Source organism: Lolium rigidum, chromosome 1 (genome assembly GCF_022539505.1).
Source record: "Lolium rigidum isolate FL_2022 chromosome 1, APGP_CSIRO_Lrig_0.1, whole genome shotgun sequence".
NCBI classification, from domain to species: Eukaryota; Viridiplantae; Streptophyta; class Magnoliopsida; order Poales; family Poaceae; genus Lolium; species Lolium rigidum.
In genome coordinates this window covers 330,815,369-330,881,531 of record NC_061508.1, presented here as the reverse complement: position 1 = coordinate 330,881,531, position 66,163 = coordinate 330,815,369, and the positions used below count along the sequence as shown (strand labels likewise).

Below are 66,163 nucleotides of genomic sequence, written 5' to 3'. Positions count from 1 at the left end.
CATATGTAGGAGGAATAGATCACATCAATATTATCATAGCAATAGTTAACTTCGCAATCTACAAGAGATCATGATCATAGCATAAACCAAGTACTAACACGGTGCACACACTGTCACCTTTACACACGTGCAGGAGGAATAGAACTACTTTAATAACTTTGCTAGAGTAGCACATAGATAAATTGTGATACAAAACTCATATGAATCTCAATCATGTAAAGCAGCTCATGAGATTATTGTATTGAGGTACATGGGAGAGATGAACCACATAGCTACCGGTACAGCCCCGAGCCTCGATGGAGAACTACTCCCTCCTCATGGGAGCAGCAGCGGTGATGAAGATGGCGGTGGAGATGGCAGCGGTGTCGATGGAGAAGCCTTCCGGGGGCACTTCCCCGCTCCGGCAGCGTGCCGGAACAGAGACTCCTGTCCCCCAGATCTTGGCCTCGCGATGGCGGCGACTCTGGAAGGTTTCTGTGGGTTTCGTCGAACGTCTCAGGGTTTTCGATCCAGGGGCTTTATATAGGCGAAGAGGCGGCGCAGGAAGGCTGAAGGGGTGGCCACACCATATGGCGGCGCGGCCGGGGCACGGGCCGCGCCGGCCTATGGTCCGGGGGCCCGGTGCCCCCTCTCGGGTCCTTCTCGTGTGTTCTGGATGCTTCCGGTGAAAATAGGAACCCGGGCGTTGATTTCGTCCGATTCGAGAATATTTCGTTACTAGGATTTCTGAAACCAAAAACAGCAGAAAACGAGAGCGGCACTTCGGCATCTTGTTAATAGGTTAGTTCCAGAAAATGCACGAATATGACATAAAGTGTGCATAAAACATGTAGATAACATCAATAATGTGGCATGGAACATAAGAAATTATCGATACGTCGGAGACGTATCAGCGGCGCGCACTGATCTCTTCTTCCTCTCCCTCGTCTTCGCCGATCTGCCGCGCCTGTCGAACTGCCGCGCCTCTTCGTCGTCTCCGCCGAACTGCCTCCGCCGCGCGCGCGTCCTCGCCGACCGCCGCCCTCGTCGCCGCCGTCGATCTTCTTCCCGCGCCCCGCCCCGCCGTACGTCGTCGTCCCCTGCACACGCCGCCGAACACCCCCGGCCTGCACACGCGCCGCCAGCAGACGACGCGATGCCGCCGCCGCGCGCTGCGCCGCGCCGCCGCCTCCGGCCGGTCGCCGCCGCCGCCGCCGGACCTTGCGCGGCTGCGCCGCGATGCGCGCCCTCGCCGACCGCCCTCGCCCGCCCTCAACGGCGCCGCCTCGCCCGCCCACGCGCGCGCGGCCGGTGCTGTGTGTACAGAGAGATGAGTCCGGGCGAGATCGACGAAGAGGCCGTGGCCGGCGCCGGCCCCTTTTTTTGTTTTTATTAATTATCCCACAATTTGTTAATTAAAATTGTACACTAAAATTTGACTTAAAAAAGATTGTGTAAAGAAAACTAAAATTTGACTTAAAAAAATTAAAATTGACTTAAAAAAGATTGTGTAAAAAAACTAAAATTTGACTTAAAAAAGATTATTGTGTAAAAAAAAACTAACCACCGCGCGTATACGGAGGGGGCAGCGAGCCCCTCGTCGCCCCGTCCGTATACGAGCGGTGTTTTTTGGGTCGAGAGGGGCGGCACCACCACAGCCTTTTCGCCACCGCCGCCCTTTCGCCACCGCCCTTTCGTCACCGACCCCGCGTGTATACGGAGGGGGCGGCGAGGCCCTCGCCTCCCCCTCCTTATACGCGCTGGTTTTTTTTTGTTTTTTTACGAGAGAGAGGACCGGCACCGACACCGCCACCGCCACCGCCCTTTCGCCACCGCCACCGGTCTCTCGGTCACGCGGTCACTGCGAGGCGAGGTCGATCGTCCGCATATACACATCTAATACACGCGTCCCCCTCTCGTCTCCCTCGTCGCCCTCTGTCTTTATATGTAGAAGAGATGTGATAATGCTGGCATATACACAATTAATTTGTTTTTACTACATGTTTTCAGGACTGACATATGGCGGACGATAGAGCTGACCCGATTACGGACAACTATGATCCGGACCTTGAAGAACATATGTTCGGCATCATAAAAGGCGATATTCTATATGCGCCGACCGGACAAGAAGAAGATGATATCTCTTCTTATCTGAACCTTGAGGGTGAAGATGAAGGGCGCCGTCAGCAAGATGATGCCGAAGAAACGTCGATAAACGACGATCTTCAATTGGAAGTAGCAACCACCTCCGGCGCCGAGGTATATATATATACATATTGAGCGTCCGGTGATACAAACTAACCGATTTGAATAAATGTGTGTGTACTAACGCGCGCGACTCTCTTTCTTATTTTAGCCCTCGGCCGGATCGTCGAAAAATCGAGTACGTCGTCAAAGCGTGGCGCAACCAAGACGATGAAACCAAACGAAACATGCACCATCGAGGTTGTCGATGAAGAAACCGGCAGGCCGCTGGAGCCCAGCAAGAACGCCACCAAGTTTATCAGCCAATGCGGAGCCGTTGTTAGAGACAACGTCTCGATCACCGTCCAGGAGTGGAATGAGCCAAAGAAGGCACGTCTTGGTTTCACTTTTGTCGATAAGAGAACAAAAAAGATTGCTTCAACAAGCTTATGGAACATTTCGTTCTACCTCCGGAATACCGCAAATACGATGAGGCGGGTAACAAGATTCAGGAAAACAAGGAGAGGTGCAAGCTAGTCAAACGAGTTCGCTCTTTCTAAGATGGTCAACGCATTCCGGAAATACAAGCAAAATCTAGCCCATGACTTTGTCAAGCAGGGCAAGACTCCGGATTTCAAAGGACAATATGAGAAACTGCAACATGATTGGCCAGAATTTGTGAAGCAAAAGAAATCGGAGCAGTTCCTTGAAATATCGAAAAAAAATAAGGAGAATGCGGCCAAGAAGGAGTACAATCATATTATGGGGCCAGGAGGGTATCGCTTTTGGCAGCCTAAGTGGGAGAAGATGGAGAACGAGCTGAGGGCGCGAGGAATCCGTCCAGGTACGGAGGGATGGGACCCAAGGGCCAAAAGCTGGTGGTACGGGCATGGGGGATCGCTGAACCCGGAGACGGGGAGTGTGTTTATCGGGGCAAAATAATTAAACCCACCCAAAAGCTTATTGAGGCAATGAGGGATGCTCAAGAGGGGAGGATCAAGTTCAACGGAGAGAACGACGCCACGACAAAAGCCCTCGGGAATCCCGAACACGGAGGACGTGTACGAGGCATGGGGCCCATTCCGTGGAAAGTAGGGTTCCCCCAGAACGATGACCCGTACGGTTACAGAAGCCGTAAGAGAAAGATGGATCGGGATGCGGATGTTGTGGCGAAGTTGGTAACGGAAATGGATGTGATGAAGAAAACGCGTGAGTGTACTAGTCGCCGAAAGAGATGCAGCTCGGGCGCGGCATGAAGATCATCCAATGGATCTCGGAAGCCAGCAGCGGAGAAGAAGCAGCGTGGCTTCCACGGAGGCCTCACCGGCTGGTGCACCGACGATCGAAATTACTGCACCGGAGCCTCTGGTGGTCGAAATTACTGCACCGGAGCCTCCTCGCTACCCCGTGGACGATATAAAGGAGATGAAAGCATGTCATCTGTATTATCCTATCGGGAACATGTCCATGAAGGTAGCCATCGGCGGTGCTTTACCACTGGAGCACTCCACCACAACAACCCCATTCAAGATGGCTATGCTCGTGTCACGGTGGAGGAGATAGTCCAAGGGTTTGAGGACACGGACATTGACATTGCTACACCTGAAGGGGTGAAAAGACTTGGAGATGTCAAGCGCCGAGTTCATTCTATGGCAGAAGAAATTTATCAAGTTTCCGGGCGAGGCGCCAACAAGTCCACCCCCTACGGTGGTGGTGGTGGCGGTGGCGGTGGCGGTGGCGGTGACGGTGGCGGTGGCGGTGGTGGTGGTGGTGCTTCACCTACACCTCCTTCACGTCGGCCGACGCCGCCCCCAATTCACCTCCGGCGGGTAGCGGACGCCGCCCCCGGTCCTCATCCGGCGGGTGATCGGACACCGCCCCCAATCCACCTCCGGCGAAGAAGCGAAGCGGTCCCGGGTTATTAACCCGGACCCTTATGTACCTAGAACCACAAAGATACCAGAGCCATCACCTGAAGCCTCTCCCCACAAGGCCTTGGGAACGTAGTGCCGAGGAAGTCGACGCACACGCGGCTGCTGAATATGAGAAATGGAAGGCGGACTGCAAGAAGAAAAGAGAGCCCGAGCCCAAGCAAGTATTTTCCGACAAGGAAAAGAGGCTGGGCTAAGTCATTTTTGAACACACCGTCCCAAGCCGCGAAGAATCTGCACCGACGACTATTTACGTGAACTTCGTAGGCAAGCACTCGCGTTCAAGAGGAACCAAGAGTTGGCGGAGAAGAAAGCCTTGGAGGAGGAGGCCGAGAAAAAATTAGAAAGGGGGAAAGAAGTTGCCCAGCTCGGGGAACAAAGTAAACAATCGATCGCCCCGCTCATAGTGCAAGCCGCCGGTCCGGATGCCCCCGATATCATAGCAGGCTGCGGCAGCACATGGATTGACCGTAACGAGTGCCGGAGAACAAGCGGCCGACTTAGGTATCACTCTTCGTGCACTTGTTAGGCCTTGATGAGGCGCCAATGAAGGACGTAGTATTTACATATGTGAAGAATGGCCCTCTCGTCGAGCCTGCGCGAGAAAGAGGATCTACCTCGACAAATGAAAGGTCTGCTAAATTGGTACAAGGGTTACATAAAACTTAAAAACGCCAAAGACTATATTTATGCGGAAGTTAGATATGAGCATCACTTCAAACATTACTATATACAAATTCATCGGAGTGAATTGTTCCAACTGTTCAATCTGCGCGACCTCGACAAATCTATCATCGGTTGCTACGTTACGTAAGTGATTTATTAATTTCTACCCCATCTCGTTCATTGCCTGCACTATATATATATATATATATATATATATATATATATATATATATATATATATATATATATAGTCCTAACTATCTTGTTGTGTACGCTATTATGCAGAATGAAGAAGCGGGAAATGCGAATAAGGAACATCCATGATGTTGGGTTCATTGACCCACAAATCGTTAATTCATATGTGTTAGAACACCACCCCGACGACGTGGAGGATGACCTGTGGCGGTTTTTAGAAAACAGGAACTCAAAAGTGAAATTCAATTTCCTTACCATTTTGGGTGAGTGTTTCTGTCTTGAGCACATTCTCTTTTGTTTACTCCATGCATGGTATGTGGCTAATCGATGAGTTATGCATGATTTTGCATGTATATATCGTGTCTGCGGGTTCCACTGGATTCTTATGGTAATTCAATTTCACACCTCCACAGTTCTCGTCCACGACTCTCCGAATATGGATCCGGCGCTTTGGGCCAACATGAGAAAAATGATGCAAAAGTAATTATTTTCATTCATTTGCGCTCTATATCGATCGGCCTATTTCGTTCATCATTTCCTAATATCAAGTAACTAATTAATAACTCTCTTGTTCATTTAATTTTCTTTGCCTCGTAGGGTTTGGAGACGGTTCGTAGATAAAAAGGTCGGTGAATTCAAAAAAGAGCTACAATTTAAAATGGCAGTGCGGACGATCGGGGATATTCAGCCACCGGGGACCAATCTATGTGGATACTATGTTTGTGAGAGGATCCGGAGATACCGCAATGAGCGGGACCAGAAGTGTGAGAACAACATCATGAGGAATAACCTCCGGAAGACGCTTAGTCCGAAGCTCGCTTCCGACCACTTCAAGAGGAACTAGCTGGATGGTTGGCGAGGGAAGTCATCGATCCTAGAGGAGAACACCATTACGATGACGTAGAACTTCATATGCACTAAATTATGGATGGAAACTTGTTCAAAATTGTATATGGTCATCCGATATTGAATATATATTGTATATGGTCATCCGATATTGAATATATATTGTATATTCCTCTTGAATTCTTTTTGGTTCTAATTTCAAATTTGTTTGAAATTGTACATTCATATGCATGTATGTAGTACCGTAGAATATGTGAAACTCCTTCAAAATTAAAACCCAAAAGAAATAAAACAATACAAATTAAAAAGAAACCAGATTTAGGGGGAGGGGGCTAAACCCTAAACCTGCGGAGGCCTTTAGTCGCGGTTGGCCGGAAGAACCGCGACTAAAGGTCCTCCGCCCTGGCGCTCGCCTGCGGCCCACGTGGACGGGCCTTTAGTCGCGGTTCGTAAGGAACCGCGACTAAAGGGGGGGGGGGGCCTTTAGTCGCGCTACTTTGGTCGCGGTTGCGCAACCGCGACTAATGGCAGTTGCCAACCGCGACCAAAGGCCCTTTTTCCACCAGTGGAAGAATGCCGTGAGCATAGTGAGTTCCTCCGATGCCGTGACCTCATCGTCACAGATGTAGATGGTGCACGGCGTGAGGGACGGCATGCCGCGGAACCTGCTGGTGAGAAAGCACCATGGTCAATGCTTACCCCGCTGGCGACTAGCAGGCCTGAGATAATGGGGACAACAGAGGGCAAAAGCCTCCGCCTAGACCCGCCCGATACTGCCACTAGTACATATGTACCTTCTGGTACTACCAGCCACACCAGACCCAGAAACACAACAACAGGAGGAGAACTCCACCATTTCACATATGATTCGACGGAACATAAAAATCTTCTGAACAGATATAAACAATATCCCTGAAACACTTGCAAGAAAATATTAGCCCGCTAAATTGTGTTGTCATCAAACATCAAGACATAAGAAGGAAAATGCCATTTAAGTAGCACCTCACATAAATTTGAGGGAACTAAAATACTCCGAGTGGATTTGTGTCTCCCCTTGAATTACCAGTAATTGTTGGCCCTAGTTATGAGAGTATTTAGGAATCTCACAAATCAAGCACCTCATGAATCTCACAAATCAAGTCCCCCCCCCCCCACATTAATTAGGTGGCGAGTTTGTTTTTCTTCCCGTTATCGGGGTCGATGGAGGAAATCGGAAGTAGGTAGGCCTGAGATGAAAATTTTGGGGTTCGGTCTTGAATTGCAAACCTGGGCCTCCATGTCTACAAATATTATATGGGATGCATCCGTCAGGTGCGACCTAGACTTCGAAATCGTTAAAAAAAGTCCGACCTTCACGAAGGGAACACAACTCGCTCCCCACGCGACAAGTGGCGCGTTGTGGTGCCAGAAAATGTCTAGGAAGTAGTCTCCCTGCTTGCCACGTGTCGCAAGGGGAAGCAATGTAGGGATGAGAGAGGAGAGAGAAGACCTAGGGGCTGAGTTGTGTCAGCTTTTCCCTTTATTTTTCTAGATTTGTTTTTTTTTAAATGAAATATCTTGAGAACCGTAAGTCCAAATTACAATCCATTTTCACTTTTGAGATCATCGCGTCGAGATCTTTAAAACTAGATCCCATGTTAATAAGTTTTAGAATATTTTTTTCCGTACTTCCAATAGTAGGATGGTTGTACTCGTGGTGTATATCTAATTGTAACTGATAAGTACTTCTATTTTTAGTGTATTTGATACAGTTTTTTCCCTTTACTAAGTAAGTGTATTTACTCGTGTGCGCTACTGTACATGTACTTCGGTGGTTGTACATCCTCGTGTGCGCGACTGTACTTATGTATCTGTAATTACTCGTATGTGCCACTGTACTTCTGTACCTGTAAGTGCTCGTGTGCACGATTGTACTTCTATACCTGTATTCGCTCGTGTGTAGTTGTACTTGTGTTGTGTGCAGACTTACTTGTACTCGTGCTATAACTTTGTATACAATTATTTTCGTGTGGTCTTTATAACTGTACTCGTATTTCAAACACTCGTAACTGTACTCGTCGGTGTATTTAGTTGTACCTCTAGTCGAGCTAAGAGTTCGATCGCGAGTTAAAAACAACTTGCATGCAATGGTGTGTACGGGGCTTCATTCTTTTGGCTGATGGTACAGGAAAGTACTTTTGCTCGCTCGCGATGCATGGCATACTCGCATAGCACACTCGCCTGTACTCGCGCGCCGCCCGCGCTGCACTCGCTCGCATGGATGACTTTTGTGGCGTTGTACTTGATCGCTCACACATGCATCGCCCGAGTACCTGTCGGTCGTCGCGCGATTGTACTTCCTCCCATGCGGGTCGGCTGCGGAACTGGTTCATTTGACGTGAGTTTGACACGTGTCAACTGTTCGATTTTTTTTTGGAGCAACAGTTCGGTTGTTGTGCGGGAGATGTTTCCCTTTGTAAATGTTGATCTTTAGGTAGCCAGCAGAATCTCTACTATCTCTACTACTTAAAAAAGGGGAACACGTTCCGTCATCAGACGGTACGACGCTCATTTCGTCAAGCGGTTCCTTTCGTCGTGCTCCACGCCTCCACCACTCTCTCCACCGCATACAGCGCGTCGGCGCCCCTCACACCTCCTACATTTTTCACACACAGGCCGCCGGATCCTGCCTCCACTCCACGGCCGGCCACCATCGCCTCCTCTCGATGCCCTCCCAAGATCGGGAGCAAGAGTAGCAGCACCGATGCGCGGCGGATCGATGCACGGAGAGGCCAGGATATGGGCATATGTAATGTCGCTGTCCTCTTTTTTTCTCGATCTAACGCCTCCACGCGCGCCTCCCCTTCTCCTGCCACGCAGCTGCCGCCGCCATGCACGCGAGCCCGCCTGCGCTGCATCCACCGCCCGCCCGCCCCTGTACTCGCCGTCGCCCGTCCCCAGCTTGAAGTCTTCCTGCTCCTCTCTCCAGAAGCTCCATCGCGAGGCCACACCATTGGGGTCGTCATCAACGGGAGAGAGGCCAATTGAGTCAAGGAGCGAAATTGGCTTTCCCTGTGTTCGAACACCGAACACCAGTGTGACTGGCATGGCGCCGACAAAAAACAACTATCTACTCGACCTGTTCAGCCATATGCAGTACCCAATATTCCAAGGTTATTAAATTTCTCAGTCAGTAGATCCGGTTTTGTTGCCAAAACTTTTAGCATATAAAAGCAGTGCATATATTCATTTGTGGAAGTAACTGAATGCTCAATGAAGTTTAAATTTCAGTTATGATTGGCTGCAGATCATCATGCATTGCCACGATGATCAAGATGTATATGTATTGTGAATGCAAAGATGTTGATCCTCCTGCTATGTATTGCAGTTGGGCTGTACTGTGACTGGGTTGAAGTCTAAAGGGCGGTGTTGACCTGGTTGATGAGGAATGTGTGCCCTCATCGCTGCTGGTACTTGCATCTTCAGTTGATGAGGAATGTGTGACATGTCTATTTTCTCAACCAATATCACGGTCTGTTTTCTAATCTTCATAACTCTTTTCATGAAGGCTCACTGGATACATGATAATTAAATGAACCGCATGCGCTGCATTATGCATTGTTCCCATTTGCCAGAGAAGTATTTTTTCATCACAAGAATTAATGGTGTGTTTCTATTGTGTTTTTTTTTCCTGATTTAGCAGGCAGCTTCAAAGGTCATAATTATGGATGCTAACATACCCGATCATAGTCTGTTGCTAGGTTAATGAGAAACCTTGGTGTGCAGGCAAGGTTTCGATGCTTCTTTCCAGTTGTACTTTCCTGCCTGAATTGTTTTTCCAACTAATATTGAATGTTCCAATGGCAGTAACCTTACCTGGTTAAAGGTGGTTTCAAATATTGGGCTTACAAGCTTTGTGTGAAAGAACTAAAGAGTGAGACTGCAGTAACAACATCAAATGTTTAGTAATAATTGGAACAATAGATTCCACTGCATAATTGTGTTTGCCAGTTTTTGGCTATCCCATCTCAGCTCAATTTTCTCCTTTCCGGTATATAACAGTGCTTGTTATTGGCATTGGTCTCACATACATGAAACTTTTTTCCTTTGAGCTCGTTTTCGAAACCAATAGGCATGCTTTTTTTCTTACTAATTTTCTTTTCTTTTGTGATAGGGCCTCTCAGCTGCAACTCAAGCTTTTGCTTTTTTACAGGTTGAGATGCATAACATGATTTCCAGTACATTGGGTCTCTTGACGCAAGGGGTGTTGTACAGTTTTAGAGTCTTTTCTTTTGCCAAAATGGACATGACCTGTTCCATTTGACTCAAAGGAGAAAGGGTTAGTTCATGTAGATGTAGGACAAAAGAGGTGTGACGAGGCCTAACCCTAACCCACCGCCTCCCTCTCCTGCCCCCTCCCGGGCGGCGGCGGAGTCTCCTCCTCCCCCCACGCCCCACGGCCACCCGCTGCCCGTCGCCCTCAGCCGCTGCCGGCCGCGGCCCCGACCCCGGCGCTGGCCTCGGCCCTGGCCCCCGTGCCTCGGCTCTGGCCATGGCCCCGGTCTTGGCCTGGCTCTAGCGGTGGTGGCGGCACCCCCTCCGTCGAATGGACAAGGGGGAGAAGAGAGTTTCCGCGGCGGCGTTCCATGGGAGGTGATGTAGCGCCGGTGGAGGAAGCCGGGCGGCACGGCTACTTGGCCGGGGCCTGAGGCTCTCTGTCGGTAGCCATGGAGGATTCGGTGTAGCGGTGGCGGCCTCCTCTCCCGGTAACGGTTCAGCGGCGGTACGCATGATCCGCGTCGCTGTCATCTTCCTTGGTGATCCGGCAGGAGGGATTGGCGGCGTGGGGGCTGCTGATCTTGCTTTGTTTTTGTTTGCGGTCCTCGGGTTTCTCGCATGTGAGGATGAAGATCTTCCGGAGGTCAGTTTGCTTTGATCTCGCTGGAGTGATGAGTTTCGGAAAGCTCCGATGGCGAATGGGACAGTGCATCTTTTGCCTGCAGTTTGCTGGATCGGGTGGTATTCGGTCGCGCGCACCCATGTTTTTATTCCGACCATTTGGTTCCGGAGGGAGCGGCGCGAAACTCTATTCTTGGAGGTCTTTTGATATTAATATATTTCCTTTATCTAAAAAAAGGACAAAATAGGTCCTTCCTTTTGTATATCAAAAACTGATGCATTTCCAATGATGATATTTTAGTAATATTAAGAAGTCATTGATTATTGGAGTGTTTGCAGCTAATCATTAGCTTTGAAACACATATCCCACATATTATCTTTTATATATTATTAGCAAAAATTGATGCAATTCCAATTATGGCATTTTAGTATTAAGAAGGCATTGGTTACAGGAGTGTTTGCAACTAATCATCAGTTTTGAAACACGCATCCCCATATTACCTTGTATACATTATTATTTAGTTAATCATTAGTGTTTGCAGATAATTCAGTGTCTTGCCATCCCAAATATTACCCTTCTGTGTCTTATCTACTGCCATGGAATAGGTACTTGCACTGCCTTCTCAGTGCTTGCTGCAAGCATATTTTTGTTCACGCGTAGGATGCCTCTTTGTTTTGATTTTATTATGTACATGCATGTATAAAACTCTCGAAACTGGAGCATCAGATTAATAGTTCACTTTTTAAATTTATGCTTCCTTTTTTAGTAGCGTGATTCAGGTATCTTCTGGGATATTTAATACGGAGTAGGATTTAGCTCTAACTCAATGCAGAGGATGCAAACGTAGCTGTTGTACTACTTCCTTCAAGCATAACGGTTTTCACAGTCTATCAGATGGAGATAACTTAGCCTTGGCTGGCTTGAGGTATATAACCTGTATCACTTTTGTTCTTCTGCATATTCACATCTTTGGTGTTCATTTTATTCTGAAAATCCACAGTAATTTACTTGGAGAAAGAAAAAAATCATATTGCAGTACGACTTATGCGTAGCAGTAAGCAAATGGGTGCTTACAGGGTACTTTCTTTATTAGATATGATGTTTTATCTTCTTACTTTGCAGTATTTTCGGATCGGTATAGATCTGGCCCTGATAGGTTACTGAGTAAATATGGGTATTTCTCACAATACCTGTTCAAATATCAAAAAATTCCTTCGTATTTCTTCATCTCTTGGATGGCATGACTTCGGAAAGGGTAGTGCTGAGCGTCCCCCGGGGGATCAAATCCTCCGATCCCCCGGGTGGCGAGCCGTTGGATTAAAATTGTGGCAGTCGTACGATTCCTATGCAGACCCACACTTTGGCGGATTCCCACCAAACCAGACCCAGTCAACCGAAATAAAAAACGCGAAGAAGGCAACTGTTATCCGCACGCCTCCGGCCTCCCCACAGCAGTCGCCGTCATTGGGAGGAGTCACCCGCGGGCGGCGCCTCTTGCAGCAGCCGTCGGCGTCAAAGAAGTGGCGAGCAGCGGCGCCCCTTGCAGCAGCCACCGGCGTCGAAGAAGTTTCGCGCGGCGGCGCCCCTTGCAGCAGTCGCCGCCGTTGATGAAGACAACGATTGCTCCACGGCGGCGACACCCCTTGCAGTAGTCGTCGTCGCCGGAGAAGACAACCTTCGTAGCATACACAGCATCGAAGGGCTCATTTGGAGCTCCAGCTCCTGCTAGAGTACCACGCCGTCCCCCCAACATAGCAGCACCAACCACCCAAGAAAGCAACGCCAGTCGTCAGCCGATAGCAACGCCACCCTGCGCCGGCAGCACCACCTCCGCTTGCGCTACGTTTGTAGCAACCGTTGCCGCTGCTTGTAGCAATGTCCGCCGCCGCTTGTAGCAGCCGTGGCCGACCCTTGTAGCAATCGCCGACGCTGGCTGTAGCAGCCGTCGCCGCCCTTGTAGACGTCGACGCCCAGTGGAGCAGCTACCTCCGGGAAATGTAGCAGAGGCCGACGCCACTGTAGCAGCCGCCGCTGGGACATGTAGCAGACGCCACCGCCGCACGTAGCAGAAGCCGACGCCCACTGTAGCAGCCGCCGCCGGGGTATGTAGCAGACGCCGATGCCCACTGTAGCAATAGCCGCCGAGGCCGCCTACTGTAGCAGCCGCCACCGGGATATGTAGCATGGAGTGCATGGAGAAAGGAGGGCGGACGATCGGTAGCATGGGGAGTTGAGGGTGGATGGCGCGACATCGACGCGGATGCGCGGGCAAGCACCGGCAGCCGGCAGGAAGATGACGCGCTCGCTGGATCGCGGATGGGGGCGCGGGGAAGCTGCGTGGGGGCTGGAATTGGGCGGGAGGGGGCCGGCGAGGGCTGCAGCAACCAGCGGCGGCGTGGGGTGGGGACGGCGAGGGCTGCAGCAAACAGCAGCGGCGCGGGGTGGGGGGCGGCGATGGCTGCGGTAGCCACCGGTGGACAGGATGGGTGGCGGAGGAAGAATAGATCGGGCCATCGGGGAAGAGAATAGAAAGCAGCGAGCAGAACGAAGGAGGACGAAAGGATAACGCGGTCGGTGGAGTGTGGTCCTGCTGGGTACACGTGTCGTGTGCAGAAGCAGGAGGATGCGAGCCTGGTATCCCCCGGCTGAAAGGTAGTATTTTCCCTTCGGAAATCGTTAAAAAAAGGCCGGCCTTCGTGAAGGGAAGACAACTCGCTCCGCGTGCGACAAGTGGCGCGCTGTGGTACCAGAAAATTGCTGGAAAGTAGTCTCCCTGCTCGCCACGTGTCGCAAGGGGAAGCAAGGTGGGGATGAGGGAGGAGAGAGAAGAGCTGGGTTGTGTCAGTTTTTCCCTTTTTTCGTAGATTCGTTTTTTTAAAATGAAATATCTTGAGAACCGTAAGTCCAAATAACGAACCGTTTTCACTTTTGAGATCCTCTCGTCGAGATCTTCAAAACTAGATCCCATGTTGATAGGTTTCGAGATACTTGTTTTTCGTACTTCCTATACTACTATGGTTGTACTCGTGTTGTTTATCTAACTGTACTCGTGCATGAACTTACTTCTGTTTTGAAGGTATTTAGTGCATTTTTTCCCTTTACTCGGGTGAGCAACTATACCTGTACTCGTTCGTGTGCGCGACTGTACCTGTTTTATGTGGACGACTGTACATATACTCGCTCGTGTAGGCGACTGTACTTACTCGTGTGCGCGACTGTACCTGTCTCATGTGAGCGACTGTACCTGTACTCGTTCGTGTACGTGACTGACTGTACCTGTCTTATGTGGACGACTGTACCTGTACTCGCTCGTGTAGGCGACTGTACTTCCTCGTGTGCGCGACTGTACCTGTCTCGTGTGAGCGACTGTACCTGTACTCGTTCGTGTGCGTAATTGTACTTATCTTATGTGGACGACTGTACCTGTCTCGTGTGCGCGACTGTACCTGCACTCGTTCGTGTGCGTGACTGTACTCGTGTGTTACACGTAACTATACCTCTATGTTATATGTAACTGTACTCGTACCGCGAGCGGGCTATATACGGATACGCGGGGTGCTAAGGTAGAGATCAATGCATGCATATGCTAAAAGCTGGTCCATGTATGTGCACACCACGATCGTTGCATGAGTGCGGCCAAATACTGCTGAAAGTTGATCCATGTATTAGGCTGGATGCATGCGCGTGCCCTGCGCGGGAGCAAGTACGGCTGCTGTATCTGCGCGGGAAGAATTGTTCGGAGCGCTAGGCACGCACTGCCGATGTACCTACGTGGGTACGCGAGGGATTCGTTCGGCGAGCGCGGGGGAGACTCGCTTGGTACGATGCCACGTGTCGATCGGTTGTGTCTTGTGCAGAAGGATATTTCTCTTCGCGAAGGTTGGTCTCTAGGTAGTGGTACTCACTGACTTCAGCTTTTCAAATGTAGTCAGCATATGAAGATGAGACATTATGACAACCGAACTTGGCCTGCACTTGTTCAGCCCAGGCCTGGAATTTACTTTTTCCTAATTATTTCTCTTCTCATCTGTCTCATCCATAGATTCCATCCTGCTGAACATCGATTTTCTTCTCAATTACATGTCAGCTATTCTAGCTGCTACCGTTACAATGATGTTAATTATATGATTTTTCTGGTAACAAACCATAACAATTCTCTGAGAAACTCCCAACAAATGCATTGGTTAATGCTAACGTCATTTATCTTCACTACCTAGGAGATTTAGTTGCTTTGTATGTTATTCTCGAGCACTGCTCGTCTTCTTCTTGTCTATATGTGCATTTGAGGTTGGTCATTACCATATTGGGGAGAATTTCATTATTGAAGAGGTTAATGAAAGGTGAAACAAATATACTATGATGTGATGAAAATGCCGAGCGCGATTTATGGATGAACAAATATACCAGTGGGGTATATAAAACCACTGATTTTGAGTTTACATGTATCATTCCTGCTAATCAGTACTGTAATTTTACATCAAATCGGATTGTTCTTTCTTGATGAGAACGAGCAGTTTGTAATATTCCCTCTGGCCCTAAATACTTGCCACAGGTTCGGGCAAAGTGCTAAAATGTGTCTAGATTCATTGAACCCACGACAATTATTTAGAGCCAATTATTTAGAGCCAGAGGGAGTACTCTAATTATCATTTTAATGTAATTTTAGAATCTCTATATATTAGGAATTACCTATATATTTAGATAGCTAGTTCTTGGCTTTTATGTTAACAACTAAATTACACTTAAAATATATCTTGAATTTTTTTACTTTTAGAACTTGAGTATTTTCAAATGATTATGGATAATATTTTTTTAATTATTGGCACTCAAGTGGATACGTGCATGGCAAGTGGGCTGTAGAGGGGCAATGATAATGTATCAATAGCGTGGCCGAGGGGTGGCTTGGAAGAAGAGACAGAAAATTAAGATGCTTGAAAGTTATTTATATATTTATTTATGTTATCTTCTAAAAACTTCGAAGACATAAGCTACGAGAATGACTAGAAAGTTAGACAAAGTTGGAGAAAACATCGGCACACAAGGACAAGTGATAAGTTGGAATAGGAGGACTATGGTGTTTGTGTCAAATAATTATCATTTTTAAATCCGTAGCAACGCACGGGCATTTGATCGACTAGTATGACGGAAAAGAATATGACGGGAAAGGAAGCATGATGATGGGCTTCTAGCTGGGAGTCGGCGGTTGAACTGGGCCGGCACGGGCTGGTCTGTAGCTTAACTGGACCTTGTTTCCTGACCCAAGATACAGGACGGGCCACCCGATGCGGTCGACAGAAGGCCCACAACGCCCACCCGGACCGTGCTTTTGAGGGGCCAACCTGATGCAACGGTCAGTTCACCTTGCCTCTTCATTTCAGTCCCGATTCTCCAAATTGTCATTGGCTACTGCTGCCTCTCCTCCCGATCGCCCCAAATCGAGGCCTCCTCCTCCACGCCGTCGCACTGCGTCTCGCGATTTTTTTTAAATAATACACTTTTTAATATTAATTCCAGGAATAACAGCCGTTTTTAGCAAATTTCAGAAATAATACACCGTCGGGGTGTGCGCACCCGAAATTGGAAAATCGGGTTTGAGGAGCCCGAGGTGGAGGGAATCTGGCGTGCTTGGCCAATATCGGGGATTACTACCCCGAAGCGTGGGTGTCGGCCACCAGCGGCCCGTGTCGGCCTGTCCCCTGGCCAGGGGCAGATGCTGTCGGGGCCTGGAATCCCGATGCACTAATTTCGGGGTAGCGTACCCCGAGTCGGCTTCAGCGTGCCCGAAACGGAGGGGAATAAATTCGCCCGCACGCAGCTGCCTCGATGCCATCTTCCTCCTCAGCTCGCTCTCAGTTCATGTGCTCTCTCTCTCTCCCGTTAGCTCTCAGTTCAGCAGCATTTTCTCTCGTTTGTGAGCGATTTGTCCAGCCATTTGTTATAGTTTCACCACCAAATGCTGTAGAATTAGCTGATCTATAGATGGGTTAGTTTTTGAGGCGTTTTGGTGGAGGTGTTGTTGGTGGTGGTGGAGCTGTTGGTGGTGGTGGAGCTGGTGGATGTGGTGTTGCTTCGTGGTGTTGCTGCTGCAGCTGCTGCGTGGTGGTGCAGCTGCTGCGGGGTGGAGGAGCTGAGCTACTGACGGAGGTGTTTGGCACGCTTCAAGGGTAAACTCTAATTCCTGATATTAGATGGTGTAATCATGCATGTTGCGTTCGTTAGGTTCGCAGATTAGTTACTGAAATATGTACCGGTAGAAAGTATTTATTTAGGACTGTAGGTGCTAGATTTTTATTTATTTTAGAGTGTAGGTGCTAGATTTTTTTGACGAGTCTGTAATTTGTATAGGTGAGCAGATATGCCAGATAGATTAAAATTCGTTGTTTACTTCGGTCATGGCACGGTCCGAACAACTCCGATGGGGGCTGATCTGAGCGAGTTTCAGTACGAGGAGTTGCATCTGAAAAACCCAAAAACATGGCGAGTTAGTCAGTTGAAGGAGTGGTTGACCGTGAATTTCGGGCTTAATCCCGAAGCATACACTGTTGGTGTGCATGCTTTGTGGAGCAGCTCTAGTACCCAGATTTTCTGGCGGTTGAAGCCGATTGAGCGGACCTCTCAGTGGGTGCACTGGTTGGAAGCGTGCGAGCGCAGGGGAACTCACCCCATCGCCTTAATGCTTCCCGAGGCGAAGGTGGTGAATCCCCAAGAAGGCGAGGGTGCGTTCCATCCAGGCAAGAGCAGTCAAAGTTCTGATGCTGGCGGCAACAGTATCCAATCCGGACAGAGTAGCCATGCAGCAGGTGGTCATGACGGTACTGTTGAGCTTGAAAGCGAGGACGAAGAAGAAGACCAGATGCAGAACATGATGCACGAGGAAGACGAGGATGGAGTGGACTATGAGGTTGACTCAGATGAATCCGGTGGATCCGATACTTCAGATGATAACGAAGAGGCGGATCCGATCCCCTCTTCTTGGAACCATGATTTGTCGGAGGCAATGATAGTCGATGATCGGCACGATTCTGCTCGGGAGTACAGCATGAACACCATCTCGGTTGGTGCTAGATATGCCGACAAGAGACATCTGCAGGAAGCAATCACTCGGTGGGCAATGAACACGCAAAGGGTATTCGAACCACCGTTTCAAGTCAGAAATTCTTGACGAGTGGTCTGCAGCGATGCTAGATGTCCATCAAGGGTGCATGGGTACTTGTCCGAAGTATGACACAACATGGGTGGTGAGCGACTTCGTGCCGCACACATGTGTCCTTAAGAGTATGTTGAAGGATCACCGAAACCTTACATCCACTCTTATTGCTCGCCTGTTCTACAAGGAGATTGTAGAGAATACAAGCAATGGGGGTTAAAGCCATCCGAGAAAGAGTTCACCTTCAATATAAGTATGTAATTGAATATGGCAAGGCATGGAGGGCTAAACAGGCGGCACTGGAGAACAGATTCGGGACCTTCTATGATGCTTATGACGGTGTCGTCCGTCTCCTGCAGACATTGAAGGACCGGAATCCGGGCACCCATGTGGACATACAAGACTTTGTGATACTAGAGTTCCCTAATGTCAGGGTTCTGCACAGGGTGTTTTTCGCATTCAGCATATGCATCAAGGCTTTCATGCGCTGTCGTTCGGTGATGTGTGTAGATGGAACTTTTCTGACTGGGAGGTACAAGGGACAGATTCTGACAGCAATTGGAGTGGATGGCAACAATCGATGTGTGCCTCTCGCATTTGCATTTGTTGAGAGCGAGAACACTGCTAGCTGGTTATGGTTCTTCAGGCAGTTAAAAAAATCGATAGTGAAAGATCGCGAAAATGTGTGCGTGCTACATGACATGCATGCAGGTATACTTGCGGCTATCAAGACGCTGGTAGAAGTCTGACATGATGAAGAGACGCCATGGCAGGATATGCAGAGTAGGTGGTGCATGCGCCACCTGGGGGCCAATTTCTTCTCGCAGTTTAGGAGCAAGGGTCTTATGAATCTGTTCAAGAAGTTGTGCAAGCGTAATCAAGAATGCAAGTACACTTTTCTCCGCGGCAAGCCGGATGAGTTCACTAAGGACCATGTGCGGCACAGAGTTAGCCGCCCGAGCCGCATTAGTAGCAGCTCATGCAGCAGCTCGTGGCACGGGGTACACAGGTTCCGCAGAGGCCCGAGCCAGATCCTATTGGGCTATGTGACCTGCCTGGATTTGACCCACCCAATACTAGAAGGAGGCCTGGACGACAGATTAAAGTTTTTGCAGAGTGGATAGAGCACGAGCCATTAGAAAGGTGGTCTTTGCTGCATGACACACATGGAGCTAGGTATGGTGTGATGACTACCAACCTAGCTGAGTCATACAACTTCGTGCTGAGGGGAAATAGGGCATTACCGCTGATAGCCCTTGTGGAGGGTATTTTATATGGCACTATGAATTATTTCAAAGAGAGACGGCAGTTGGCTTTGAGCCATATGCTTGAAAATCCAAACACTCCTTACTGTAAGGCCATTATGGAATATATGGATGTCAAGATGAAGAAGGGTATGTCACACACTGTTCTGGCCATCGGTAATCAGGAAAGGAGGTTTGAGGTGCGCTTACCAACCGACAAGTTTGGTTGTGTGAATGCGGTGAGAACACATGAGGTCAGAATTGGAAATGAAGAATGGCCACGTGTGAGTGCACATGCAACAAACCGAGGTTGCTTCACCTTCCATGCTCCCATGTGCCTGGCAGCTACCGCGACAACTAGGGCTGGACTCAATCTCTTTCGTCTCTCCATATTACGCGAAAGAGGTTGTGCTCGCACACCCGGACCGGCGAGATGGTCGGATACGGAGTTGTGGGAAATTTTACTACGGTGATACCAAAGGAAAGACGGTACATCCCCGACCCAAGATCATTGCGGACGAACAGAGGTCGACGGGAGACAAGGCGCATTAGAAATGATATGGATGAAGCAGAAGCGGGTGGTCCAACTAGGCAATGTTTTCTGTGCAACCAATTTGAACACAGGGACCCCCTATGTCCCACTTTCTACCCAGCAGCTGCAGCGGGCGGCTAACCGTGGGCGAGGCAACCGAGGAAGGCGTGGGAGGGGAAGAAATAGAGGGAGATAGTAATATTTGACTGAACAATGTTACAATATGTAATATTTATGAACTATGTTTTAATTTGTAATATTTATGAACTATGCTACAATTTGTAATACTTATGAACTATGCTTTAATTTGTAATATTTATGAACTATGCTACAATTTGTAATATTTATGAACTATGCTTTAATTTGTAATATTTGTGAACTATGCTATAATTTGTAATATTTATGAACTATGCACAAATTTGTGATATCTTTATGCAGATATGGCGGCTCGATCGTTGCTCGATCCACTTATTGATCAGAAACATCGTGCATCGCACTTGGAGGCTGACCCGCAGAGCATCGAGCCACTGCAGACCCGTACTCCAAAGAAGAACTGGATGATACACCCTCAATGGGAAGACATGTACTTGTTCAATTGTTTTGTCTCAAATTTATAAGAACTACATTGGACCTGCTTTAGCTTGTGCATTATTTGTTTTGCAGGTTGAAGTGGGCAGGACTACTACCTTTCGCTCGATTAGTGGAGGCCCGAGATCACATTTCGCGCCTGAACTACGATGCTGCTTTGATCACCTGCTTAGTGGATCGATGGAGGCCCGAGACCCACACGTTCCACTTTCGCTGGGGTGAGATGGCGCCTACTCTACAGGGCGTGTCTATGTTGATGGGCCTTCCGTTGGCAGGTGAGCCCATAGGCCCATTGGAGGAAACCGTGGGCTGGATGCACAGCATGGATGCACGTTTCCAGGGTGTTCGTGCAGACGTTGGGCCTATGACTTTTGAGGCTCACGGGCCTCGCCAGGCATGGCTACACGAGTTCCGAGTCCGTAACAGTTTCGTCTTTTTTATCACAACTTATTTACCTCATAATATGTAAGTTCTAACATTGAAATATACCTTGACAGATCGAGCAGTTCGGATTCCCAGATGAACCGATGACTGCGGTTCAGATCACTCGCAGCTTGGAGGCGTACCTCATGTGGCTACTCAGGAAGACGATGTTCACGGACAATCACGGGAACACGATCAGTGTGCGGTACATCCCTATAGCTCAGGAGATAGCGCAGGCCACCGAGCGGCAGCACATCACACGGAGGAGCTGGGGTTCCGCGGACTTAGCCGCTACGTACCGAGGTATGTGTAAGGGTTGCCGGCTAACCTCGCATGGTTCCGGCATCGTTGGTTGTCCACTCTCGTTGCAGCTCTGGTCATGGGCGAGGTTTCCCATCGGCCGTCCTGAGATTAGTGGTGGATCTTGGCCGCCAGACGAGTTGTACGACGCAGAGCGCATCGACATGCCGACGTTTGGTTCTCTATGGACATCGCGGAAGGTATTCGCAATATTTACTCCTTCTTTATATTTTTATATAAGATGTAACACTAACATAGTTGTGTTATGTTATGCGTAGACATTTTGGGCATAATCAGCCTAAGGAATTGCTACCCAAGCATTCACGGAGCAGTTTGACCTACCACTAGAGAGCGATGTCACCTGGGAGCCATACAGTGAGGACCACCGCGACGAGGCATACCCAGGCGGTATATCGAACATGTGTACCAGAGATTGGGCCTACTGGATGACGAAGGCAAAGATCATCTTCGATATCTTCGTGGAGGAGATGTCGCAGCAGAGGGTCATGAGACAGTTTGGACAACGTCAGTTGATCGAGCCACCACCTCCCACAGTTCCTCTACCACCACGCGTCCACGCGTGAGTACAATTTAAATTTATCCAAAGTTATTACATCATGTTGGACAATCATAATTTTATCCTAAGACATGTTCGTGTTCATTTTTCAGGTACAACAGAAAAGGAGCGAACAAGACTGCTGCTGGATGGTTACAACTCTTGGCTCCATACATCACCGGTTGGGCCAATGCGCCGGCAGTTTCATGGGCCACTATGGAGGCATTTGATCTTCAGGAATTTGAGCACTACTTGCGGGCATACATGCCTAGGACACGACTTCGGCTGAGCCAGGCGTGTGACCTAGTTCAGAGGGATCCCTCGACACAGTGGGACACCTACCCTCGTCACTCCACTTCAGGCACTCGGCATCACGCAGTAAGTCAAATATATTTTTTCTACATTTGGCCACACATAACTAATTTGAGCTCACAATTGTAGGCCGTGTTGATGGCGGAGCTGCAAGATGACGCCGCCCAGTATGCACGCTCGCTCTCCTCCGGCCCACTTCTTGGACGGTATGAGCACCACGCCTCCTTTGCACAGCGTCTTCAGGACAAACTACGTCGTATCTACGCGACTATCACATGCACGCGATCTTTGGATGTTGCCGAGTACCGAGCAGCACAGCGGCCACCTCGTCCCTCTTTGCAGGTGCATCATCCGCGGCACGCCCCGCGCCCACGTATGGAGGTACCGCCGAGCCCGAGGCCACCATCTCCTAACCAGGCAGGAGGTTCTGGTTGGCAAAACCAGCAGCAGCAGGAGCCTACTTACGAGTATTGGCAGCGTGGCGGTTTCGGCATGGAGCAGCAATTTCCCATGCCTAACTTCGGGTGGCGTCCCCGTATGGATGAGCCAGAGGGTAAGCAATTCATCACTATCCATATTAATTGTGCACCATGTGTGAATTTCCTCATGATCGACTAACGGTTTTTAATCTAATCAAAGGTGAGGGACATATGTCGACGGGGTCCGGATCACGATCCTTCTGGTCCAGTGCTCACGATCAGGACGAAACACAGCAGAGCTATCAAGACTGGATTTCAAGTCAACATCAAACTCCACCTCCAGATCCCACGCAAGCATGCTCAGCACGAGCAGGGGTACATGCTTCCTCCCCGACATTGGCAGCCACCTGTCCGTATGTACTCGCCGTCACCTTTTCAGGCTGGACCGCCACCAAGGCGAGGTCGAGGGAGGGGCCGTGGTCAGTGAGATGATGCTCAGTGGATCTTTTGTATGGATAAGCCTTATTCCTACTATTGTTTTCTTCATCTAGTGTATGAGTACTATTTGTATGCACCATGTATGACTACTATTTGTATGCACCATGTATGACTACTATTTGTATGCACCATGTATGACTACTATTTGTTACTAATGTTACTATTATTTCTATTTAACAAACATTTCATATTGAACTTCAAGCGATAATTAAGATACAACTTACTACTACAACATAACTCTCTGCTAACATATTAAATGGTACACCACCGCTACAACATACTACAAGATCCATGATTACTGATAACTAAAACACTAAGAGCGCAGCACACCCTTTCCCTTGCCCTTCGACGATGCAGCTTTCATGGCCTTGGTGCTAGGCTCGAAGTCGTCGTCCGAATCGACGACTGGCGGTGCAGCACTCTTGCCCTTCGAGGACTTGTCACTCTTGCCCTTCGACGATGCAGCTTTCTTTCCCTTGGTGCTAGGTTCGAAGATATCATCGTCGGCTTCACTCTCAGCCGCCCATCGTTCTGGATATTTCAAATTCCTTTCCCTATCTTCTTCATTCTTCCATGTTAGTGACTTCCACTTCTCATTCAACCTGATAAGCTCACACCTTATTTCCCGTGGGCTACGAGCAGGCATCTTCTTCACTGGATATCCATAAGACCAAGTCTCAAATTTCCTACCGACCTTACGGAGCAAGGCGTCTCTACTGATGAACTCCTCGAAGGTCTCTATCTTACTCTCCCTCATCACATAGCGAGCACTGTCTAGAAGATATTCGGCCATGAATTCATTGAAAAGATGGGGGGATTCTTATAAGGGGGATCCATCTTGTTGAGAGGCTACACTGAAAGACAAGAAAACGGTGGGGGGTATTTATAGGCTACAAGGGATGACTTTCGGCGGGAAGATGTGAGCGGGAAAAAATGGGCGCGAAAGATTGGCGGCAGATTTGGGCGGGAATAAATGGCGGGAACATTGAGCGGGACAAATTGGGCGGGAAAAAGTGGCGGCAAACAATTGAGCCCAAATTTCTGACACAACATTTTCGGGGCAAATTCATTTCACATTAATACTACAACTGAAATTAAGATACATTGCAGCTAAAATTAAAATACGGCTTAGCACTACAACGGAATTTAAGATACAACGACAAACTAAAACTGAAACTAAGATACATTGCCAGTACGACACATAACTCTACTTTCCCTGCGTCCACCGTGGCCATTTTCCAGACTTGTCGCCGCGTTCTTCTGCCGCTTGCGCCTCAGCAGCTCTTTCCCTTAGTCTCTTTCTCTCCGCTTCACGAACCTCCCTGCGCACCTCTTCCTCTGCAAACCTACGTGCAGCCTCATCATCCATCCTCTTCTGATTCACTTCGCGATTACGAGCTTGTTCCGCCCTAAGTTTCTGTATCTGCCTCTCTCGCTCTGCTTTTTCATTAGCACGAACCTTTTCCCAACGCTCCTCCTCAAAGAACGTTGCCCACGCACGCCGGTGTTTCTCCTCAACCTCCTGACGCGCCCAATCCGGCTGCTCCGTGTCTATCCAGTGAAACCATTTGCATAGGGGCGGGGGAGACTGCAACACAAACAATAACATTAAATCACATTCATAAATAAATTAATGTCAACATAAAATTATGTCCAAACATACCGGCGGCCTGGTGGACGACGAAGCTGAACTACGGGGTGGATCATGCTCATAGCTCGCACACATGAAAAATTTCATGCCGAACCAGTCGGAGAAATCCTCCACCTGCATAACCTTTGCAAGACGGCCGCACCAACACCGCTCCGCAGTCACACCCGGGGGCAAACTTGCAGCCTTCGCCTTCGTCGGCCTAAAGTCCTGGTCAGAGCAAGACACACTCATGATGGCTAAGGGTGAGCAAACGGGATAAAAAAGAGATAAAAGAACTTGTGCAATCCAGAGTAGCGATGCCTACTTTTATAGGCAAAAATTCGACAGTGTGGCGGAAAAATATAGCGGGAGATAGTGGCGGGAGATGATGGCGGGAAGGAGTGGCGGGAAGAAGTGGCGGGAAGGGTGGCGGCAAAGGCGGGAGGGAAACACGGCGGTGCGAACGCGAAAAGGCGGGAAAAATTCTTGCTGCCAAAAAATCGGGTTCAACAAACCCGATTTATTGAAGTCGGGTTCAACTTGCCGATTTCTAGAAATCGGGTTCAACTTGCCCGATTTTTAGAAATCGGGTTCAACCACCCCGATTACTTCTTTGTTATTTTTCTTTTTTCTTCACGGCGCAGAAGAATGTTATTATCGGGTTTCCCAACCCCGATATTGCGAATTCGGGTTCCTCAAACCCGATTTCGTAAATTCGGGTTCCACCACCCCGACGGTGTATTATTTCTGAAATTTGCTGAAAACGGCTATTATTCCTGGAATTAATATTAAAAAGGGGACTGTCTAAATATCATCTAGCTGAAATTGCAATTGGCCTTAAGTCAGGTTTTTCCTCTAGTAGTGTTCATTACCCCATTCCCCCGTCCCAGCCTCAGTCTTCATTCTGAAACACAAATGAAAAAAGTTCATTATGAGTCTGGTTTTATTTCAGGTTTATCCAAATCGAGACTTCCCATGCACCGAAACTTCAGCCTTCTTACACAGCCCTGAAGTTGTCAAAACAGGGTCCAACTTACACACTGAGAAACAAATAGAGAGGAGGAAGAAGGAAAGATTGAGCACATATTTTTTGTGTGGAATAACTCCACTCTTCTTAGTGATCTGTACGGATCTTGCGGATATCTTGATGTTGCACAAAGAAATATAAGCATCACAAAACATTTGCTATATGCTAAGTAAATTCTCAAGTCAAGAGAAAAATTTAATTATTGTTGTATACTGGAATATATGCACATGCAACTGCTTATAATAATAAGATGCCCACGTTCTCCAAAAGCATATGAACGGTACTTGTAATAGTTACAAGAAGGTGGTTCGATAGCAAGGTACTACACTGGAATTATCAGGTCCGAGTACATTACTTACTGAAAACAACCAACTGTAAGACTGGGTGCACATGCTAATTAGACCATACAGTGTATCAGTTTACCAGGCATATAGCAAACAACAACGTTTGTTTTAGCATTTTTTCAAACGGTTGGCATGTGAGCAAACCAAAGGCCGCTCCAAATAACCTCCACAAAATTGAGCAAACAAAATTGAGAAGAAGAGACTGGAAGAAAGATTAGAAAATCAAATCAAATGAGAAAATCTAACTGAGGTTGGGAGACTGAAGATGACTGAGCAGATAAAACTGAGAAGAAGTAACTAAAAGACTGAGATACAAAGAGAAGGAGAAGAGACTGGGCAAAGACTGATCAAATAAGTGGTTCATAAAAAAACCATACCGGTCCAATTTGACATCTTAATAACACAAAAAAACACAACCACACTTGTTGAGACTCGAAGCTTGCCACTGAATTAACACACTAGCTTCATATCTGAACTAAGACACAATCCCAGCTTATGGAAACAGGTACCCCCTAATTGTATCTTGTTCACTCCTACACTAGGATCAGTAGGGGTACAAAGACACCAAATGAAAAATCAGAAGAGCTAATGAGCATATCGAGCCCTAACTCGAGCTCATTTTCAAGTGCAAACTAGTCGCATCCAGAGCTGGCCGCAGATTCGGCCATTCGCACATGTGTACATTTTGCTTCCTTGTTGTCCTCTTCATCCACCACTATTAGTGCAGTTTTTTCTACAGAGAGAAATACATGGTTCAGATAAATCAGACTTGACAAAACATGTCCCACCAAAACTAAAGATCTAAAATCCATACGTTAAAGACAAGAAAATTTCAAGGTTAAAGTACTTACTGAATAAAAATAAAAAAAATCTTTATCTACCTTGGTTTTCTACGGAAGGTAGCAACGCTGCGCTGTTTCATATCAGTAAGACTGAGCAAATAAGAATGACACAAATTAAGATTGAAAAATTAAGAGATTGATAAACCGAGAAAATTTAACTGAAGAAATTAGGAAATGAGACTGGGCTAATAAGAACTGAGAGATAGAGAGGGCCGAGCAAATGGACAGAACAAAAAATGAGATCACTGAGAAGAAAAGGGAGAAGATAAATAATAATAATTGAAGAAAAAACTTAAAAGAGAAAGAGGTGAACTGAAGAGGGGGGGGGGGGGTGAGAAAAGAGTAATGAACATAAATGAGAAAACTGATAAAATCAAAGAATGAAGAGAAATAACGAACACTGAAGGAAAATGAGAGAATCTAAGCTGAAAAATGAAGGAAGGGGAAAAAGAATGAGAAACAAAGAATGATCTCACACTAAACAGTAAAACTAGTAATGCTGAGCTACAAAAATAAATAACTGATCTAAAAATGATAAGACTAAGCTACTAGAATGAGAGACTGAGCTAAACAAATACTGAGCTACATGAATGATAGACCGATCCAAAAAAATTGATACGACTGAGCTAAGATAATGAGTAACTGAGCTAATGATTGAAAAGAAATAAATAATGAAACTAACAGCGAATGAAGGCTTTATGTTCAAACACTTTACCATGCTATAAGATTCTTCGCTGATTAAAAAACAATATTGTACGCAGATTGATTCAGGGATATACTCGCAAAGCTTTCCAACAACACTTGATATCTGGGATAAACCACAGCCACACTCTCCCTTGCCACGAAGCAAACATGACCTAGATAAAAATCCCACTACTTCTATGAGCATATAAACATATTATCAAATCATATTTTGTAGCTTACTGTACTACAGAAAGGTATGTACGAACATAATAAGATACAGAAATAATAGTTAACAGATGAAAATTCAGAATAAAACATGAGATGAACATCTATCTAAAACCCAAAAGGCAGCCATGAACAGGACCAACGACATTCAGTGTAATGCTTACTCATAGGACATGTAGATCTCAATGGCCAAGTCACTGATACATGGTTCCGCTGAATTCTAAATAGAACATTCTTCGAGGAAGAAGAAACAACTCTTTTACATACAGAAAACAAGATAACAAGAAATAAACTAAAAGAGGGAAGTTGAGTTACTAAAAAAGCTGAAGCTAAGAAACTAAGAACGACACAAATCAACTGAGGTAGACATCAGAAAAGAAATTCATAATTAATTGAAAAGAGACCTAACAAGCTAGGGGTATAGATGAAAAAACCGATGCATGACATCAACCATAAAACACATCAACATCGCGGGGTGGAATAAAATGCACAACACAAAAAGAGCAAAAATAAGCTCTAATTTTTTTGAAGCGCACTTAGTGTCAGAAAACATAAAATTGTGAGGACTACGTACTTATTAAACATCTAAAAGTGATACAACCGACTCAGCATAGCAAACACAATCCTCCGAACTTGAAGTGTGGGTCAAGGGAATTGCGGCAGTCTTCTGAAGGTGAACAAAAGGTAGTCATACATTTCTTACTTTTAAGTAGAATGAGTTTACACTACTACTGTAACCACACACACATGCCATGGCATGCAGTGGCATGTATCAAGCTGTCCATCATTAGTTATACCACATATTGTTTCAGATATAATATGTTAAACACCTTACATGTAATATGTGTATGCATAAATGTCCAGTGACCACTAAACTTCATTCAAATTAGGGAAACCGACAACACTGAGACTCCTTGATACCAATAGATGTTCTGGCCCTCGAATGCATAGGCACTAAATGATCCTAATCAAATCAAACAGTCATGCACATCGCTCCTCCAACTACCAATCAAAAAACACTCTAAAGAATCAAACACAAACATGTAAAACAGGAAAAACAAAGCTTATGCTGAACTAATCATTACCAAGAAATATTCATAGATACAAAAGTGATGAACTACACAAGATCCTTGATAATTAACTGCTGCAACTGAACTAATGGCAATCAAAATGAATAAGAACTACACAAACCCCTAGGAACTACTCCAGCATCAACTCTCCCAGATCAGATCTTACCCTTGCCTAGTAAATGAATAACTGCTTTAATAAATTGGGATTGGGGGGGAAACAGGGGAACACTGACAGAGAAGAAAGAACCATGGAATTAGCCTCCACACCGTCATTCAATTCATGTGTCCACATAACCCTACAAAGCCACCACGAGATCCACAAAAAACGTAAGCTGCGCATCTACGCGGGATGCATCGGGCGAGCATGCGAGGCAAAGGACGCACGAACAGAATAAAGGACGCCGCGGCGACATAAATCAAGTGCGAAAAAGAAGAAAGCAGATCGCAACTTACCCGATCTGCCGACAGGGCCTGCTCCTTCCGCCTTGTCTGTCGAAAGCAGCTCCGCGCCCGCCATGGGAGAACCTTGACTCTCCGCCTCCTCCAGGACTCACCTACCTTTCTGTCCGGTCAATGAATGCGTACTCCGCCCTCCTCCGTCCGGTGACCTCCTCGGTCCACTTCCGCCTGGAGAGAGCCCAGCAAATCCCCTTCCTCGCATGGACCTCCCTTTCTCTGCCTAGAACATGGGTCGGGCAGGGAAACGAAGAAGACGACTGAGGGGAAAAAAACCGTTCAGGAAAACTAAAAAGAAAAAACTCCGTTCGGCAACGGGCAGCGTCAAGATTCACGCCAACTGACGAGAATGAACGGACCAAGATCTGACTTGTGACGAATTGCAATTTCAGCTAGCTGAAAAATAGAAAAGGTGTTAAAAAGTGTATTATTTAAAAAAAAAAAATCTGCGTCTCCATCACATTTTCCTCCTCGCCGCTGAAGATCCCGAGAGGCCGGGCCACCGGGAGGCGGAGGCGCCGGGCGAGCGAGCGAGCGGCTTGACCGCCGCCTGCGCAGCGTCGGTAGTAGGTGAGCAATCAGTTTCTTCCGGTTGGGAGGACATGGGGCTCCGGCTAATCTCAGATTCGTCCACCCGCGCCGCGCGCCGATGTGTAGGAATGTATTGGCCGATCGATTGGTCCCACTACTCGCATTTCGCCCCAGTCTGTCGTCCTAGCAGAAGAATCTTTCTGAATGTAATTATGAGGGGGGATTCAGTTCATTTATTTCGTTTATGTAGAAAAGAGCAATCTCTCCCTGGATGGAGTGTACCTGCAGTATTCACTACTAGGGTGGCAAGCGGCCCGGGATGCGGCCACACAGTTTTGCCTGAACCTGCTTTAATTTCGATCCATTCCGTGACTCCTTTTGCACTAATTTTTCATTTTACGGGATGGTCTTGCAGCCATAGTCAGTGCTGACGAGCGAGCATGTATGTCCGTATGGTACCGCGGCATCCCATGTGTGATTGGAGGGAGCGGATAAAATGTCTGGTAGGAGCTGTGATTTCCATCCTTTATTAAGGTATAAAGTTGGCGATAATAGAATAAGCACACGGAGAAATGGCGCATTAGCGGATTGAGAAAAATGCAGTAGCACTGGACACAAGCACACCTCAAATCCCGAATTGATACCAAATTGCCAATTAGATGGTCCGGTCTACATGCTTTCCTGGTCTCGTAAACATCTATATGTAGCAAGACACACTTTAGATAACACGCAGATGGCCGGCTTTATGCAGCAATACCCGCTACTTACAGGCCTTAATGAGCATGACATTATTTGTAGTATTGTTTAATTACTAGTTTGTCACTTACATTATGTGTACATGGCGGAGATATGTTCACGACTTCCACACGTGAGGGGATAATATTTCTTATTTTTAGTAATAATTTTGTTATTTTGGTCATAGCAACATTGCATAAATCATTCTACCAGAATGTCTAGTTTATAGGTGTATTATAGGTACTTGAATGGATGTTCTATCTGAAATACCAAATTTACAGTTTTAACTAATCCCAAAACCTCTGTCGGTTCCATACTTATGCATAACTCATGAAGTAGTAATGCTTAGCATCATTAAGTTATCACCTACACTTGTTGCATATTGGATATAATATTTGTTAAACTTATGGAAATCCTGGCGACAGTGATTGTATTAGTGAAACTTGAAACCATGTAATACTGATACATATTGCATTTCCCTCACTATATATATTTTTCGGAAAAGTATTGTACTCAATTTCTCTAATTACAGACATAGTTACTGCTAAATTGTTTTAATTTGATATTGATTCAATGATATATAACCTCTTAAAGGTGCTATTCTGGAACAAGTAAAATCATAAGTGGAGTTGACCTCGGAGCACCTTTAGGTTTTGGAGCTGTCTGCTCTTATTGGTTTCATGGTAAGTACTAGGAAATATTAAACCTGTAAAAGATATGTTTCTGTCTTTTATTATTTTGATGGTATTTTCATTCAAAGGCGACCAACGAGAACCTCCCATCAAATGTCATTTCACAATTGGCTAGAGAAATGAAGAATCTTGATGAATCACCTCCAGAAGGGATTAAAATTATTGTTAATGATGATGACTTCACTACCATTTGTGCTGATATTGAGGGCCCTGGTGAGATTCTATCAAGAGTACTTTCGTTTTCAGCTGCCATTATGTGGGGTGTGCATTGTTGAATTAACATGTCCGTGTGGCTCGGATGATCTTTCCCTTTTAATTGTGCATGTAATGTTGTATATTCCTATTCGATGATTTTCTAACACATTGTTTTGTTATGGTTAAGTATCGATGGGTTATTCAATGATGGGAACGAGGGCACTATGCCGAAGCTGGGGGAGAATCATCAAGAATAAAGGAGATATTCAAGAATTATGTATCATTCAGTTCCTACCTACAAGAATAAAGGAGATATTCAAAGTTGTAACTACCGAGGGATTAAGCTTATGAGACATACTATGAAACTTTGGGAGAGAATCATCGAGCATCACTTGAGGAGAGTGATGAATGTCACTGAAAACCAATTTGGTTTTATGCCCGGGAGATCGACTACAGTGGTGATTTTCTTACTTCGCCAACTTATGGAGAGATGCATGGAGCAGAATGACACGCGTACAGCACGCGGCCGTTGGGAACCCCAAGTGGAAGGTGTGATGCGTACAGCAGTAAGTTTCCCTCAGTAAGAAACCAAGGTTTATCGAACCAGTAGGAGTCAAGAAGCACGTTGAAGGTTGATGGTGGCGGAGTGTAGTGCAGCGCAACACCAGGGATTCCGGCGCCAACGTGGAACCTGCACAACACAATCAAGATACTTTGCCCCAACATAACAGTGAGGTTGTCAATCTCACCGGCTTGCTGTAACAAAGGATTAGATGTATAGTGTGGAAGATGATGTTTGCAAAGAACAGTAAAACAAGTATTGCAGTAGATTGTATTCGATGTAAAAGAATGGACCGGGGTCCACAGTTCACTAGTGGTGTCTCTCCAATAAGAAATAGCATGTTGGGTGAACAAATTACAGTTGGGCAATTGACAAATAAAGATGGCATGACAATGCACATACATATTATGATGAGTAGTGTGAAATTCAATTGGGCATTACGACAAATTACATAGACCGCTATCCAGCATACATCTATGCTTAAAAAGTCCACCTTCGGGTTAGCATCCGCACCCCTTCCAGTATTAAGTTGCAAACAACAGACAATTGCATTAAGTATGGTGCATAATGTAATCAACACAAATATCCTTGGACATAGCATTGATGTTTTATCCCTAGTGGCAACAGCACATCCACAACCTTAGAACTTTTTGTCACTGTCCCAGATTTAATGGAGGCATGAACCCACTATCGAGCATAAATACTCCCTCTTGGAGTTACAAGTAACGACTTGGCCAGAGCCTCTACTAGCAACGGAGAGCATGCAAGATCATAAACAACACATAGATGATAGATTGATAATCAACATAACATAGTGTTCCATATTCATCAGATCCCAACAAACGCAACATGTAGCATTACAAATAGATGATCTTGATCATGTTAGGCAGCTCACAAGATCCGACAATGATAACACATGAGGAGAAGAAACCATCTAGCTACTGCTATGGACCCATAGTCCAGGGGTGAACTACTCACACATCACTCCGGAGGCGATCATGGCGATGAAGAGTCCTCCGGGAGATGATTCCCCTCTCCGGCAGGGTGCCGGAGGCGATCTCCTGAATCCCCCGAGATGGGATTGGCGGCGGCGGCGTCTCTGGAAGGTTTTCCGTATCGTGGCTCTCGGTACTGGGGTTTTCTCGATGAAGGCTTTAAGTAGGCGGAAGGGTAGGTCAGGGTGCGACGCGAGGGCCCCACACGCCAGGGCCGCGCGGCCCAAGCCCTGGCCGCGCCACCCTGTTGTGTCGGCGCCTCGTCGCCCCACTTCGTTTCCTTTTCGGTCTTCTGGAAGCTTCATGGAAAAATAAGACCCTGGGCGTTGATTTCGTCCAATTCCGAGAATATTTCCTTTGTAGGATTTCTGAAACCAAAAACAGCAGAAAACAAGAATCGGCTCTTCGGCATCTTGTCAATAGGTTAGTGCCGGAAAATGCATAAATATGACATAAAGTATATATAAAACATGTGAGTATCATCAAATAAAGTAGCATGGAACATAAGAAATTATAGATACGTTTGAGACGTATCAAGCATCCCTAAGCTTAGTTCCTACTCGTCCTCGAGTAGGTAAACGATAACAAAGATAATTTCTGAAGTGACATGCTATCATAATCTTGATCAATACTATTGTAAGCATATGTAATGAATGCAGCGATTCGAAGCAATGGTAAAGACAATGGTTAAACAACTAACCATATAGCAAAGACTTTTCATGAATAGTACTTTCAAGACAAGCATCAATAAGTCTTGCATAAGAGTTAACTCATAAAGCAATAGATTCAAAGTAAAGGGATTGAAGCAACACAAAGGAAGATTTAAGTTTCAGCGGTTGCTTTCAACTTGTAACATGTTTATCTCATGGATAGTTGTCAATACAAAGTAATATGATGAATGCAAATATGCAAGTATGTAAGAATCAATGCACAGTTAACACAAGTGTTTGCTTCTAAGATAGAAAGAAGTGGGTAAACTGACTCAACATAAAAGTAGAAGAAAGGCCCCTTCGAAGAGGGAAGCATGGATTGCTATATTTGTGCTAGAGCTTTTATTTTGAAAACAAGAAACAATTTTGTCAACGGTAGTAATAAAGCATATGTGTTATGTATAAGATATCCTATAAGTTGCAAGCCTCACGCATAGATTACCAATAGTGCCCGCACCTTGTCCTAATTAGCTTGGATTTACATGGATTATCATCGCATAACATATGTTTTAACCAAGTATCACAAAGGGGTACCTCTATGCCGCTTGTACAAAGGTCTAAGGAGAAAGCTCGCATTGGATTTCTCGCTTTTGATTATTCTCAACTTAGACATCCATACCGGGACAACATAGACAACAGATAATGGACTCCTCTTTAATGCATAAGCATTCAACAACAGATAATATTCTCATAAGAGATTGAGGATTGTTGTCCAAAACTGAAACTTTCACCATGGATCATGGCTTTAGTTAGCGGCCCAATGTTCTTCTCTAACAATATGCATACTCAAACCATTCAACTCATGATAAATCACCCTTACTTCAGACAAGACGAACATGCATAGCAACTCACATGATATTCAACAAAGGATAGTTGATGGCTTCCCCAGGAACATGGTTATCGCACAACAAGCAACTTAATAAGAAATAAGATACATAAGTACATATTCAATACCACAATAGTTTTTAGGCTATTTTTCCCATGAGCTATATATTGCAAAGACAAAGGAATGGAATTTTAAAGGTAGCACTCAAGCAATTTACTTGGAATGGCAGAGAAATACCATGTAGTAGGTAGGTATGGTGGACACAAATGATATAGTTTTTGGCTCAAGGATTTTGGATGCACGAGAAGTAATCCCTCTCAATACAAGGCTTAGGCTAGCAAGGTTGTTTGAAGCAAACACAAGTATGAACCGGTACAGCAAAACGTACATAAGAACATATTGCAAGCATTATAATACTCTACACTGTCTTCCTTGTTGCTCAAACCCTCACTAGAAAATATCTAGATCTTAGAGAGACCAATCATGCAAACCAAATTTTAGCAAGCTCTATGTATTTCTTCACTAATAGGTGCAAAGTATATGATGCAAGAGCTTAAACATGATCTATATGAGCACAACAATTGCCAAGTATCAAATTATTCAAGACATTATACCAATTACCATATGTAGCATTTTCTGTTTCCAACCATATAACAATTAACGAAGCAGTTTCAACCTTCGCCATGAACATTAAGAATAAAGCTAAGAACATATGTGTTCATATGCAACAGCGGAGCGTGTCTCTCTCCCACACAATGAATGCTAGGATCCAATTTTATTCAAACAAACAAAAACAAGAACATAAAGACGCTCCAAGTAAAGCACATACGATGTGACGGAATAAAAATATAGTTTCACTAGACGTGACCTGATAATTTGTCGATGAAGAAGGGGATGCCTTGGGCATCCCCAAGCTTAGATGCTTGAGTCTTCTTGAAATATGCAGGGATGAACCACGGGGGCATCCCCAAGCTTAGAGCTTTCACTCTCCTTGATCATATTGTATCATCCTCCTCTCTTGATCCTTGAAAACTTCCTCCACACCAAACTCAAAACAAACTCATTAGAGGGTTAGTGCATAATCAAAAATTCACATGTTCAGAGGTGACATAATAATTCTTAACACTTCTGGACATTTCACAAAGCTACTGAAAGTTAATGGAATAAAGAAATCCATCAAACATAGCAAAACAGGCAATGCGAAATAAAAGGCAGAATCTGTCAAAACAGAACAGTCCGTAAAGACGAATTTTTCTGGGGCACTTAACTTGCTCAAATGAAAATGCTCAAATTGAATGAAAGTTGCGTACATATCTGAGGATTACTCACGTAAATTGGAAGATTTTTCTGAGTTATCTACAGAGAATACTACTCAAATTCGTGACAGCAAGAAATCTGTTTCTGCGCAGTAATCCAAATCTAGTATGGACCTTACTATCAAAGACTTTACTTGGCACAACAATGCAATAAAATAAAGATAAGGAGAGGTTGCTACAGTAGTAACAACTTCCAAGACTCAAATAGAAAACAAAAGTGCAGAAGTAAAATAATGGGTTGTCTCCCATAAGCGCTTTTCTTTTACGCCTTTCAGCTAGGCGCAGAAAGTGTGAATCAAGTATTATCAAGAGATGAAGCATCAACATCATAATTTGTTCTAATGATAGAATCAAAAGGTAACTTCATTCTCTTTCTAGGGAAGTGTTCCATACCTTTCTTGAGAGGAAATTGATATTTAATATTACCTTCATTCATATCAATGATAGCAACAATAGTTCGAAGAAAAGGTCTTCCCAATATAATGGGACAAGATGCATTGCATTCAATATCCAACACAACAAAATCAACGGGGACAAGGTTATTGTTAACCGTAATGCGAACATTATCAATCCTCCCCAAAGGTTTCTTTGTAGAATTATCAGCAAGATTAACATCCAAATAACAATTTTTCAATGGTGGCAAGTCAAGCATATTATAGATTTTCTTAGGCATAACGGAAATACTTGCACCAAGATCACATAAAGCATTACAATCAAAATCATTGACCTTCGTCTTAATGATGGGCTCCCAACCATCTTCTAACTTCCTAGAAATAGAAGTTTCACGATTTAGTTTCTCTTGTCTAGCTTTTAAGAGAGCATTTGTAATATGTTTTGTAAAAGCCAAATTTATAGCACTAGCATTAGGACTTCTAGCAAGTTTTTGTAAGAACTTTATAACTTCAGAGATGTGACAATCATCAAAATCTAAACCATTATGATCTAAAGCAATGGGATCATTGTCCCCAACATGTGAAAAAATTTCAGCAGTTTTATCACAAGCAATTTCAGCAGTTTTAGCAGTTTCAGGAAGTTTTACATGCTTGGCATTAGGAGTAGAAACATTGCTAACACCAATTATTTTACCATTGATAGTAGGAGGTGTAGCAACATGTGAAGCATTTTCATTACTAGTGGTGGTAATAGTCCAAACTTTAGCTACATTATCTTCTTTAGCATCTTCTTCTTTTCCCCACCTAGCACGCAATTCGGCCATCAATCTAATATTCTCATTAATTCTAACTTGGATGGCGTTTGCTGTAGCAAATGACTTAATATCTTTATTTTCATTAGGCATAACTTTCAATTTTAAAAGATCAACATCAGTAGCGAGAATATCAACCTTAGAAGCAAGTATATCAATTTTACCAAGCTTTTTTTCAACAGATTTGTTAAAAGCGGTCTGTGTACTAATAAATTCTTTAAGCATGGCTTCAAGACCAGGGGGTACATTTCTATTATTGTTGTAAGAATTCCCATAAGAATTACCATAACCATTACCATTATTAGAGGGATATGGCCTATAGTTGTTACCAAAATTATTCCTATAAGCATTGTTGTTGAAATTGTTATTTTTAATGAAGTTCACATCAACATGCTCTTCTTGAGCAACCAATGAAGCTAACGGAACATTATTAGGATCAAAATTAGTCCTACCATTCACAAGCATGGACATAATAGCATCAATCTTATCACTCAAGGAGGAGGTTTCTTCAACATAATTTACCTTCTTACCTCGTGGAGCTCTTTCCGTGTGCCATTCAGAGTAATTAATCATCATATTATCAAGAAGCTTTGTTGCGGCGCCTAGAGTGATGGACATAAAAGTACCTCCAGCAGCTGAATCCAATAGGTTCCGCGAAGAAAAATTCAATCCTGCATAAAAGGTTTGGATGATCATCCAAGTAGTCAGTCCATGGGTAGGGCAATTTTTAACCAAAGATTTCATTCTTTCCCATGTCTGGGCAACATGCTCATTATCCAATTTCTTAAAATTCATTATGCTACGTCTCAAAGATATAATTTTAGCAGGAGGATAATATCTACCAATGAAAGCATCCTTACATTTAGTCCATGAATCAATACTATTCTTAGGCAAAGATAGCAACCAATCTTTAGCTCTTCCTCTTAATGAGAAAGGAAACAATTTTAATTTTATAATGTCACCATCTACATCCTTATACTTTTGCATTTCACAAAGTTCAACAAAATTATTAAGATGGGCAGCAGCATCATCAGAACTAACACCGGAAAATTGCTCTCTCATAACAAGATTTAGTAAAGCGAGGTTTAATTTCAAAGAATTCTGCTGTAGTAGCCAGGTGGAGCAATAGGTGTGCATAAGAAATCATTATTATTTGTGTTTGTGAAGTCACACAACTTAGTATTTTCAGGAGTACCCATTTTAGCAATAGTAAATAAAGCAAACTAGATAAAATAAATGCAAGTAACTAATTTTTTTATGTTTTTAATATGGAGAACGCAAACAAGATAGTAAATAAAGTAAAGCAAGTAACTAATTTTTTGTATTTTGATATAATGCAGCAAACAAAGTAGTAAATAAAATTAAGCAAGACACAAACAAAGTAAAGAGATTGGAAGTGGAGACTCCCCTTGCAGCGTGTCTTGATCTCCCAGGCAACGGTGCCAGAAATTTAGCTTGACACGCGTACAACACGCGACCGTTGGGAACCCCAAGTGGAAGGTGTGATGTGTACAGCAGTAAGTTTCCCTCAGTAAGAAACCAAGGTTTATCGAACTAGTAGGAGTCAAGAAGCACGTTGAAGGTTGATGGTGGCGGAGTGTAGTGCGGCGCAACACCAGGGATTCCGGCGCCAGCGTGGAACCTGCACAACACAATCAAGATACTTTGCCCGAACGTAACAGTGAGGTTGTCAATCTCATCGGCTTGCTGTAACAAAGGATTAGATGTATAGTGTGGAAGATGATGTTTGCAAAGAACAGTAAAACAAGTATTGCAGTAGATTGTATTCGATGTAAAAGAATGGACCGGGGTCCACAGTTCACTAGTGGTATCTCTCCAATAAGAAATAACATGTTGGGTGAACAAATTACAGTTGGGCAATTGATGGCATGACAATGCACATACATATTATGATGAGTAGTGTGAAATTCAATTGAGCATTACGACAAATTACATAGACCGCTATCCAGCATGCATCTATGCCTAAAAAGTCCACCTTCGGGTTAGCATCCGCACCCCTTCCAGTATTAAGTTGCAAACAACAGACAATTGCATTAAGTATGGTGCGTAATGTAATAAACACAAATATCCTTAGACATAGCATTGATGTTTTATCCCTAGTGGCAACAGCACATCCACAACCTTAGAACTTTCTGTCACTGTTCCAGAGTTAATGGAGGCATGAACCCACTATCGAGCATAAATACTCCCTCTTGGAGTTACAAGTAACGACTTGGCCAGAGCCTCTACTAGCAACGGAGAGCATGCAAGATCATAAACAACACATAGATGATAGATTGATAATCAACATAACATAGTATTCCATATTCATCGGATCCCAACAAACGCAACATGTAGCATTACAAATAGATGATCTTGATCATGTTAGGCAGCTCACAAGATGTGATGACCCAGCGTACCACTGCATGGTGTAGTACACAAGTCGTTGACATAACACAAGTGAAACACCGTTCCACTCATATTACATCTTTCAGAGTGGTACAACAGAAACATATGCGAGTCCAAGGTATGTCTATAGAAGTACACACGAACTGTTTACATAAGATCAACACAACCTCCTACTATACAGTGAGGTAAAACTTCAAATAAAGCTCCAGAAGAACGACTCGTAGTCTATCTTATTGCTAACTCAAGTTTAAGAGCTACTAGGCTTGCTATAGAATTCTAGCTACTTAGGTGCTAGGATTAGGGAAAGGTTCCCTTCTATTACTAGTCTAGGTTTCCATAATAGCTGATGCAGAAGTTGACTCCATTGACTTCTTCGATTGGATTCTTCGTCTTGTTGTAGTTGACGCCTTTGTCTTCGAGTTCCACGGTAGTTTCTCCTTCGGTGCTTTGATCTAAGAAGGGGGTTCAAACGAGATAGAATGAGTACGAGCATACTCAGCAAGTTCATATTAAGAAATATGTGTATCATGCACTAGCTACAGCCATAGACCAGAAAGTCATAGGCCAAATCAAGTTTTCATAAACATTTCTTCAAAAGGTTTATTTTATTCTGAAAACTATGCCCGTCAGTCTTCACGGAGTTGACCGAACTTCGTGGAGTTCCTTTCTGCCGCGTTCGCAGTTCCCTTCCCGGAACAGGGAGTGACAGTCACAATTCAATATCCTCTGCAGAGGTGCGTTACTTTTCCCATAAGAGAACTTATCCTTGATGCCTTGCCGAGACGCGTTTCTCGTCCACACTTCCTTGGTGTGGGGCCAGGTGTAAGATCCAAGCCAATCACTGCCTTCTCCGCGACCCTGCAAACCCACCCTTTTATCCAACCGTACACCCCCAGTAGACTTCTCCCGATAATACGGCTTTACTCACGGTGTACTCCGGACAATCCATCATAGATCGTAGAGCTTATCATCACTAATGGATGGGGATTTAAAAGGATTTCCCAACCTATTGCGGCGAGTGCCTCCAACACCCCACCGGCTCTACCAATCCGTTGGCGTGCGAAGGGAAAAGATACAGCTGACTTCCCCGGAGCCATTATAGATCTTATGGTCAACGCGATATGTACGGCGCTAGAATCACTGGACGGCATTGGTACTTAGTCCTAGATGAGTAGTACCCATGCAATGGAACCTCCACCATATCAACACATACCATGGTTCCATTGCCCACCACATAGTCATATTCATAATTGTAAAATAATATTTTGCTTTTCAATGCATGAGTGATAAGTATAGTACTTTGCATATAGTTTGATACAAATAATCAAATGACATGAGCAAGCGATGAACTTGCCTTTCTTGACTGCAAGATTATGCAGGCAAAAGCTTCGATACGTGAGAACTCCAAATGCTGAAATACCATCATCGTCCGGTAAGGACAATGTTTAAAGAACTGGCAAAGATACTATAATGCATAGTATGAGATGCAATCGTCCCGAGCGTAACCTGATCCCAATGATTTAAAATTGATGAGTTGTAAAGATTTCTTTAGGGTGTGTTGCACTTTTAGAATGGTTCTCAAACAAGGTTCTTATTAAGGTTTGGTTATATTAGCATCATAATCAAGTGATATAAGACATCATAACAAGTACACACATAAAGAATAGTGGTGGAACAATATGTAAATAACAGTGGTCAATTTTAAGTTCTACAGGACATGGTTGATGATTATTTATATTATACTTCAAAAGAATAACTTTTGAAGAACATGTTGATTTAGAAATAGTAAGTACTTTAAATAAGAACTAGGGCTTCTATGGTTTGATTAACATTTGTACTTCAAAAGAATAATTTTTGAGGAACAGGTTAATAAGAATAAGAACTACTATACATAGGAGCTATGGCTTTCTAGGGTTTAATATTGGATTCATTTAGTTTACTAATAGGAACTAGTTGGGTTGTTAAATAGAATTGGTCTATACATAGCCAGTATTAGCAAATTTTATTACTGTGGTTGATTATGGGTATCATATCAAAGAATGATGGTCAAAGTGTTGTTATAAGTTAGGGTTTACTATGGCTTCACAATTGTTTCACTAAGTAATGCTTAATGGCTTCTAAACTAGATGGTCTGCCTGAATAGGGTTCAGTGGAATAGTAGCAGGTAATGTGTATTACTACACAAAATTGGTACTAGGATTGATCTTCATGGTTCTTCTAGGGTTTGATGGTTTAGGAGTATTTCAATGGTGTGGTATATAAGAATGGTGATCAATAGTGCTAACATGTCGTATCAAGCTAGGGTTTATATCTAGGTGGCACTAGTGGATCATATAGGTGTTAACCAAAAATAAAGACATGAAATGATGGTCTCATGTGAATTGTACCTAGTTTTATTTTAGTGGGTCATGAGTATGCACTCATTGGTTGTTTATTAAGGTCTTACATATAAAGATGAAGTGGCTATGATCACATGCCCTAAACCCCTAGGGTTTTAGGATTGGAAGTATTTTAGGATGATCACATAAAATGATGGGACCAAGATTTTTGTTTATATTAGAATTAGGGTTTCTAAATCTTTATTTCATTATTAACATGATAATTGGTAGAGATTATTATTAAATTGGAGATAGAAGTAATAATGGATTTAACACTATATTATTTTCAAAAGACTTAAATATGATAAATACTATTAGGGTTTAGAGTTTTAATTGAAGTAATGGTCAATTAGGATTCTCATGTGATTAACATAACCATTAAGAAACAATTGTTGTTTTATATGGCATATTAATGTGAAGTAATATTTAATATTTTATTTATGTGAAGAATTGAAACAAGAAATTATCTCCTTAGTTTTTAGGTTTTAATAGTTTAAGATTTAAAATTTGGTCTTCTAAAATTTTAGAGAAAATTCCTATTATTGTTCTTTTAAACTTTAAGTATTTGTTTTCTATTTTATTCATAGAGGTCATTTCATGATACTCAATTCTATTTATAGTTTTTCTTTTGATCTTCTTAAATGTTTAAAAAGGTTTTTCTTTTCTAAAATAAAATAAAATAGCCCAAATGGTTTATTGGGTTGGCCCAATGGCCTGGCCCAAAGGCCCGAGTCGGTTGGGTCTAACCCAACCCGACCCCCACTCTCTCGCTCATCTCTCTCTCACACACGCACGCACACGGTCACCGCCTACCTCTTCTCCTGCGCGACCACCACGCCCCCGCGGCGGCGCCGCTCGCCCCCGGCCGCTCCTAGCCAACCCAGGCACCGGCGTGATGGGGCTTTTGCTCTCTTCGACGAACTCTAACACCTCCCCTTGGTTGATTTGGCCGCTGCGGTCTCTAGCGGTCGGCTCGACTCCGAAACCCTAGCCGGTCATCGGCGGCTAGTCTGGTCGCCACCGGCCCCCCTCAGGCTCCGGCGAGCTGATGCTGCCCTAGCGCCACCTTGTGGTCCTTCTTCCCCAACCCCATCGCCTCCTTGCTGCATCCCCGTCGCTGGCCTCGAGCCCCAGCTCGACTGCCCCGACGCCACTGACCTCCTCCTGGTTCCCCGCGTCGATCTCCTCTGTGTGACGATGGTGTTGCTGTGGTGGTGGTGCTTCTGTGAGCTGCGGTGCTCGACAACGATGGACGGCGCCATAGACGCAACCTCGGCGTCGGTGTACTGGTGGTGTGTTGCGGTGCTGCTGTACTGGTGGATGACTCGACGCCGGCAGGACGGCGTCGCCGACGCAACCCCGGCGTCAACCGCTACGACTACTCCTCTATCACACTGTGAGCTACTCATACCCTCTTTCCCTCTCTCTGTCTCTCGGTAATCTATATGGCTATGGATTTGTTGGCCAAACATTTGGGTGTGCTTAACCCGATTGCTGCATGTTCATGGTGATTATCAAATGATATTTCTGTTAAATTATCTAGTGTCTTGTGCTTGATCCAAGGCCTCAACTTGGATAACTGAATCATCCCAGCCTGTATAGTTATGTCACTGATGATCTGTGATTTCTATAGACAACACTATCTATGATTAAAGGATTATGCTGCTGGTATGATATTTGCTTGTAGCTGTTTAATAAGACAGGTGAATCGATGCTAGCAATGATTCCTAGCTAGATTAACTAGGAAAATGATTTGAATTCATTTGGTATGAATTGCAAGTGTGTGTGGCTATTTGTTGGGTTGTACTGTCCACATGACAGTGGTTAATTGGATGAATTTAGTTATATTTTTGTGTAGACTCCTGTTGAGTTCAGACACAAGTACTGATACATGAAGGTGGATTATTTATTTGATGAATTGTGGTTGAGCTTGTATGCATATTTGTGATAGTTTTACTGGAGATTTGAGATGATCCATTAATTGTCTGTGATTCATTATGTGTGGAGCAAAGTTAATTATGTGGTCATCCCCTGATGGGTTTACTACTGCTGCTACTTGGGGTTCTACTTGGTTGGCCTAGAACTTATTTTCTGGACCCCAAGTAATTCCTGGAGATTGTAGATTTGTTAAGGAAAACTGTGCTGTGTAAAGATTTATAAGAACAGATGCTGTTGCTTGATTCATTGACACACTTCTGTGATGCAAAGGCTGAGGCTAGATTTTTAGATAAGAACAGATACTAGTTGCAACTTTCCAAACTCTATGATGAGCATAGCATAGCACTTCTATGCCAGATCTGAGAGAAATAGTCCATCAAATCCTCCTAGGCAAGTTCTAGTTGAAGGGTAGTTGGATGGGATAGATTTATATTATTCCCCTGATTTACTTGATATGGCTATGCAAAAGATAGGAACATATACTGCAAGATCTGGTCTCTGAATTGCTACCTATTGTACTCGGTAGCCTGTCTTCTGGATGCTGATTGCTTCTTGTGGTTAGCCTGCACCTCCTCGCTGCTTCTGCTTCTCCTAGGATCTATCTGATGATTTCAGTGGTTTATCTAGTGGATTTGTTCTTGCTGTTCTATAGCTACTTACCAGATTTGCCAAAGTGTGGTGTGTGTTGGCTGAAAATGTGAGATGTGGAGGAAAGCTGCTTGGTACAGCCTATGTGCTGTTTATATAGGGCTGGAGTGTTGGCTGTGGGGGTGACAACACACGGTTGCATGTGTGAGTATGCTGCTTGCGAGATGACATCATCCGATTGTACAAGTTCCCATGTTGGTTTGCTTTTCCTCTTGTGCAAGGTATCTCAGGTTGATCTTATCCCTTGCCTGACCATGCTTTGCCTTATTTTGGTACTGCCAAGTGTTAATTCTTATGGGCTGCTACATGTGAGCTTTGCATTATAATCTTTGGGATTAAATTGTGTGGCTAATGATCATTCATCTTGACCATCTAATGTCAATGATGAATTACTTTATTTAAATCATGTGGGCTTGCTTAAATAGGAACTTGGTTAGGTTAGAGGGATTAATTGGTTGCCTTTGTTGCCTAAAATAAGTGGATCAAATATTGTTGCCCTTTTCTCTTATTTGACATGGATCAAATGTTGTTACTTGTCCTTGTTGCCTATTTGCTCATTGATGCAAAATGATATAGAATGATACATTGATCCCTCTTATGATCCAGAGATGATACATAATTCCCAAAGCTGCCTATAAACTGAAATTGATCCCTCTAATCCACCATTTAGATATTAGAACAAGTTTCTAATATCTAGTAGTCGAGTTCCAATATCAAAATGCCTCATCTTTGATGATGGCGACATTTTAACCATAACAATTTGTTTTCCTTTTGTCTTTGTTTTATTTTTCTTTTGCAGGAAAAGAACTAGGTAATTCGCGATAGGCTAGGGGTGGCACCGATCGACAAGAAGCTAGTCCAACACCGAGTAAGGTGGTTTGGGCATATCTAACGGAAGCCCCCAGAAGGGAATTCTAAAGAGTATGAAGGAGACTAGAAGGGGTAGAGGACGACCAAAATTGACTTGGGCGGAGGCTGTAAAAAGAGACTTGAGGGATTGGAATGTACCTAGTCTTAGTCTTGGCTCTTGATAGGACTTCCTGGAGATCAGCGATCCATGTGCCGAAATCTTAGTTTACTCTCTTTTTTCCTTTTACTTCTTGTTTTGGTTTTCTTTTAGTTCTGTTGGGTTTCATATCTAGCCTAACCAACTTGCTTGGGAACAAGGCTTGTTGTTGTTGTTCTTGTGCATCTTCTTACGGAACCTCAAGTGCCTGAGTTCCTTTTTTTTTCCTTTCCCTATTGCAATACTTCAATATTGTGGTCTAAAAGTCTGAATCTTGACATGATGCAGCTGGCACTCCATATGAGAATGGGTTATTCCGGATGAAGCTATTGTTGTGTCGCGACTTCCCTCACTCTCCTCCAAAAGGTAGTTATCTTTTGGAACTTCTCGATTGTCCGTACTGCAGCTATTTCTTAAAATAAAGCCTTTTATTGAATATCTACATTCTCCATTGATTTGCAGGATTCTTCTTGACAAAAATATTCCATCCAAACATAGCAACTAGTGGTGAGATATGTGTGAACACATTGAAAAGGGATTGGAGCCCTAGTCTTGGATTAAGATATGTTCTGCTGGTAAGCTCAAGTCGCCACACACCCAACCATTATTCTGTTGAGAGCAATGCATATGCATGATCTCCTGTGACAATTGCTGAATTTTGATTTAAAATGACTGCATAGCAATGGCCTATGAATAGGTTATGTGTGCTCACAACATGTGGGAGACTAATTATCGGTTCCTTTGGTCGTGTCTCACAGGTAGTGAGATGCCTTCTGATCGAACCATTCCCTGAATCTGCCCTTAATGAACAAGCTGGAAAGATGTTACTGGAAAACTACGAGGAGTATGCACGCCTTGCAAGGTCAACCTTCAACTCTGTAGTTTCAAACCTGTAGTGATGCTCGCAGATCTTTTCTTGTCAAAACTACAGTATTAGGATTATGTATCCCAAAGTGATTTTAGCACATGGCCATGATCTCATGGCTACCATTTCTAGCATATCAGGTCACATAGAGCTCTAACTAGTTATCGTATGCAGGCTATACACTGGCATTCATGCACATAAACATAAGAATAAGTCCAAGACCGGAGCTATTTGCGAGTCAACCACATCTCTAAATGCGGGTCAGAGTAATGAAACTGTTCTGAGCAAGAACACAGCATTGGCTCCAGCACTGTCATCTACGTCCACCTCAACCAAAGTTCTAGGCTTACATGATCAGAATGCTGCTCCTTCTGATCCTGCGGTAGGAGGAGCGTCAGCAGCACACAAGAAGGATGGTCTGCTTGCTGTCAAAATTCCAGTTGAAAAGAAGAAGATCGATGCCAGGAAGAAGGGCCTGAAGAGGCTATAGGCGCATCCTGGACAATGTATTAGCCGGGTAGAGTGGTAGTTAGAAAATCCAGTATCTTTCTTAAATGCCAGATCAGCAGATGCATAGTTGAAATGAATAAAGAACCCAAGCGACATCTGATGAACTGGCCACTGGGACAAGGTTGGCTGTACTCAGGCTTAATGAGACAGAATGTGAGTTGGGCCTGTTGGAATAAACTGTATGTGCAATGTCAAATATTTGGAAGAATAGTCAACAATTTCTGTTGATTTTGTACTGAGTTTTGTTAGCGATACAGTACTAGGGCCTGATGTTTTTTTTTTCGAGGGTACGCCAATGGCGTACCAAATCTTTATAGAAGGCAGCAAAAGTCATATACAAGAAACCGACCCCACATCTGCGAATAGCGAGGGTTGGGACTCCACACACGCACACCTACACGCTTCTAAGCCTACTCTCTCGCAGGTTGGAGCTCCCCTCCTCTCTTGGCCCTCTTCCAAAGCTCAAACTCCTCTTTGATTCTGGTTAGAAGCACAGCGGTGGAGCATTGTAGCTGAATGTTCCCAAATACCCTGGCATTGCGTTGTTTCCAAATCTGCCATGCAATGAGAATCACCAGCGCATCGAAACTACACCTATCCTTCTTTCTGACCAACTCCCTCGCCGAGGACCACCAGGATTCCAGCGAGCTGTCTCTGTTAGGTTCCACAATATTCAACCCCGCCGCGGTGATGTAGCCAAACCAAACCTGACGAGCGTAGGGGCAGCGCATAAGCACATGGTCCAGCGCGTCTTCCTCCTGTAAACACCAGAAACAAGCTGCCGAATGGTCTTGCAAGCCGTGTCTGAATCTTCTGTCCGAGGTCCAAAGACGGTATCTCAAGGCTAGCCATGCAAAAATTTTGCATTTAGGTGGCGCAAAGGATTTCCAGATTGGATCGTGCATACTGAAAAGCTCCTGGCCCATGCATAGCAGCCTGTAGGTGTCTCTCGCCGAGTAAACTCCACTGGTTGATCCGATCCATGTAAACCTGTCCGACCTGCTGTCATCCCTTTCCACCAGCTCAATTTCTTCCCAAAGCTTGATGCATTGCGTCCAGCCTTCCAAGGGCATCTCCATGCCGATGTCTCGTAACCAGCTGTTGCTGAGTAAGGCGTCCGCCACCGTCCTCGAGTTCTTTCTCCTCGTGTTCACCGATTCCAACACTAGGGGCGCAATATCCTCGACGCAACGGCCTCTGATCCACCTGTCCTGCCAAAAGAAGATTCTCGCGCCGTCACCCACCTCCAACTTAGTGAGACATCGAAAGACCTCACGCGCTTTGGGATCTGAATTCAGGCAGAGTCCCTGCCAAGGCCGAGACTCATCTGTTCTGCGGAGCCATTCCCATCTTACTCTCAACGCCAACCCTTGAAGTCTTAGATCCTTCACTCCTAGCCCTCCATACTTTTTAGGTTTGCTGATGTTGTCCCAAGCCACTAGACATTGGCCACCGTTTGCCCGTTTCTTCCCCACCCAGAAAAAGCCTCTGAGGTGTTTCTCTACCTCCTCCAAGAACCACTTGGGAGGGTCGTCGACAATGATGTGGTGTATAGGGCTCGCGAGCACGACGGAGTTGATCAAAGTCAAGCGCCCAGCCCGTGCAATCAAGCTACGTTGCCAGGCCGGCAAGGTGTGAACCACCGCGTCTAACATGGGCTGCCATTCCGATTTGGTAAGAGGCCTCAAAGCAAGCTGTAGACCGAGATATTTGATTGGAAACTCCTGGCTCGCTTTGGCTCTGTTCATCTCGTCTACAGTCCCGCGGATCATGGTGGCAGTGGTTTTATTATAGTTCACCCTAAGCCCAGACGCTTCAGCGAACATCTCCATGATCTGTTTGATCGTAGCTAGTTCATACTCCACCGGGCCTGATGTTATTATTAGTTCAGTGATGCAGAAGCTCCCTTCGAAGGTGAACTCAGTGCAAAGCCAAAATAAAGGGTGTAGATATTCACCCTGAACCAATAATCAGCTGACACTAGCCCTGTCGTAGGGTTGTGGTAGCATCTGTTGCACAGTGCAGTGTAACCGACAACCTGATAAAGGCCTGTCTTGAGTGGCCATCAAAATAATTGCGTTTGCAGCCACCACGGAATCTTCCCCTTTGTGGATGTTGTAGGGCTGCCTTCCAGATCGGAAACCATCATCAAGTTTCCTCAGGATTCTTGCGCAAAGGCATTTGTAGTTTCTGTTCAAGCTCCTGGTCCTTACATTTCTGTGCACTGAGCCAGGACACGATGGATTGATTAATGGCTAATCATGTGCCAAGTACGATCGATCTTCTAGATGAGTGAGGAAGTCACCACGAATCACAAACTTTACACACAATTATACTACAAAGTAGCCTGGAGGAGGCGCGGTGCCCATGATGATGATGATCAAATTTCTCGTGACCCAAAGAGGATACCCGGGGACTTTCGCAGGCAGCTGCAAGCACCAACCTTTTGATCCTGTGATTCCTTTGGCCCTCTCTCCTTTTCCCTTTTGATTTCTCCATCCACTTGGTAACTTTGACTGACCGGCGCAGGAAGTGCCAGTGACGTCTCTGGATTTGCCCAAGATCGCAAGCTTCGCTGACGCAATCATGGGCGTCATATTATCCTGTTGGTTATCCACAGGAATGGCAATACAATCATAACGCTAAATAAATGTACTGAAAGGTGTTTGGCTGCTTCACAGAATTTTAAACAAGGAGAAGCTCCATCTCGTACGCACGCACTGTTTATAAAACAATAGTACGGATTGAGCCATTCCACAGAAACTTCATTGGAATTCAACAAGCTCGTTGATTTGTTACAAATGATTGTATAGAAAAATTTCCTGTAGTATTTTGTTCCTTCTGAGATTCCTCCAAAACCCTTCACCAAAAGATGACTTTCATATTGCACTAGACATTTTACATCCAATTCCTCTAATTCATGCATATTTCCTATTTCTATTTTTTTCCTGTTTTCTGCACCCCAGTTTCTGTCCACTAAATATCCAATATTCTTCCTAATACATTTCATTTGGAAAGCATAGTGTTTTCCTTCAATGAATGTGATCACCTATTCATCATTTACATAGTTACATCATACATTGGTAAGGATTAATGACTATACTTCTCCCAGGAATTTATGGCATGTGATGTGCTTTGCATTATGCCAACAAAAATTCCGCCCCAAAAATTTCCCAGCGGCGACTTGGCGCATGAGATCTGTAATATTTGAATTTCTTGTTACTCTGATTCCTCACCAGAAGCGTTTACAATACTAGCTAGGTCCTGGACAATTTCAGACATTGGTGGCCTGAATTCTTGCTCCCTCTGCATCAGAAAAAATTCAAATCAGAGACATGATCCCTTGATTCACAGGGCTTTTGTGCAAAGAATGTTAGGATCAGCTATATTATGCTAGTGTGTAGAGTACTCAGAAACCTGTATATTAGTATAAACGAAGAATAACAAAACTGAATTACCTGGATACAACGGCTAATTATGTCAGCAAATCGCGACAATGCTTTCTCAGGACACTGCCCACGAATAGAAGGGTCTACCATCTTGGAGAGGGATTCAATGTCATGAAGCTGAAAACCAGCCCATCTAACAAGATGCTGCTCATGGCGTGGGCGTGAACTGCATATTTTACACAACAAACATGCATGTGAATCAGAGTGTTGTTTCAATACGCCACTTGGAAAAGACAATCTGAAACAGCTGAGGGAAGTTCACTGCGACGCCAAAGCATGAGAGTTTAAATATCTTACCTATCGTATGGTTTACGCCCAGTAAGAAGTTCAAGCATCACTACTCCAAAACTGTAAACATCACCTCGTTCTGTGATGATCCTAGATTCCTGGAGTTCAGGCGCTTCATAGTTCAGTAATGTACGCATCCGACCTGACAACTGCAACAAAAATATATACCAGTAGTAAGTACACTAGTAGTCATCCACGTTAACATACAAGAAGCATCTGTCAGTGCCTGGGCGATTTCAATAAACTAAATCTATTCATTTGTGAACAAACTAGGATATTAAAAATCAACTCCTACTGAAGTAACTTTTTTTTTCTTAGAAAATATAAAGTAATTAATAAGTTTTTTTTAAAAGGAATGATGAAATTAATTAATAAGTAAAGGTAAATCAAAATTCAATTCCTTCTGACCAATGATCCATCCAAAAATTTCTAACTAACGTCAAGGGATATAGGGTGCCATAGGCTAGCCAGGAACAGGTTGATACTCTACTGGAGTATACCGGTAAAGAAGTTCTACGAATGAATCCTCGTTCCCAGACGTCAAATGCAAATATAATCATGCTCATTCACCACCAGAAACCTTTCATTTTCACTACAGCACACTGATTAACTGACATCGGAAGGCATTTAGTAAATTATAACCGCCTCTTAGAAAATTACAGGTAGACAGAAATTTCCTATCATGCAACATTTCAACCATGTTAGCTAAGCTGATAACCAACATCTGACTGCCTTTGGGATGTATCGGCTGATTGCCTTTTTCTTTTCTTTTTGATGGATTTGGCTACTCTGTATTTGCTCCTCCTATATATCAATAAAAAAGGCAATGCTTTTGCCTCGTTTCACAAAAAAAAGGGGATGTATTACAGTATGAGTCGTAGGACCATTAGTCCTTAAAGAGACCCAACCATGCCCAACTTTCGGTGCCCTTAGAACATGCGAAATCTATTCTATACCATATATTATAGCTTACCTGAGTGACAGAATTTGATGGCATCAGTTCTGCCAATCCACATTCAGCAACGCACACAGATACTTTGTTATCAAGGAGCACATTTTCTGGTTCAAAATTCTGATGCACAACTGGTGGTTGGACGCTTTCATGGAGATATCTGCAAGGAAAACATAATTCAGAGTATAAACTTCCATACATTTTCAGAAAAAAAGAAGCAGATATGACACATAACTATAACTTCACTTACTGTAAGGCTTTTCCTGAACTAAGAGCGACCTGGAGGCGAGCATTCCATGATAGAGTATTGTCAATATCCTCTCTATCATGAAGTGCATCGTCTAGTGTTTTTCTACTAAAGTGATTATACACGAGTAACCGCTGTCCATATTCAGCACAATATCCAACTAACTCAAGGATGTTAGGATGCTTGATCTTTGAGACACGTGCAACCAAATCTAGAAAGTCATCTACTGACACTCTTCCGTTAGTATTGTCAACCTTCATAACCTCCATTAACTACACAGAATAGAAGAGAAATTAAGCTCAATTCTTGAACTGCACAAGGAATAGTGAGTTGCATTGTCCATTGATACTAGTAATACTTCGTACCTTGCCTTCAGGAAGCTCAGCTAGGTATACCTTTCCCAATCTACTCTCTCTTATCACATTCTGCTCTCTGAAACTGTTTGTGTATTGTTGAAGGGATGCAACAGAGAAGGGTGTCGCAGAATTTGGTGTACTTGTCCTTGGTGGAGGGCTATATCTCTTTTCTGGAGGAACAATAGGATTTACAATAACTTTTTGAGCAGCGGGTAGTGGAGGTGGGGGTGGAGGCGGTGGCGGTGCAGCTGCAAAAAGTTCTGAGTCTGTTCGATCTAAATTAATTATGTGTTCCTTTCGATTTTCATCAGGCTTCTTTGGGAGAGCTGCAAACAATTGGAAAAAATAATAAGACATTTTAACTTGATGAACAGCATGTGGAAATTAAACTGCCATCTGTTCCAAGTGCTTCATACCTGCTGCTGCCATACTCATGTCGCGACCTCTCTTGTCAAGGGCCTCACCTGGATGTATAAAAAAATCCTATATTAATACAGAAAAGATAGCCAGAACCCCCTGTTCTACTGATGTAGGCACAGAAATTAACCTTTTTTAATATCGTCCCTTGGCTTCACTGAAGCTGGCATAATTTGGGGTTCAACCCTATGGCTCATCCTTCCAAGCTGACTTCTGTTATCATCATATCTTGACTGCCTCTCTTGGTACTTGGACAAGCAAAATATTACCAGCAGGACTATAGCTATGAACAGCACCACTCCAAGAAGAACAAATCCAGCAATCTTGAGGGCTGACGAACTATGTTTTCTAGATGATGAAGTGCTATCTCGAGTAGTTGATCCATCAGAAGAGTTTGAAGGAGGAGGGGATTTTGAGGGGGGTGATGGAGGTGCTCGTGTTGGATTTAGACCCGTAGGTGTTGTTGTTGGTGTTGGGGCTGGTTTTGGTCCTGCTGGTGTTGGAGTTGGTGAAGGTCCTGCTGCTGCTGAAGGTGGTGATGCTGACGGGGCTATAGTGGTATTAAATGGATTACCATCCATTCTGCACTGGAAATATGTCGGTTAATTAACAACTCACACAAAATTGATATGATTAAGTATTAGTCCTTCAATGGACTGAAGAACGTCAAAATTAGACAATGTGATAGCTACGCCAACCAAGCTCACACCAAAAAAAGAGATAAATACAAGAAAGAAGAAGGTTTCTCACTTGAAGGTTGGTATGTTCAGTAGCTTTGGAGGCACTGGTCCAGAAAACAAGTTGTTCTCTACATTCCTGATCAGAGTAAGGGAGTGATAAGAAAGAGATACAAATACTAAATTATCTGAATTAGGAGTTTTACCACTAGAACCAGATAATATTAGAAATTCAAGAGCAAACCAACATTGTGAAAGTCATGTAGGAATAGTTTCTTATTGCTGATGGAGTTTGTTTTTAAAAGCCGTTATTGAAATAGAACATGCATTGGCTTCTCAAAAAGGAAACCACAGTCGACTCCCTAAAGAAATGAGAGTTACATGACAAAAGTGCTATCTGCTACCAGAAGGTATCAGCAAGAGACCTCGATTAAACTTTTAACTTCTAAATCTATTGTCAAAACATTCGAAAGGCAATAGCTGTGTCGGCAATCACAATCTACTAGACTATTCCTCTCAAGTCAAATGTTGTGCAGCTGATGGCCTGATGGTTTATGCTAAGTACGTCTCTTCATGGTCACACTGATGTGCTACATTCTTTATGGTACAAACTGAGGTGTCCAAATTTCCAATACTACAAATATGTATGTTTTATGTGTACTTTTTATAAATCCTATGACAAATTTAGGAGCAGTACACTGATTAGTATCATACTGCAATTCAATAGGCCTCAGAAAAATCCACACCGATGCCAGATGTATTAAATGAGCACATAATAATAATATAAATTTCGAATGCCTTGGATTCGATGCGCTAGAGAATTGAAAGAGCATTGTATAAGGAAGAAGACATCAAGGAATTACAAGTCTTTCAGAGGAAGATCCTGCAAGTAGTCAAGGGTCCCTGACAGTTGATTGTCTTGTATGCGCCTGTCATTAACAGTTAACAGATGAGAAGAAAATGGTCTGGTGAAATAGGGACAGGAAAAAAAGAGAGTAAGATGTGAACTCACAATGTAGTCAAAGATGACATGTTTTTCACTGAAGGTGGTAACACACCAGAAAAGTTGTTAGAAGAAATGTCCCTGCAAAAGAAGATAGGACACTATAATCAATCAATCAATAAATACATCATCCTGATGAACACACATAAAAATGTACGGAACTAGGAGGCATCTTACAAATTTACAAGCCCAACAAGTGGATCGAAAGCATCTGGCAGTTCTCCATCCAGATGGTTGGCATTGAGTGACCTGGAAAAATAAGGATATGAAGAAATGCACTTGACAAAACAAAGTAGCATGAGCATAGACTTGCGAGAAAAATAAGAGAGGAATTTTACATGGCTGATAAACTTGTAAGCTTTGACAATGAAATCGGGATGCTTCCAGTGAGCTGATTATCGGAGAGGAAACTGTAGCAACAAGGAGAAAAGGATTATTACCGCCGAATAGATTATATATCAAAGCCGAAAGGGGTTGCAGACAAGATGGATTATACTTACAGGCTCTGCAATGTGAGAGGTAGGTCTTCTGGTATAGGTCCACCAATGTTATTATTACTAAGATCTCTACCGAAACAGGAAAAACAAAATCAGTCCTGAGTTCAATTTGGATATGAAAATTTAACCGCAGAATAACCGATAAAACATCCTGAATAACTAAGAAAATTATAATGACAATGGCAAAAAAGAAAGAATACACTGTTCAGCTTCAACCATGAGGAATAAGTTCGCGGTGTGAGCACCCTTACATGGTGGTGATCGCAGTGAAGCCGCCTAAGCTGCCGAGCTTCCCTCCCAAGTTTGCAACATTCATCTTTCTACAAACGGTAAGCTGATAAGAGCCCAAAACAAACGAACCAACCAACCAAAAGACAGTCCGGTGAAGAAGCTGACGTACATTGAGGTTATACTTGTGCCGGTGCATGTGATGCCCTGCCAAAGCTCGCCGCAGGGGTCTCCGCCGTTCGGAATCCATCCAGGAAGCTTCGGCGATCCCAGCGAGACGTACAGCCCGTTTATGGCAGAGACTGCGCGTCGATAAAGGAACGTAAAGAAGCCATGAGCATCCAGTGGAGTCCATATACAAAAAAAAAAAAAAATGCCATGCTGCCCACTTTTGGTAACAGCACACATGAGCTGAAGAGAGCAATCTTTGAGAAAAGCAATGCTGTTGCAAAAGACACTGTGAGCTCCACCGACATGTGTACCAAATCGACTAATGGCAAAAATGCCAATGAGAATGTACACGCTCGAATCGAATTGAGTCCCACCCCTCAACCCCTCATCAGTATGATGATTATCGCAATTAAGGCTGAAGTACCCATTCTGCTGCTACTTAAAAAAGTTAATCCACCACACTGCAAGCCATCGACATCAACAGATCAACCTCCACGGATGGAGCATGCGATGCGACTAACACATCTCTTTACCCCCATTGCTGTCGACGACGATGGGAGACGGAGTACAACCTTACTGGGGGCCTCAGAGGTTCCCCTCGTTACTTATCCCTAGGGAAAGGGACGGGCCGACTGCTAGGAAACCACTAAAAACATCAGCTGATCCGAATTACAGATGTCGATGTCCGCTCGTACCAATCGGCGCACGCATGGCATTGCCCAACTCAGGAGGTACAGAAGAGCGCTGCAGAATTCACCGCTAGAGTCGAGCATAAGACCTATCCCAAAAAAAAAACCAGAGGGGGCCCACTGGTGAGCTGTCGGCGCGCCAGCGCCAGCGCCGCCTCCGCCGACACTGTTTCACCGCGCCCCGTAATATTCGCATGGTGAAAAATTCGGGAGCCGTGGACTCGCGTGGAAGGCACGCCTCGGCCTGGCTGGACGAGCCATCCCCTGCTTTTTTTCCCTCTTCGAGCGGCCGAGATTCTCGACGAAACCGGAAGCAAACCGAGCCGCGCACGCGCGCATCGGCGGCATAAGCAGCGGCCGAAACGCGCCGGAACGAGCTGAAGGAACGGGAAGCGGAGGGAGGGAGGGAGGGAGGGAGCGTACCGTCGGCGTCTTGGGTGAGCGCGCGCGCCCGGGGCGGCGCCAATGCCGCGGCCGCGAGCAGGAGCAGCAGCACATGCAGGAGCACCGGAGCCCGCCTCATCGCCGCGCCCGATTGCTCACACCATCCGACGAGACGAAGCGCGCGCACTGAGCCGCCCACGAACTCCCCAACCGCCACCCGCGCACGTTCGCCCGAGCGCGCTCGCGGGAGGAGCAGCCTCGGCCGTATCGGAACCGCCGTGCGGAGGCCGCGCGCTCAGCCGCGCAGATCCAGCTGGGGCGCCGGAGAGATGGTTGTGCGCGGAGTCGGGAGAGCAGCAGCAGCAGAGGAGGAGGAGGAGCACGCAAGAAGGGGCCGTGGAAGACGCGACGGCTGGTGGTAAAAAGAGGGAGGAGATGCGGGGTTGCGCTGGGCGAGACGGCAGGGAAATGATGGGGAGTTTATCGCCGGGCGGGGTGGGCTCCGGTGACGTGGAGCGACTTGGGGGGTGGTCGCCGCCTCCTCTGCGGTCAGGCTGGCGGCTGGTCCACGGCGGCGGTGAAGAAGCGGCGAGGGCGCATGTGCGTGTTCGCGGTCGCGTTAGCTGTCAGCTAGGAGGGCCACTGTATTTCTGCGGCGAGCGGTTCGGTCGTGGCTCGTGGGTGGAGGCGTAGCTGGTTTTGCCGGGGGTTTGGGTTTGTGCAAACATGTGCATCATTTTTTTATTTTTTTCGCTAAGTTCCAAAATGATGGAGTATTTTAGTGATTTCTTTGAGTGCCACTTCTGGATACACCTGCAACTTTTTTCGATTTGTTCATGATTGGAAGGTCGGGTACACGGGCTGCGATTGCGGTTGGGGTGCACGCCGCGCCGACTTGATCATACACCGACTTCTCAGAAAATAATTACTATTGGAGGAAAACTCATGAACATTCGAGACAATGCAATATTCTTTTGCAGAAATAAATCCATTTCGCACGAAAACAATAGCAGGGATGAAAACAGAGTGAAAACGAACAAAACTGAGGGGTGCCACATTTAGTTTTTTCTAGAAATAAAAAATATAGAAACCTGAAAACAAAATCGGAAGCAAACAATGTAGGAAACAAATATGGGCCGAATGTGGTGCGAAACGGAGCGGTTCGGATGTTCGCCGGAATCAAGAAAACCCTTGAATCATACAAAAAAAATATTGAGGAAAATTCATAAACATTGGGTGATACAACATGCCAAAAAAATGGCATATGTGGTTTGCGCACGAAAACAAGAGTCGGGATAAAAACACAACAAAAACGGGCAGATACGAGCGGTGTCGCGCTTGTTTTTGTACTTTTTTTCCCAGGAAACAGAAAGGAAGCATATATTGTAGGAAACAGATATGGATTTACTGTTTAAACATTTATTATTATTATTATTATTATTATTATTATAGAGTCCACATTAGTTTGTCCAATCATTCAAATCCTTACTGATGCGGATTTAGGTTTCTATTTATACCTTTTTAATGAAAATTTTACCGATTTAATAATAATCATTAATTTTTGTACGGAGAATTTAAATAAAAAAATACAAATAGATCTTTGAACTGCCTAGCGGCAACTTAAGAACTAGACTTTTACTTTTCTAGTACTCCTGCAATTTATCACGAGAGTTAGACTTGGTGTCTAATCAAGATTAAATCATGCTTAAAAGGTGGTACACATCCCTAAATTCCTAGTGGGTGTAGAGGTTGGGATGTGAAATCCTTCCCCCCTTAAAAAAAACAATTTTTTGCTGGGATTTTTATTACTACGTTTTTTGGGCACAAACCTTATAGTGTCAATATTGTACGTACACATAATGTCCGGTATATTCGCTATCACTCTGTTTTATAATATAAGCTGTTTTAGTAAACTAAAATAGTTTGATAAAAAGGCTTATATTAATGGAGGTAGTACTTCTTACGCGGTGCTTTAACCACCACGCGGTGTGCAGCCGTAAGTACGTTTGTACATGGTGATATATATAATCTTGATGTTCAAAGCAACTAAAAAAATCTCCATATATGTATGCATCTTCTTGGGCTAGAACGTACAATACGGGATGTCACTATAGCAACGACTCAATGCGTACGTACGCGACGTCTACAGAGTTAGACTTTGTGGTGCGGCTAGGAGGTGCTGCCTTTCTGTTTCTCTTACAAGAGTACACCCGAAGTTGATACGAAGCAAGAAAACGTCGTGAGAACCCATGCATTCCCAGTCACCTGTGTTGCCTAGTGCCTGGATTTGCACGACGTCGATGGCGACACGCCTTTTTGACAGTGTGAACAACCTAGCCGTCTTGTTCTTGACCGGGTCATTTATAAAAATTACATTTCGGGCGTAAGTGCTCGAGTTTGGAATTATATGTTGACTGACCGTTGCACGTATACACGGTTGTCATTTAGAATTACATCATCTTGACCGAGTTTTGCGTGTGTACGTTAGCTGCAATTTAGAACTACAATTTGACATGCTTGACTTTTGCAGTATCTACGTATACAGTTGACTTGTGCTAAAATAAGTATCACAATTTTATTTAGATGCAGTATGTTTTTAGATGTATGTACATAAATATGTAGAAACATGTGTTTTTTTTTGCATGAAAATATCAGGGCTTTTATTCAGAAACAACTTCACCGTTATCAGCCCGAAGACTAGTAACGAGGAGACTAGGGATGGACTCCATACAACAGCAGGTCATTTCCAAAGTGCAAGCATGCTTAGCACAAAGGTGAGCCGACACATTGGCTGTTCTTGTTACATGTTGAACTACAAAAGAAGAAGATGATAAAGCTGGCCCTTCAATTTTTGGTGCGTGCACCGACCGCATCTTTCGTGGCCACGAGCGAAGACCGGACGATGTACTCACTGATGTTTTGGAGGAGCGCTCTTGTTAAACGTTGGCGGGCTGCCGGCACCTGCGTGCACGAGAGTCGTTTTTTTTCGAAAGATCCAGCAATTGCTGGCATACATTGATAAGCATAGGGAAACGTACACATATGTCGCCCGAACGAAAGTACATCCGAAAACGAACAGAAAAGAGAAATAAATAGAAAAAGAGACTATGGTGACGAACCAGCCACCCTTATGGCACTAATTCGTCGCAATGCAAAACCACGGCCCTGCCTCATAGAGCCATGGTCGCCAAGCTTCCGAGGCCACCGCCTCGGCTTACAACCGCCTTCCGGGGCCACCGCCCAGACCACGAAGCCACCCCACGGTCTCTCCTTTGGTGGCCTTGTTTTCGTTCTCTCCTTTTTTTTGTATAGCTCGAGTTTCTTGTAACTCTTTCAATCGTAGCTGTCCTGCTCTTCTTCAAAAAAAAGTTATGATAGGATTGACATGTGACACTTATTTTAGAATTATATTGCTCGTACTACTCCAGTATGATTAGGGTACATATACTACTGCGTCCATCCATGAGGGATATTCCGCAACTAGTTGACCAGAGATGGTGGACTTACAACATGCCTAATTTTCTTCTGATTGAAGTTTTCTCCGCGTGTGACATACATCAGGTTCCTGCACAAGAAACTTCCAACTGCAGCATGAGTGAACATTCCCAAGTGTCAGCGGTCAGAAGTCAACGGAGAGCATAGAATGGAAATTACCCATCACAAATGTCTCCCAAGTGTCGAACTTAACTAAGCTTTCTGCCTTTCTGGATAGTGACACGCTGTCACCCTCATAGTTCGATGATTGAACACTTCAGGAAGATAAATTTCCACAAGCAGGCAGTATCCTTGTCACCCTGGGTTGACTAATCAAATCACTGAGCCTAATAAACACTGTGATTTGGCACTGCTTAGTTTAGCTTGCATTAGGTGTGTCTGAACGGACGGCTCATAAATTAACAGTAACTTTCACATGCATGCAACTGGTGAAGCCGACATTTGTCCCATCAGGATGCGGATTTGGTCATTAGACTGCTCATAGTGGGGAGTAACTTAGACTAGTAACATATGCCATGTTACTAGTCTAGGTTACTACATTCATAGTGGGTAGTAACTTATATGTGGTGTCATGCATTGTGTCATTTATTATGTTGTAGACTCATTTTGTCTTGGGGTGTGTGATGTTATGGTAACATAACTAGTTACCACCTCACTCTCTTTCTTCATTTATTCGCATGCCATGTCACCAAAATGCCTTGAGATGTGTGATGTTACTAGCTATGTTACTCCCACTATGAACAGTCTTAGTTTGGATCGGCGCTAGCCAGCAGGAGGGACCATGATATCAACTGATTATGCACAGGGAAACTAGCGGTTGATACGGCCCCCTAGATCCAGAAGGTTGAAGCTGCCACGTCTTTAGTCTATACATCAAGTCTATACATCACGAAAACATTATTCTCTTTGTCTCAAATTTAAAACGACGTAGATGTGTTAAGGTTCGGATGCCCTCTAAATACATTTTAGGGTGATTTATTACTTAAATTTAAGCAATACATTTGACCTCTGCATAGTTAGAATGCACATAACTGTCCAAAGAAATACAGTACCGAAGAAAAACGTTACAAGAGAGCACACGTGAAAGTGAAAGGAGCCAATTAGACTATAGGAGCCGTAATCCTACGATTATGCAGCTACCCATGTTGGGTAATAAAATCCTTCGCCGTATTCTCCAAATGTGTAGACACCTCCGTAAATAGGTCGTGGTCCTCCAAGCGCTGAAGCGGCGACCATGAACGAAGCAAAACCATACACCGGTAGATAAACTGCATAAGAGAAGAACTTTTATCATTAAAAACCTTATCATTCCTACATAGGCAAAGCGACCATATAGCGGCTATCGCTCCCACTCTGATAAGAATCTTAAACCTAGAATTCACCCCGTCTAGCCAGTTGCCAAAATATTTGCAACGCTGCGAGGGGGGTATAAGGTAAAATATATACTTAACGAACCGGCACTAGAAGAAAAGGTGTTTTATTGTCTGCCCTTTGTAACAGAAAACATATTTTTTACACCCATGTCAGTTGCGTTTTCCAAGGTTGTCTTTAGTAAGTGTAACACCGCGACGAAGGTACCACGCAAAAACCCTAGTTTTCAATGGTATCTTCATCTTTTAAATGGATTTATTATTCAACACCGGTTGGATAGGTTCGATTAAGGTTATACATGGATCCTACTGAGAATACATCATTCTTGATAAGTCTCCAGCGGAATTCACCAGACGCATGTATCACCTGGACTAAAGCTAACCGTTGTGGCAATTCATTGCAAGAAGCCAACCAAGGTCCAATAAGATCACGCCTAAACGTCATAAACAGTGGATATGTTTCCATCACTTTCTATAAGATATCACCTTTATGACAAACAATATTGCACAAAGCTAGATATTATTCTCGAATGGTGGTTTCTCCCAACCATTTAGTGCATAGATACACACCAATCTAGATAATTGCAATAAACTCGTGTCACCTATTTTAGGATGCATGTTGGTACATTTCTGCAGTACCCGAGCACTACTGTGCCATTTGTTTACTTTTTTCTTGAAAACTGCAGTGTTGAGTTTCTAAATAAATCAATTTTTGTATTCTCTCTGATTCATATTAATTAACTTAACTTTGTCTAGATATAGATGTATCTAGTTAACAAACACGTCTAGAAACATCTGTATTTAGATAAAGTTAAGTTAATTAATTTGAACCAGAGGAAATATTAGGAATACAAATACTTATAAATGTCTATATATCCATGCGAAGTTTTGGTGAAAAAACTCGTTATGATTTGGGCTGCACGAGAAAACTAAATTAACCTAGGTATAGCGGAATCCGGTTAAACTTAGTCTAGCACTAAGTTACATAGTTACCCCACCACTAAGTTACAAAAAATTTAGGAGGGTGGAGTTTCCTTCTTAACTATTTATCTGAAACTTGTGATTTTTTTCTTAAGCTATATACTTTTAAATTTGGGTAGAAAGATTGGCAAACACATACATATGTGCATCCTCTACATGCAAATTTTTTATTTATCCGAAAATACAGATTTTAAGACGCTACAGTATTCAGATTCCGTTGAACATGGATGCCACTACGTAATTCTACTGCAACCATATCTTGATACTACACAGCCAGCAAACCAAAATGTAAAGAAAGAACTTTTGGAATTATTTATTCATAGAAAAATATTCTTCCAAAAAAAAAAAACGCACGGGGAAACACTTGAATTATCACCCCGTTTGCTGTTGGACTTGGACCTGGCATGCATGGGCGCATATTGATAATCTCAACAGCCTCAAGTCTGAGCTCACCCATGTGACGAAAAACTGTGCTCATCCACTTGTCTCCTTTGTTTAATAAACCTGCAAGGCCCTGCTTGCTTCCTTTGTTTAACACCAAACGAAGCTTGCCAAATCTTACCGGTCTTCCAACCCGACCATTTCCTTCAGACAGAGACAAGCACTGCGTACTCGTACACGGATATACCATAAAGTAACCGTAAATTTGTGGACTCTTCTTATACCTGAACATTTGGATAAGCCGAGAATAAGATGATTGCTGCAGTTGCTGACTGTGATGCTTGCGATCCTAGCCACCCTCCCAAATTCTCCAACAGTTGTCGTTCACGCCTTCGCTTCTCTTCTCTGGCCTTCTTGTGCACCATTGTTCCGGCTTTTTTACCAGCGGCCGGCCAGTCAAGGTAGCCAAGTGGATGGATAATTCAAAAGGGCAAAAGGAGAGAGGCCAAAGGCGTTACAGGATCAAAAGGTTAAAGCCCTGGTTGGTGCTTGCAGCTGCCTGCGAAAGTCCCCGGGTATCCTCTTTCGATCACGAGGAATTTGATCATCATCATGGTCACCGCCACCTCCTCCAGGGCTACTTTGTGCACCCCGCAAAGTTTGGGATGTAAAATTAGATGATTTCTAATATTTTGGTGTATATTGATCTTTGGTTAAAATAGCCGACTATAGCCGATAGCCGCGAATTTTTTGAAGCTATGAAAGGCTATAGCCGGACTATAGCGGGCTATAGCCATATAGTGGATTTGCTAAATAATGAAAAAATTGGGCATCATATAGTCATATACTAGTATATATCAATAATTCACAAATTAATAACATAATAACATCTTCACATAGGAGATACACATAATAGTTCACACATAGTTAAATACATAGTTTTGTCCAAATATTAGTCGCTAGGGTTAGCTTGCCGCTCGGCTTGGTGGCTATTTCGCCAAGTAAATAGGCCGGTCGACTGAAATTTTTGTCCGAACTTTTGGGCTCATTGAGCGGGAAGTTAGCGGCTATGCGGCTAAATTAAGGCTAAATAGCCTTAGCCGGGCTATTAGCGGCTATTTCTGTTTTAACCTCTAAAGCCTCTAGCTATAGCCGCAGGCCTCGCGAAAGGCTATAGCCGGCTATTTTAAACAGAGATATTGATTTGAACCTCATAGAAATATATATAGAGGTACAATGAAAGAGATGTTTGGAGTATAAGAAGGTCCTAATTCTAATCTCCTAATCTCAGCTGTACATATATATTCTAACATGGTATTCACAGTGACTCGTCAGCCATCTGGAAGATAGATAGTACTTGAACCATGATTACCCACCATGCAATTGCTCATTGCAAAGAAATTTTTAAGACGGACAAAATCTTGGAAAGGAACACGCAAGGATCAGGAGCTTGAACAGAAGCCACAGAGAGAGTGAGAGCACGGGCCTGCCCTGAAAGATGGAGATAGTGGCGCAAGAATCCTGCCCACCGAGGAAACTTGACGATGATTTCCGATCACGAAGGCAGCCCTACAACATCCACAAAGGGGAAGATTCCATGGTAGGCCACTCGAGACCCCTTTATCAGGTTGTCTGTTGCACTGCACGCAGATGCTACTAGCTCTATATAACACGCTAGTGTCAGCTGCTTACTGGTTCAGGGTGAATATCTACACCCTTTTTTGCTTTGGCACTCGGTTTACTTAGAAAGAGAGCTTCTGCATCACTGAATTAACCGTCAACCAGGGAATTACTGACAAAACTTAGTGCAGAATCAACAGAGAAGGCCAGTGTACTTCCCAATATTTGTCAATGCACATACAGTTTATTTCTACAGATCTAGTCTCGTTTACTACATTATTTTTTCAAAACAAGGCAAAAAAGATGCTATTTTTATTGATCAATTTTTTTTAGAGGTAAGACTTTTCCCCTGCGATGCTCAAGGTCAAGCTCAAAAAGTTAAGCTTACTCTCGCGGCATTACGTACATTAAGACTTTTCCCCGGCGGTGCCCAACATCGCCACCGAGCTGGCAGAGCTTAATTGAAACAAACATGTGCCATGGTCTTGCCAGCTCTCCTATTATTCAGATTTAAAACTCAACTACATCGTTTTCTCTTTAAAATATATTTTTGGCCCGCTCTGAGTTCTCTCTTTAGCTCCGCTATTGCTGCCACCTCGTCTATGGTTTTTGTTGTAAGCATGTTCAAAGTAGAGGCGTTGTTCCCGAAGACGTGTGCATTTATTTTATTTCATATTTTTTAATATGCCAATATCACATGGGAAGTCATGGCCTTCTTTAATTGTCCTTGCTTATGTTGCGCCTGAATAAACCACTCTTTGTCGGGTTCTTCTTCTGCTCGCGGTGCTCCGACGGACGGAGCCGGAGGTGAGCAACGGTGCCTCCTTTCCCTCCACGAAGAATAAGCTCAGGGGAGCTCTGCATCGACCGTCTTACCTACATTTGCCACGATGGAAGCGAACAGAGGTGGGAGACGTGGAGATCTAAGTTCTATGGTTGGTTCTTGAAGCTTCTTCCTTCTTGCAAATTGCAACAACGATGGCAAGGTTGCGCCGATGCTTCGTTAGGACAAGGAGGCACGCGCCAGCCTGATGCTCCAATGGATTTGCTTCCTCCACGGAAGAGAGCCAAATTGGAGGACCTTCGTCAACTTCGGTGCGACACCACATATCGACATCGCTTCAAGTGGTCTTGTCCCCGGTGGCGTGCCCAGCAACCACAGCTTTGTGGTTCAGTTGTGGTAGAAAAGGAGATCTCGTTCACTAGTTTTTCAAGTCCTTATCAAAAAACGCGAGGACCTAGCTGTAATTCTGCTTTCTTTCTCATTTCTCCTTGTAATTTATACCCATTGCTTGGAATGAAGCTTTTGGGTTCTTTCATACCCAACCCCTGTTCAAAAAAAAAACCTAGAGGAGATTGCTACAAGTTCAGTATGAACAAATTGTTACAGCTAGACTCTTAAGTCTACTCAGTCTAAGCTCACTAGACTTTTAGTATGACCTGAGTTGAAAGCTGAAACTAGTGTAACTGGCTCGAACTCAATTTGTTTGCAGCCACATCCAACACGTACGGTGTGAACTGTGAACCCACGCCCATAGTCAGATAATTCACTCATTTGGATGCGTCCACTTCATGCACAGAAGAAGATGGGATGTCAATAGTAGAAAGTCTGAGTCAATGCGCACGAATTGGCTAATTTTTGTATTGCTTAGTCTTGCTATGTTTCTTTTTGTGTGGGCAGGAGCTGCCGCTCTTCTTGGCAGCACACGCGAAGTTTACACCAAGACGTGAGGTGAGAATCCATTCGGAGTCATTCATGTAGCTATTGCTTGTTGGTCTCCACGTCGACAGCGATACGCCTTTTGACGGTGTCACCGCCTCGTGGGCCTTGTTCTTGACCAGGTCATGTATAATTTGTAATTGCATAAGTCTAGGAAAATGAAATTATTCCAAATAAAATATCTAAGTTTGCCAACATGTATGTAATTCTAAATGACAGGGGGGCCCCAAATGATAGCTAGGCATGCAAAAAACCGGGCCAGACTGCTATTCCAAATACAAGCTACGCTAAAGTACTCTGCGGACATGTGATCAGATTTATATGAAGAGTAAAGTTGCGCAGTATGAACAAGCATTACTAACCCAGCACAAGAAAAGAAACTGCCAACTCACAATCGTGACGGGCGGTACGAGTTAATATTCCAAGGGTGTGTCTATGTCTAAGTTGACTGAGATTTTCTTAAGTCTCAGTCACCTCAGAAAAGTGCAACTGCACTTCAAAGAAAAGTGCAACTCGGTCCAGTTGCACATTTCTGCCAGAAAAGTGCAATTGCACATTTTTAGCAGAAAAGTGCAACTCAAATACTTTTTTGTAAATGACTTAGACTTACGAAAATCTCAGTTGACTGAGACATAGCAAAACCGATATTCCAAAGTGTCAATGATCGCGTGGAATAGTAAGCCGCCAGGTACTTGATGCCTCGAAGTGGCAAAGCCCGTCAGATCCTCGTTTGTAGTTTTC

General features: G+C 44.2%; 2 protein-coding genes across 2 annotated transcripts; one reads left to right on the top strand and one right to left on the bottom strand.

Annotated features, from left to right (window-relative positions):
* The first annotated feature begins 29,579 nt into the window (after nt 1–29,579).
* LOC124663314 (ubiquitin-conjugating enzyme E2 22-like) lies at nt 29,580–46,477 on the top strand. The gene is made up of 7 exons (XM_047201040.1): nt 29,580–29,681; nt 30,894–30,926; nt 31,004–31,148; nt 45,411–45,488; nt 45,585–45,697; nt 45,881–45,984; nt 46,162–46,477. Exons 1-7 carry the CDS (start codon nt 29,580–29,582, stop codon nt 46,475–46,477), a joined length of 891 nt encoding a protein of 296 aa, XP_047056996.1.
* A 2,811-nt stretch (nt 46,478–49,288) lies between these two features.
* LOC124684383 (protein STRUBBELIG-RECEPTOR FAMILY 3-like) lies at nt 49,289–55,963 on the bottom strand. Its single transcript, XM_047218702.1, has 17 exons — nt 55,895–55,963; nt 54,784–54,913; nt 54,635–54,703; nt 54,387–54,452; nt 54,225–54,296; nt 54,064–54,135; nt 53,896–53,967; nt 53,747–53,812; nt 52,957–53,022; nt 52,337–52,788; nt 52,206–52,253; nt 51,799–52,115; nt 51,437–51,705; nt 51,208–51,346; nt 50,244–50,383; nt 49,956–50,112; nt 49,289–49,803 (listed from the first exon to the last, which is right to left on the bottom strand). Exons 3-17 carry the CDS (start codon nt 54,697–54,699, stop codon nt 49,717–49,719), a joined length of 2,088 nt encoding a protein of 695 aa, XP_047074658.1. The 5' UTR covers nt 54,700–54,703; nt 54,784–54,913; nt 55,895–55,963; the 3' UTR covers nt 49,289–49,716.
* Between the last annotated feature and the right edge of the window lie 10,200 nt (nt 55,964–66,163).

Coding starts and splice junctions, on each gene's coding strand:
- LOC124663314 (XM_047201040.1), top strand. CDS start 29,580: ATGGGGCTCCGGCTAATCTCAGATTCGTCCACCCGCGCCGCGCGCCGA. Junction 29,682..30,893: donor ACTACTCGCATTTCGCCCCA/GTCTGTCGTCCT, acceptor GAGCACCTTTAG/GTTTTGGAGCTGTCTGCTCT. Junction 30,927..31,003: donor CTGCTCTTATTGGTTTCATG/GTAAGTACTAGG, acceptor TTTCATTCAAAG/GCGACCAACGAGAACCTCCC.
- LOC124684383 (XM_047218702.1), bottom strand. CDS start 54,699: ATGAATGTTGCAAACTTGGGAGGGAAGCTCGGCAGCTTAGGCGGCTTC. Junction 52,789..52,956: donor CTGAACATACCAACCTTCAA/GTGAGAAACCTT, acceptor TTTCCAGTGCAG/AATGGATGGTAATCCATTTA. Junction 50,113..50,243: donor GGGCGTAAACCATACGATAG/GTAAGATATTTA, acceptor TAAAATATGCAG/TTCACGCCCACGCCATGAGC.